General features: G+C 25.9%; 2 protein-coding genes and 3 pseudogenes across 2 annotated transcripts; all 5 read right to left on the bottom strand.

Moving 5' to 3' along the window:
• Window positions 1-6212: 6212 nt before the first annotated feature.
• Window positions 6213-8152, bottom strand: LOC124929554 (annotated as a pseudogene).
• Window positions 8153-15409: 7257 nt separating this feature from the next.
• LOC124929631 (truncated transcription factor CAULIFLOWER A-like) lies at window positions 15410-20532 on the bottom strand. Its single transcript, XM_047470033.1, has 7 exons — window positions 20342-20532; window positions 19775-19853; window positions 19616-19683; window positions 19374-19473; window positions 17913-17954; window positions 17530-17571; window positions 15410-15520 (listed from the first exon to the last, which is right to left on the bottom strand). Exons 1-7 carry the CDS (start codon window positions 20530-20532, stop codon window positions 15410-15412), a joined length of 633 nt encoding a protein of 210 aa, XP_047325989.1.
• Window positions 20533-33408: 12876 nt separating this feature from the next.
• Window positions 33409-35181, bottom strand: LOC124929630 (annotated as a pseudogene).
• A 7399-nt stretch (window positions 35182-42580) lies between these two features.
• Window positions 42581-53238, bottom strand: LOC124929629 (truncated transcription factor CAULIFLOWER A-like). Its single transcript, XM_047470032.1, has 7 exons — window positions 53048-53238; window positions 52447-52528; window positions 52301-52368; window positions 52054-52153; window positions 45341-45382; window positions 44947-44988; window positions 42581-42691 (listed from the first exon to the last, which is right to left on the bottom strand). The coding sequence occupies exons 1-7, from the start codon at window positions 53236-53238 to the stop codon at window positions 42581-42583; spliced, it is 636 nt and encodes a 211-aa protein (XP_047325988.1).
• Window positions 53239-62667: 9429 nt separating this feature from the next.
• Window positions 62668-64348, bottom strand: LOC124929628 (annotated as a pseudogene).
• Between the last annotated feature and the right edge of the window lie 7741 nt (window positions 64349-72089).

Raw genomic sequence — 72089 nt, 5'->3', positions numbered from 1 at the left:
GAACTATAATTTTTGTAGGCTGATCAGTCCACTTGACCACTCTAGTAATAAGAATAAAATTTAATTTGTTTTTTCTTAATTTATATGTATACTTTATTTATATTTATTATTTTAAAATAATCTAATATTATTTTTTTACAAAAATTTTTAAAAAATATATTTAAAATATATTAATGAGTTTAGAGACTTCACCCTGTAACCAAGAATAAAATAATAATAATATTATGACTTTTCTTAGTTTTATAATAGTAATATAAATTAAATTTTAACTATTTTAATACGAAATAAATTAAACAATATATAAAATTAACTGTATAAATGAAAAATTAAAGAAATGTTTTGATCATGTGGTAACTTCGTCAGCGGCATTAAATATAAAAGTTAAATATAAAGAAGATTAAAGTTAAGATAATTTGTGTCATAATAGAGTTTAATTTTGGTAAGACACGAGCAAATGTCCTCGTCTGAACCAAGACATTATGTTGTTTACAAGAAATAAATAGCTTACATGTGGGACGTTGCTATATTTGTTTTCTAAGATGATTCTATATAATTTTTGTGGGAGAAACTTGAGAATCAACGATTTCATGTAAGATCTCGTCTCGTTGGATGGAGTTTTATTAAAGTGAAATCTTACTAATATATTTGAATGAAAATGGTTGTATTGTAGTTAGTCGTGTCATATGTGTCATGAAGATGTTGAATCGACAATTCACTTACTTTATATTGTCGAAAGATCATTGATATCTATAGTCTTTTGTTGTGTATTATTAAGATTATTGAGTGATGTCCGAGTCTCGGATTGTGTTGAGAAGTTTGAATTAATAATGCGGACTAATATGGCCTACCTACCTAATTGGGTTATCATTCCAATATTTTTTATGGACTATTTGGTGTAGAGAAATCGTCGAACTTTTATGATCGCATTATCCGTTGCGTATCATTCATAATGTTATTATAATGACATTTTTTTGAAAATTGTTTTGGAAAGTCGGTGGTTAGAGTCGGATCGACGAATTAATTGTTTTTCTCGAGAAACCAATGAGCTCGATAAATATGAATAAAATTTGTTCATATCATGTTTTGTCGTTGTGTGTTTAAACAATTCTTATCATTTTTAATATACCGGTACTAGTTTCAACAAAATTAGACAATAAATTTATATATCAAACAAAAATAAAAATATATTTAAATAATTTATTGCTTAATTTATGTAATTAATTAATATTTAAAATTAAGTTAATAAACTATTTAATTATTTAAATAAAAGTATTAAGTTTATATCTTTATAATTTAAAGAATGAGTTTTATATTATTCACAACTTACAAAAAAGTGATTAATAATTAAAAACAAATGTATATATAATATATATCTATATCTATATAAATATATATATATATAAATATATATATATATATATTACTAATTATTAAAACTATTCAAATACAAAATAAATTAAACTGGACAAGAAGTGAATAAAATTTACTCAGCTTTACTAATCAAATAATTGTACAATCAAAATCAACCTACAGAGAATAAGTTCTGAGTCAATAAGACTATAAGCTGAATCATTATAATATAAACATTTTATTTGTATTTTAATTGATTTAATTATTAAAAATGTATTTATATTTATATTTAATAAAAGAAAAATATTTTAGTAGTTTAGACGGTAAATAGTAATTTGATTATTACACTACAGTGATTTGAGAAATAGAGAATTTAAGATATTTTAGTATGCCTCTTATTACTTATATAATCGACATTGTTTGTTTATAAATGAAAATTAATAATGATTGTTACAGATTTAGAATCTTATTAATATTAAGAAAGTTAACTTATCATTATATATTATTTTTTATATGCATAATATATATATATATATATATATATATATATATATTTTGTTTATACTTTAGATATAAAACATTTATTAATTATTAATTCACTTCTTCTTCTTATAATATGGTTGGAAAATAAGTTTGAGTACACATTATCCTAATTTCATATTTGCATGACATTATGGAAGATTCTAATAAATTATTGATGTGTTATAATAAATTTACTATAATAAATTACTATATAAATGATATTTTTTATGTTTTTATTTCTAGTAGTTATTTGTATCATTTTTGAATGGAACGATAAACCATGATGCTGATGGTATGTTGTCATTCTAGTTTCCTTAATTCAAAATAAATAAAAATTATTATCGTTAAAACCTCTCTTTATTACAGTTTTAATCTAACTATATAGGCTTCTATATAGTTTTTTTTCAACAAATTATTATCTTGTCGTTATTTTTTACATAAACCTTTTTTATTCACATTATTAATTGTATAAATATTGTTTTTTACCTATACGTTGTAATTTTTGCACACTCCGTCGACTATGCTCGTTTTATTTATCGCACCAGTGAATTGATGTTAATCATTTATCGTCGTCAAATTGGTGTGATCTTCTTTTGTGACATTATTTCTCAATTGTTCAATATTAATTATCACGGATCTTCTTCATTTTATGTTTTTGTTTTTGATAAATTACAACAATCATGAGTTATTTGTCTTAAAAATATATTATAAAAATCTTTAAAATTTTGTCTCAACTTTAAGTACTTAAATTTTTGTTTAATATTGAGTTTAGGAATGGACTTTCAAATATAAAGTAGTATTTCGGTTAAATATTATTACAATATGTATAAACTTGCACATTAATATGATAATATAACTATTATATTATTATTTATATGTATATAAATATAATAGGTATATAATTACACATAAAATAAGTAATTTAATGTAAATTATAATTTTTTTTCTTAACAAAGTAAATAACAATTCTCAATAATAATAAAATTAATTCATAAAATATGGTCTTTTCAGTTTTGAATTATTCAAATAACTCAATAAAAACTTCATTACTTTTATCTATGAAATTAATTAATTTATTAATTAAAATATTAAATATTTTTATTTTATTTATATATATCCACTACTCTTTAATTAATTCTTTTTTTAAAAAATATATATTTTTATCTTTTCAAAATTATCATTAATCATCATTTTTATGTATTTTAATAACTCAACTAAACAAAGCTTAAGTAGGACTAAATAACTAATAAAAAAACTCATGATATTAATCTACTCAATAAAGTTGTTTTGAAAGAGTCAACTATAACCGGCCTAAATTTGTAGGTTTTATTTGTATTTTTAAATGACTGCTTTATTTAATAATAAAAAAAAATATTTATATGTGAACTGAAATGGCAAAATAATATTAATAAATTAATATTAAATACTATTAAAAAACAACTAAATTAGGGACAGTCGTGAATAATGATAAAATAATATTGGGACGATGGTTTGTAATTTAGAAAAGAGAACGAATGAGATAACTAATAGAAGAAATAATAATTTGTGCATCTCTCTATCTTATACTTTCCTTTTCTAATGCTAATAACATATGATACCACTTGATTCATTCTCTCGTTTACTCCGCAATTACTCTCGCTCTATATTTCCTCAATGTGGTAAATTTCTACCTTACATATAGGATGACCTAACTTTTGGGTGGCCCCATTTAATACATTTAAAAGTTTCTCATATTTGACCATCACACGGTAATTTTAAGAGCTCATTCTTATTTTCATCATCTTATGATTTATTTATTCAGTTTTTTTTATTACACATATTTTTTCAGCTTATTTAATCGTTTAAATTTAATTTAGGCATGATTTATTTATTTTTTTATATTTATAATATTATTTTAATAATTAATATTATACTATAATGTTATATATATATATATTTATTAATTTAATTTTAAATTTTAATAAATAATTAAATTAAAACATAATATATTAGAAAATAAATTATATTATTTTTTTTATAATTTTTTTATTAATATATAATTTTAACTATTAATAAACTACTTAAATTAAAAATAATATATTTTAAAATAAATAATAAGAATATATTAATTTTTATAAATATATAATTTTAAATATATTTAATATAAATATGATATAAAAAATATATAGATATATATAATAATATTTTAAAATTTACGGTCTCCTCCCTTTCTCATATTTTTTAAAATCACTCTTTTTTTTATTTTTATTTCCATTTTTTTAAAAAAAATATTTACATGATTCGTATAGGTTTCATTTGGTTATGATTTTTTTTTTAAATTAAGAAAGAGGAAAATTTGAATGATGGGTGATGCTTTTTAAGGAGATAATAATATTTTTTATAAAAAGACTTTAAAATGTATTGATATATAATAAAATATAAAATATAATTTAAATTAGAGAATATTTTAATATTTTGATTAATGAAATGAATTATTAATGGTGAGAAATAATTAATTAAAAAATAATTTGATAAAAATTAAATAAAATTTTTAGCGAACAGACGCTTAATAAAAAAAAAATTATTATTAATATATATCTTTTTATCTTTCCATACTCTCTTTCCAATTTTTTAATTTTCAATTCATTTTTAACTCTCTGACCTAATTTTACTATATGAACTGTAATGGTTACTTTTATAAATCATTTAAGTCAAGTTTGATCATATAAACTCTAATGGTATTTTAGATAATTAATTAAGTTTAATTAATTTCAAAATTATAATTATAAATTAAAAAAATTATAGTATATTTATATTTTATATTTGTTTTAAGATACATATATTATAAATAATAAATAAAAATGTATTTAAATATATGTTTTAATATTATAATAATTTTATATAAATATATAAAATATGATAAAATAGATAAGATATAATAAGTAAATGATTATAAATAATTAGGGAATGAATAAAATAATTAAAAAAATAATGAAATAGATGAGAAAAAATTAATAAAATAAATATTTAAAAGTGATGAGAGAAATATTGAAATTATAAACTAAAACGTTGACGAATGAGAGAGGTAGAGAGAAAATTAAGTTTAAAACAAAATATAATTATTTACTGAGTTAAAACTCTTATGAATCTAAGTTTATAAATAAATATTTTGTATCTCTTAATTTATTTCTATTCAATGCACATGATCAATGACTAGTGTTATTTCATTTATTTTGGAGAATAGTTACCATGCGGCGTACATATATTTATTATAATTAATTTTTTCTAATTGATTTTTCAACGGTAAATGTTAATCTCTTTTAATTTTAGTACTCACAATTAGAGGGTAGTTGGTTTGAGTTTATTGAATAAACTTAAATTATTATTTTTATAAAAAGACAATTGATATTATTATAAATTTATTTTTTATAATTATAAAATTTTGTAATATTGATTAATAAATGGAATGATGTAATTGATGAGAGAATGAAATGATTATTTTTTTAAAAAAGAGAAATGGTTTGGAAAGAGAATTTGAATAGGAAATTGAGGAAGAATGAAGTGGATGATTTGCTGGAAAAATAACAAAAAATTTTTTTTTTTTTTTTCTTTCTCCTTATCTTTTATCTTTTCCAATAGTAACAAATGATTCCCTCCCTTATTCTCTCTCAAATTATTTACCCTTACTCTCTTAAAAAAAAATAAATAAAATATTGACAGCTTGCAATTTAAAATTTAAAATGGTTGTCTCCAAGAAAAGAAAGGAAAAGACAGTACATTAATTAGAAACCCAACTCAGATCCAAAATCCCACAAACTGATTTTATTACGATGAAATGAAATTGAAAGCTCATCAATTTTATTACTGTTATTGTTCTCAACTCCAAACAACAAGAAGATGAATATTCCCTATTTTCTTGATACCATTAGCCAATACCTGATTAGATCCCTCAGTTGGCTTCAATCCATGTGACCATAGCATCTGCTGCCAGATTGATAAAATACTGGTCAACTTTTCCCAATTTCACCCTCACTTGCTTAGCAAGCTAGAACAGTTCAAGATAACACTTCTGCACGCTCGTGCATTCTTTTGGAAGAACAGTTTATTGAAAAAACAGGATTAATTCCTCTTGCCAATAATTCCTTTGTATTCCTTCTTAAGATTATTAACAAAAGGGTTGCTGGCTTTTACTATGCCATATATATGTAATGGTAAACCAGTTTCACTCCCAAACCCATGTGATCACATATAATAATAACCTGAAATAATTAACATTTTATAAGATCTCAAATAAGTACATTAATATTATTAAGAAAATTTGGTGGTTTGCATGGTCATACATACATACATACATTACATACCTTCATAATCATACAGTTCCAGCCAGCCCACATATCATCATACCTACCAATGGGCTGCCCATCGCCCATTAGGCCGAAGTACATATATAGCCGGGCCTATCAAATCGCAGTTGAAAGCCAAATTCATACCACGCAAATTCAAGTACTTAATATCATTTTTATTAAGCCATAATTAAGTTGATCAGTTATCTTTTTTTTTTTTTAAATGTCTGAGACATAAATATTTTAGATAATCTATAAAAAGTTGAAGGACTGATATTAAAAAATATATAAAATAAAGTTTGTGATATAGTTTGTTTCCCACCTTTTTGGACACCATATTCTTTCTTAAGTCCAGATTCCAACTGGGTTTCCAAGCTTTGAAGCTCTCTTAAGCTCAATGAATCCAAATCTTCTCCCATGAAATGCCTATAATATTTTAATATAAACAGTCAGATTCTGCATTAATTAATTAATACCCATATTCATTTTTATTAAAACAAATTAAGGGATAAGTTTATTTTGATTAAAATTAATCACTTAATATATGATCAGTTCATTTGTGACCCGGGATTCCCTTAGTTACCTGTGGTTTCTTTGCACAACCTCCGGTCTTGATTTAATCTTAGCATACTCCAGACTCCAGTTAGTTTCCTACATTAATTTTTTTTAATAATTTTTATATGGTTTTATATAACAAATTAATTGAAAACAAAATAAATGATACCTGATTGATGGAGTTGCCTTTCTCCATAAGAATACCTTTCATGTCTTTCAAGGATATTCTTTATGCTGTAACAGTATTTTATATAAATAAAAATGAAGGGATTATAATCATATATATATATAATGATTTCTCATGAATTGTACATATTCAGTTTCAGGTTTCTACGTACGCGTGTATATGATGATGATTTCTCATGAATTGTACATATTCAGTTTCAGGTTTCTACGTACGTATAGTCTTGCTATTTTGGCAAGGTTTAAAAATAGGCGGCATCGTCGGTTCAACCGGTCCGACCGCGAAATGGTTAAGAGAGCGGTCTGGTTTTTTGACTTTAATGCGGTCACCTTTTGAACCGGGCAAAATCTGGTCCAACCGAAAAAAACAAACCGGAAATATCCGGTCCAAAGGTCAATAGTAAAACTCTGGACATTTCTTCTTTATCTGATCTACCTCTTCTTCTCTTTACTATATCTACATTATCAACCCAAACTCAGTGATAATCGACCCTTCAAAAAGCTATCAGCTGGATCTATCACTTCTTCTCTCTACTGGAACTACTTTATCAACCCAAACCAACCAAGTGATTATCGGCCTTTCTTGAAGCTCTCAGCTGGATCTATCTCTTCTTCTCTCTACTAGATCTAGTTTATCAACCCAAACCCAGTGATCACCGGCCTTTTATGAAGGAGACATCAGTGTGTGGGAGATGTAACACCACCAATAAAGTAGCAGGTGGTCATCGAAGACATCTGCTACCTTCTATGAAATCTTGAAGGAGCTGCTTCACCTTTCGAATTCTGGAGGACCCACCGACAAGAAAACTTAAATTTAATGAATTTAAAATTCGGTCTTGGAGTTCGTCCAGAAAATCGGGTCGGTAATCGGAAACGGTTTTCAAAACTTTTTTTGGGTGATATTTACTCATCAAATTTGGAAACCTTAAAACTTTCCCAAATAACACTCTTCTTTTCTTTTTTTCACAAGAACTCATGTCCTTTTGGAAACCTAGGTAGATATACATGTAGTGTAGGTACTTACCAGGAATCGGAGGAAGAGTCGTGAAAGAGTTTGCCTCTAGGGGAGGGGAGAAGACGATTAAGGCAACTTGAGCATCGCAAAGAAGAGAGATTTCGTGGGCTTTCTTAAAGAGACCAGATCTTCTCTTTGAAAATGTTACCTGTCTGTTTACCTTGTTCTCTATCCTCTTCAAAACAACTTTTCCAGATCTCCCCATACCGTATAATTAATTATATGTATTCTCTACTTATAAGCTAGCTAGCTTAGCTAGTACTAATGCTCTTTCGATTATATACGGAGATCGATTCATTATGGGTTCCTTTTATCGGAAGAGCTAGCGATCGAGCGGTATTATAAAACAAGTTTGGTGTTAGTGAAATTGTTGTCGATTCCTTATTGGTTCGGACACTGACGTTTTCTTAATTAGATATTAATATTACTGTATACTTGTACCCTCACTCTTTAATATTTACTATATATACAGCTAGTTATTGTTTTCATTCATCCAAGGCTGTGTTTGATTCACCTTATAATATTGAATTATTATGAGTTTTGCATGAGATTCTATTACATTAATTTTAACTAATATTTAAATATATTTGCGTTTAAACTTATAATTTTTTATATATTTCACGGCTTTTTTTAACTATAATCTCAACGTTACTTTGTAATCTCGACATTTTATTTTCTGGTTACCTTTAAAAATATTTTTATTCATTTTTTTCTTTTCTACTTTTTATTTATATAATTTTATTTAATTATTATAATATAAAAAATTAAACATTCTTTTTACGAACAAAATCATTTATCTAAATATACAATTAATTATATATATATATATCACTTATTTATATTTATTTAAAATAATATAATATTATATTATTTTTCTAAATAATTAATTATAATTTTTTAATTCGAAAATATTAAAAGATATTAACAAAAAAAATCAAAATATATGAATAAATCTACAAGTTTTATCTATTTTTGCGTAATAGCTTAGTAGATTTACAATGCAACCGAATAGTCTTTTAACATCAATAAATTAAATGATCTTTTTGGTTAAATAAAATATCTAATTATTCAACGCAGTGTAGCATTTGAAGAAAATTTATTTTATGTGAAATAAAATTCATGAGTAAACTAGATTCATTGTGGGATGGTTCTCCGACAAGTTTTTAGGACGACATTTGGTGTAGTGTCAAAAGTCTAGCCAAGATGTATCATAAACCATCTTCTATTGCTATATTTATAAATGACACAGTAAAAATATGTTTAATCATCTGTCTAGTGGTTTTTAGCCGAATAAAATATAAAAGGAGATTAAACATTAAGGAGAGTCGTCCTATAATAAATTTTTACTTTTGTAGAACGCAAACAAGTGTCCCGTCTGAACAAAACGTTATGCGCTGGCAAAACATGATCAATAGTTTCCATGTGAGGAATTGCTATAAGTTTTTCGTTAAGATGATTCCATATATTTTTTGTTAGGAGAAGCTTTGAGAATTAAAAAATATTTCATCCAAGATTTTGTTATTTGGATGAAGCGTTATTCACGGTGAAATTTTTACGAATAATATATGCATGAAAAAAGTTGTATAATGGTTATCATTGTTGTATGTATTACGAGAAAGTTGAATTAGCAACTCACTTACTTTATTGTTGAGTTGTGACTAATATTTGATTTTTTTGTGGAATATTAATAAGATTCATTGGGCGATGCCCGAGTCTTTGAGTAGTTACTGAGAAGTTTGGTTTAATACAACTGATATGACAGACCTACATATTTGGATTACCATTTCAATTATTTTTTGGTGGACTATCTAGTTTGAGAGAAATCGTCGAACTTTCAATTATCGTAGTCGCCCGAAGCGTATCATTCATAATGCTATTATGGCGTTTTTCGAGATTAGTCTAGAAAGTTAATAGAGTATGTCAGAGAGTTAATCGTTCTTTTCAATAACTTACGAACTCGATAACTTATTAAATAAATTTGTCGTTAAATATAACGATTCGTATCATTTTTAATATTTACTTACCATTTTCAAAAAAAGATAAACAATAAAAATAATATATCAAACAAAAATAGAAAAATAATATTAAAATTTATAGAAACTAATATAATTTATTTTTAAAATAGTTTATTTTTTTAATTTAAGTAATTAATTAATATTTAAAATTAAGTTAATAAAATATTCAAATTATTTTAAATAAAAATATTAAGTTTATAAATATATAATTAAAGAATGAGATTTATATTATTCACAATTTATAAAAAAAAATAAAGTGATTAATATTAAAAAAAATGTATATTTTAATATATATATATATATATATAATACTAATTATTAAATATTATTCAAATACACAAAATAAATAAGTTAAAAGTATAAGTTGAATCAAATTTAATTATAGTTAACAATCAAAATAAGTTGAGGACAATCAAACGCAACCTAGAATAAGTTTGAGTCAATAGATCAAGTATATGTTGAATAAAACTTACCCCCAAACAATTTTATCTTTGTTTTTGGTATAAAAAATAAAAATTAATTTTATTTTCTATTGGTTTAATTATTCAAAATGTATTTTATATTTAAAATTTATTAAAATAAAATTATTTTAGTATTTTTTTTATGATAAAAGAGTGATTTGATTAGTACACTGTAGTGATTTGAGAAATAGAGAATTTTATAAAAATAAAATCCAAAAACAATTAACAAAAATAAACTAAAAAATCCATTTCATATCAAACAAGTTAAGATACTTTAGTATGCATCTTATTACTTATATAGTCGACATTGTTTGTTTATAAAAGAAGTAAAATTAATAACGATGGTTACAAATATAGATTATTATTAAGAAACTTAAATTATTATTATTATATTATTTTTTATAGGCATAATATATATCATGTTTATAAGTTAGATATAATTTTATATAACATTTAATGAACATTAATTTATTTATTTCTCTTGTAATAGGTATGAAAAACCAAATTTTGAGTACACATTATCTTAATCTTATACTAGCCTGACATTGACGAAGGTTTTAATAAGTTATTGATGTGTTGTAATAAATTTATTATAATAATAATTTTAATATATAATTTGTCTTTTTTTAATGTTTTTATATTTATGATTTTATTTCTTGTAGTTATCTAATTGTTAGAGTTATAATTTAATCGTAGTTTTTCAAAAGTTAAAACCATTATTTATTATAGTTTTAATCCAACTATATATATAAGTTTTCATCTTGTATTTTGTCAACAAATTGTTATCTCGTTGTTATTTGTTACATAAACAATGTCAGTTAATTTTCAAATTCACCTATTCTTTATTCATTTTTATATATATATATATTGTTTTTTTTACCCATAACGTTGTCAATCATTTATCGTCATCAAATTGGTGACATTCTTTTGTGACATTTATTTGTCAATTGAAAAGTCTAATAGAAATGAAAATACAACGGTAAACCTAAAAATTATATTAGTTTTAGATAAGACGGTTTTAATGCGTTCATAGATCAAATACATTTATAGCTATTGGTGCGAAAGAGTCTGATAGTGTTGCAGGCTTGTTTGAAGATAAACCTGCTTAGAAAATAAAATTTCGTGAGTTCAAATTCGAAGACTTCTATTGCTGAGGGCCATGATGATGATGTTGACTTGTTTGGTGAAGAGACCGAAGATGAGAAAAAGTCTGCAGGCAGAAAAACATGTAGTAGAGTCCGAAAAATCCTCTATTCTGTTGGATGTTAAACCATGGGATGATGAGACTAATATGTAAATGCCCAGATGGAAGAGATACTTTAGGGAGCTTCCAAACTAGTTTATGTCGGACATTAAATTAAAAACCTGCAAATTATGATGAACATTGTTGACTCTCAAGATGTTGATCATGAACAACTGTAGAGAGTAAATGGAGATCCTAATTCTTTAAAAATTAACGACCAAATAACCACAATTACTAAATTGGCTTCTTTAAAAATTACTGTGAATACGAGTACGGTTTTATCGATCAAAGTGAGATTTTGAAAATTCTTAATGGTGGAAAAAGATTCTCTTGCAATCGGACAAAATGGAGCTTGCTGAATTGGTTTATTATTTTGTCTATGTTGGGTAGTTAAAAAAATGGAACTCGTTGAATTTGACTTGTTCAGTTGTTTATGTTGGGTAGCTGAGAAAAAATAGAGTTTACTGAATTGGACTTGCTCGTTTGTTTATGTTGGGTAGCTGAAAAATAAATGGAGTTTGTTGAATTGAGTTGGTTGAAGACTTAATGTTTTATCGACTTGTTTGGTTAAGGTGAAACTTTATCTAATATACTATGTTTCTTCTTGAGTTATGCTTTTGTTGTTGCTTAAACGACTCTTATTTATATAATTTGAATTAACTTTTTTCAAAAAAAAAATTGTGTTTCTTCTTGAGCGAAATATATAAAAATAATAATTTAATAAATTGTGAATTGGTCACTAACTAAAAATGTTAATTAGTTTAAATAATTACTTAATTAGTTTATTAATTGTCAGTGTGTAGTGAAACTTGTATGTAAAGTAGAGATATAATTGTTTGAAATGAATAACATTACATTTTCATAAATCTTCTTCTTCAATATTTTAACAACTTTTTCCATCTTCCATCCTCTTTCAAAATAATTTCAAATGGTAATACACTCACTTTTTTAGGTATTGTTAAATTTCAAAGTATTTTTACATAGACTAATTAAAGATAAAATTAACTCAAATTATTTTTGTATTAACTACAAATATAATAATTACAAGTGAAATCAGATTTCTTCCTAGATGAGATTATCATTGAAATTACAAGTGTTCTATTAAAGCTAAATTAATTTATTTTCTTTTTTTGTGTAAGTTTGATAGATTAGTATTATAGTCAATTAAATTCATCAGATTAATTGAACATTTTATATTATTTATTTGTGGGAATTAAACCCCAAATTCCAGTTCATAATTTTTTTTTTAATTACTTGATCAATGTTGAGAATGTACTATATATAGACTATAGACTGGGTCGGTCGGATAAGTCCAGCAAACCCTCGGGCTAAGGTAGCCCACTCCTTAAGACAGCTTATTTGATAAAAAAAAATTTTAGATAGCTAATTAAATTTATTATATATTTAATCAAAATATGTTGTAGCATATTGGTTTATGATAAAATTAAGAATTTTTATTTGGTTATAATTTTAAATTTCACTAAAAACTAACTTTTTATTAATTTTTTAAACTAGATTTAGAAGAAAAAAATTTCACATTTTTTCAACATTTAATGCAGCCCAAAACTCGGGACCGTCTATGAATATAAAAATATTTTTTTTTAAGGTCTTCGATAATGGCAGAAAGTTGATTAAATATATATTTTAAAATTATTGTATTACTAAATGTTGATAAAAAAAATTAAGGAGAAAAAATTAAGTTACTTTTTTTATAATTTCAATGATGTTTTAGTTGATTATCAATAATTTTTAATAGATGATGTCATAATTTTGTTTTTTATGAAATTTTACCAATTTGATTACGAGCTTTATAATTAATATAAATTGTATGCTTTCAAACAAAATAAAAGAAAAAATGTTTTGATAAATGAGAAATAAAAAAGTAAAAGTAAAGCATCTAAATATATAATAAAGCGAATTATTTTTAGTTACACGAAAGAAATTAGCACAACCTTAAATATAATCGTTATAAAGTTCACTTAAACTTATAATGAGAATCGCCTGAAAATTTTAAATCAAAAATATTACGATTTAAACTTATAATAAAATAGTTCAAATATATATATATATATATATATATATATATATATAGATATATATATATATATATATTAACTCGAAACATTTTTAATTCGATTTATTAGTGTTAGAATAGATAGAAAAATTATATTGAAAGATATATTTTGAGTTACATATATCTAATGTATAACATTATATTAGACTTATAAAAAACTAATATAATATAAAATAATAATATAATATTGATATTATCATAATTTATCTTATAGATATATTATTTTTATATTAAAATATTCCTCCTCAAACTGAAGATGGAAATGACTTGAATAATTTGAGAGAAAACGAGATATTAAAATGTTAATAATGTATTATTTTCAGGTGTTGTCTCCCCCAACATTCTATGCCTATGAATTCTACATTTTTCGTTGATTTTCTTTTATGCAACACATTGCCATCTCGTCGTTGAATAGCTCCAGGATGATAGTGTGTTGACTAAATAATCAGTAAAAAAAACATATATGATTGGATTAAGACCAATAAAAATATGGGCATTGACTAATGAGATAAAACAACAACTAAAAATAAAACTCAGAGAATATTAATAGAATTATTTGAAAGAAAAAAAATATAATAATAATAATAATGATTAGAGTCCTCCATCCATCTAAGGATGAACATTGGGTGGATTAATCTGAAATACTAATTCAGATTGGATATTTCGAATTGAATTGAGATCGGATCGAATTGGATTAAAATTATCCAAATTATCCAAACTATGTAAATAAAAATATATTTTTTAATTTGTTTTTCTTTAAATAACATTACCCCTGAATAATATATTTTTTACTTAAGATTTTATTATTATTTTGAGTTCAAATTATAAATAAACAAATTAAATTAATTATAATATTAAAAATTTAATACTATTTTTTATAATTAAACATTAAATAATAAAATTAATTAATTAATTGTATTTTTTCTTAATTCAATAGGTGTGCATTTGATAGACTAATCTGAACTTAATTCGAGTTACAAAATTGGATTAACTATTTCGGTTTGGATTAAATTCAACTTGATTTTAAATCGGATTGAATTTAAATAATCTAATAAATTTAAATTTATTGAATAATTTCAAGTTAATATTTAAAAATATATAAATATTTTTTAGTTTGGATTGTTCAAGCCATATTCAATTCAATCAATATCCGATCCATAATAATTAGTAAAATGGTTTGATCCATAATAATTAGTAAAATGGTTTGGATTACGGATTTAATAAATTTAGTTTGAATTTATTAGGGATCGAACAAAACGAATTGGTTTTACCCGTTCATTCTCCCTATCTCCATCAATGATTAAAGTAATCATTGATGGAGACAGCGAAAGACTAAATTTTGTAACTAAAAATCAAAACTTTGACTGAAAAATTATATTTAATGATATATTTAGAGTTACCTAACTTGTCTAAAATATAGATATTATATTAAATTATAAGGAAACTAATATAATATAATAATATAATAATATAATAATAAAAACTAATATAATATAATATATTCTAATATAATAATATTTTACAGATATATTACTTAAAATTATATATATATATATATAGGTAAAATGTAATATTTTGAGTGCACATTATTAAATTAAATATACATAAGTATACTGATATAAAAATTATATATAAAAGAGAATCAGAATCATAGAATTGAGGATGATGATCAATGATGATCAATGTGGCTAATCATCCAAGGAGGCAAGACTGTGTTTGGCTTTTGCCTTTGTAGAACAACCATTCCTCTTTCTTTTTCCTTCACCTCTTTTTCTTTAATCTGCTTTAATAATAACAAATAATTAATATTGAAATCATCTCATCATAATGATATTATATATATATATATATATGCCGTGAATTTTGGATTCGACACAAAAACATGACCTAAACTGAAGACGAAAAAATTAGGTTAGGATTATGTATTTTTTGTTTGGGTCAAAATCAGGTCGACTTGTTTAACCTGATTAATAAAAATGTCAAAATCGGGTCGACTTGAAATTACTCAAAGTAGACCCGATAATTTGTATACAAGTTTCTTTTGTATTTTTTTCTACTCACTCACTCACTCATTTTTTTTTTTTTTTTTTAAATTATGATTTAGCTTAATTTTATTTTGTATTGATGTCATTTTTATTTGAAATAGAGAAATATGAATTAATTATATCGGGTTTAGTTACAAATGAGTTGGATAAATTGGATTGTGTTCGGGTTAAAAATCACAAATAAATATGTTAGGTTCAGATTAAGAGCGACATGTTAATCTACAAGCTCAAACGACCAACCTAAAACTAAAACTGACTCAAATTGTCCCCTAATTATATATATATCCGAACTTTGATAAGCTCATTAGACTCATGGACTACAACATTCTAACCAGGGTTAACCCATCTCTTATAGTAAAAAAATTAATATAGTGTATATAGAACCCTATACTCTTATTGGTCAAATTCAATATTTTTTCTAATTTTATTATCTAACAAACTTCACTCATTTATAGGAAAAAAAAAACTAATTTAGATGTACTACAGTAAAAAAAAAACTTACTAATGTTAATGTGATATAATTGTTAAGTGAGATAAACAAAATTTGAGTATAAGTAGACAACCCAAATAGAGTCTAGTAAGAGAATCTTAACTTCAGTCTAATATTGTTCACAAGAAATAATGTTTAAGGAGTATCTAACTACTTTTAATAATAAAAAAAAATATACATTAATTAACTTAGTTTAAGTCTAGGTTTTTATGATTAACATGAATAAAATGATAGGTAAAAATGTGTTAATTTCATATATTTTGGGAGTTTTATAATGATATCACGACTAAAGAAACATATTTAATCTCAGAATCCGTTTGAACGATGAGAATTAGAATTGATATTTACTATAATTATAATTTCAATTTCACACAAATTGACATTTAATTTCAATTTAATTATTATGTTTGTTTAAAAAAATTATAATTAATATTGTAATTTCATTTCAATTATTATATTTAAAAGAAATACAATAAAATTAATTTAAATATATATTATTTGTATTATTAAAGTATTAGTTTGGCCTAACATATTAGTATGGTAGTATAAATTTAAAAAATTTTTAGGGTTTAATTTCTATTAAAAATATATATCAGTTTGAAATGTTAACTTTTTAAATTAAAATAACATTAATTAAAATATTAACGATGTTGTAATGATAAAATAATAATAAAAAAAATTTATTTGATAAAAATATAAAAAATTAATATTAAAATTAAATTCCGAATTAAAAATAGTATAATTAAAAATTATACTTTGAATTGTATTATAATTAATTACAATTTTTAATCTTAATATTTAACCAATATAAGAATTGAAATTACATTTTAAATTTTAATTTCAAATCTAACTCTAATTTCAATCTTAATTTTAATTTTATCAAATTTTTAGAATAAATTCTCACTTTTGAGCTTAAGGGCTTGTTTAGATTTGAGTTATAATTATAACCTGAATTATTTAAAAACAATTATTGGTGGTAATTTTGAAAGGATATAAAATGTTTTTGATAAAAAATAAAGGATAAAATAAAAAATAATAATTTAAAATAAAAAGTATTTTAGTATTTTGTTCAATGAATGAAATGATTTGAAACGAAGAGTGAAAATATGTTTTTTTTATTGGTAACCAATCAAGTCCTAAGTCAAATTTTTTTTATTATATATCTCTTTAAATAGGCTAAATTAATTTATTTTAAAATTTAGAACTCAGATGAAAATGTGACAAATATAAATTAAAAAATGATAATATTGAAACCTTTTTGGCGATTGAGTTATTTTCCCGCTGCAGTGTCTTTTTCTGTTCAATACAAAGGATTTTGCGATTAAAATTATTTAAAGCTCAAATAATATATATATATATATATATATATATATTCTACTTAATTACTAATTTAATTGATCATAACATTATTTTTTTTTAATTTATAAATAGAGTAAATAATTTATATTAACCATTAAGATATATCCATTAACAAAATTAATTCTTAAAAAAGTTTAAAATGTAAAAGTTAATTCGATTTTCATTTATAACTTCTTAAATAAAAGTGAAAATCATGAAGGTAAGGGTACGATAATTTCCCTTAAAATAAAAATAAAAATAAAATAATACTACTAATAATTTATAACTTATTTTTTTACCTTTTTCTCTAGCTCTGATATGGACTCCAACATCAATTGATTCTGCAAACAAATTTACCAATATTAGTATAAGCAAGGTAGGTATAAGGTCTCAAAATTTAACCATAAAATTTGAAATAATGAATAAACCCTTATACTATTACCAAATTTTGATATGTCTCAAGATTTATGTTTTTTAAGTTATTTTTTAAAGTGTACATTCTAGGCCTTCTTTCATGCTGATTGCTTTTAAATAACTCATGATTATCTAATTTATCATTAAATTTACCATCACATCTTTAAAATGATCTCAAAATATTAAAATAAAAAGTATATATATATATATTTATAACAAATAAAAAATAACCCAAGATAAAAAAAATTGTAAGACCATATAACCAAAAAAATAATTAAGGATAAAAATAGAAAACATGAGATACTCACACTATTATGAGGAGGATAAGAATATAAATTGCGGGGAGAGAATGAATATTATTGTCTGGAAAAAAATAAATATATATATATATATATATATATAAGAGTGAAAGTATATAGAGAATTTTCTATTTTTTTAGTCAAATCAGATTGTGTTGTCTTTAGAGATATTTAACTAGTCGGTTAACCGGTTAAATGATTCCGGTTAAGTCCGGTTTTACCTCTTAATTTACAAACATGTTAACCGATCGGTGTTGGTATTGATTTTATCGGTTTTGCTTCTACTGGTTCCGGTTTGTTCCGATCTGTTAACTAGTTTAACCGTGAACCGATAATTCAAATTATTTTACTTAATTATTAAATTATCGAATGATATTTTTTTTCAAAATTCTTGTTTGCGCGGTACTTTGATAGTATTCTTTATTTTCTTTTATCTATGTTATAATATATTATAGTGTTGTTATAATATAATATTGTATATATATGTTTAGAAATATGTTATAATATTAATAAAGTCTTATTTTTAACTATGTAAATTATATTTTTTTTAAACAATTATATACAAATTATAATTTAAAAATAACTAATATTATTTATAATATATCTAATATTAACCAAATAAATATATAATTAAATTATTACTGCTTTACCGATTAAATTAGAAAAATAGTTCAACCAAAAATCGAACCGGTTAACCAATAAACTTGTAAAACAAATCTGGTAAGCTATCGGTTCAGTTCGGTTATCAATTTTCCAGGTTTTTTCACAGCCTTACCCTTCTCTCACCAATTTCCTCATTTAAATTCACTCCCCAAATCATTTCTCCACTTTTATTAAACATATAATCTAACATTATGGTTGGGCCATATTCTTTGACCAGTTAATGGTTTTCTGTTTAAAAATTATACATTTTGAAATACTCAAGTTAATATCATTTTTATTAAGCCAAAATTAAGTTGAACAGTTAATTTATTTTTTAAATGTCTGAGACGTAAATATTCTAGACAATATATAAAAAGTTTGTTTGTGATATAGTTTGTTTCCCACCTTTTTGGACCTCATATTCTTAAGTCCAGATTCCAACTGGGTTTCCAAGCTTTGAAGCTCTCTTAAGCTCAATGAATCCAAATCTTCTCCCATGAAATGCCTATAATATTTTAATATAAACAATCAGATTCTCCATTAATTAATTAATACCCATATTCATTTTTATTAAGACAAATTAAGGGATAATTTTATTTTGATTAAAATTCATTTGTGAACCGCGGGCTTCCCTTCCCTTCCCTTACCTATGGTTTCTTTGCACCACCTCCAGTCTTGATTTAAGACTAGCATGCTCCAGACTCCAGTTAGTTTCCTACATTTTTTATAATAATTAAAAATTAATTTAGTTTTAACAAATTGAAACAAAAAAAAAATATATATATATATATATATATATATGATACCTGAGACTCCTGATTGATTGCATGGAGTTGCCTTTCTCCATAAGAATACCTTTCATGTCTTTCAAGGATACTTTCCATGCTGTAACAGTATTTTAAATAAATAAATAAATAAATAAAAATGAAGAGATTGCACAGTAGTATTATATATTAATCATATATGATGATTTCTCATGAATTGTACATGTTTAGTTTCAGGTTTCTAAGTACGTACATAGTTTTGCTTTTTCGTCTAATGAAATTTGGAATCCTTAAAACTTTCCCAAATAATATTATCGAGCTTGTTCCGATTGAGTTATTTTAATAACTTAGAAAGAGAAATATAATGATCGTATTATTTTGAAGAGGTCGATGATAATTAATTTTTGATAAAAAGAGTTAGAGATGTTTATATATAAATTAAATTTTCATTCTTTTTTTTTTAATATGTATATGATAAAAATAAAAAGATTAGGTGGTGTAGAGCACAAGAATTAGTGTCTTTTTTTAAACCTAGCTAGTTATATATATATATATATATATATATATATATATATATATATATATATATATATATATGTAGGTACTTACCAGGAATCGGAGGAAGAGTAGTGAAAGAGTTTGCCTCTAGGGGAGAAGACGATTAGGGCAACTTGAGCATCGCAAAGAAGAGAGATTTCGTGGGCTTTCTTGAAGAGACCAGATCTTCTCTTTGAAAAGGTTACCTGTCTGTTTATCTTGTTCTCTATTCTCTTCAAAACAACTTTTCCAGATCTCCCCATACCTATAGCTAGCTGCTAGCTAACTTTAGGTAGTAGTACTACTAATATTATGTGCTCTTTCGATTATACATGGAGATCGAATTATGGGTTCCTTTTATTAATGGCGAGCGAGTGAGTGGTATTATTAAACATGTGATGATTAAGTTTGAACACTGTTTTCTTAATTAGATATTATTGTATTTGTACCTTTCCTCTGTCCTTCTAATTAATATTGTAGACTATACACAGCTACTGTATTCATTCACCCAAGGCTGTGTTTGATTCACCTTATAATATCGAATTATTATGGATTAAGTTAAAGCAAAATATTATAATCAAAATGTTTGAAATCAGTTTTCTCTCGACATCACTATCACTATCACCTGTCAATCAGTTTTTAAAACATAATTTTCTATATTCCGACCTTTAACACCTTTTTAAGACCTTTTTCGGTTTTAATTATTTTAATAAACAAACAAAATCAAATATCATTTTTTATCCCTTACATCAATCAATTCATTAAGTAATATTAAAATATTTTTTATTTTATTTATATATTAATACTTTTTAAATTTTTTTACCAAAAATGATTATTATTTTTTAAAATTATCAAACAATGATTATTTTTTTCCTCCTTAATATTATTAAAAAAAGAAAAATCATATATATACTAACCATCTTTAATTATAATCTCATTGTTTAAATTTATTATTTTAAAACAAATTATATTTCTTCACTTGAAAAGAAAAAAAATTGAGAGGTAATATTACATAACTATAATTTTTGTAGTCTGAGACTCTGTCCACTTGACCAATCTAGTAATAAGAATAAAAAAAATAATTTAATTTATATGTATACTTTATTTATATTTATTATTTAAAATAATATTATATTATTTTTTTACAAAAAATTTAGTAAATTTTTTTTTTAACATTTAAAATATATTAATGAGTTTAGAGACTTCACCTATCACCAAGAATAAAATAATAATATTATTATGTCTTTTCTTAGTTTTATAATAGTTAATATAAATTAAATTTTAACTTTTTTAATAAGAAATAAATTAAATAATATATAAAAATTAAACAGTAGAAATGAAACAATTAAAGAAATGTTTAATTATGTAGAAATGAAACATTTAAGGAAATGTTTAATTATGTGGTAACTTCAGCCGAATTAAATATAAAAGAAGATTAAACATTAAGATGTTTGTCTCATAATAGAGTTTTAATTTTGGTAAGACACGAATAAATGTCCTCGTTTGAACAAGACATTATGTGTTTACAAGAAATAAATAGTTTACATGCGAGACGTTACTATTGGGAGAAAATTTGGGAATCAAAGATTCCATCTAAGATCTCGTTCGTTGGATGGAGTTTTATTCAAAGTGAAATTTTTACTAATGATATTTGAATGAAAATGGTTGTATTGTGGTTATTCGTTGTCATATGTGTCATGAAGATGTTGAATCGACAATTCACTTGCTTTTACATTGTCGAGAGATCACTGATATCTATAGTCTTTTGTTGTGTATTACTAAGATTTATTGAGTGATGTCCGATTCTTCAAGTAGTTACTGAGAAGTTTGAATTAATGCGACTAATATGGCATACCTACATAATTGAGTTATCATCCCAATTATTTTTTGATGGATTATTTGGTTGTAGAGAAATCGTCGAACTTTCAATGATCGCAGTTATCCGTTGCATATCATTCATAATGCAATTATTATGACATTGTTTGAAATTTATTTTGATAAGCCGGTAGAGTCGATCGAAGAGTTAATTGTTTTTCTCGAGAACCAATGAGCTTGATAAATATTGAATAAATTTGTTTTATATCATGTTTTTTTCGTTATGTTTAAACAATTCTTATCATTTTTAATATACGGTACTAGTTTCAACAAAATTTGACAATAAAAATAATATATTAAACAAAAATAAAAATAAAAAATATATTTAAATAATTTATTGTTTATTTTAAGTAATTAATTAATATTTAAAATTAAGTTAATAAAATATTTAAATTATTTTAAATAAAAATATTAAGTTTATAAATTTATAATTAAAGAATGAGTTTTATATTATTCACAACTTTAAAAAAAAAGTGATTAATATTAAAAACAAATGTATATATAAATATATTTATATATTACTAATTATTAAAAATTATTCAAATATACAAAAATAAATAAACTGGACGTAATAAGTCAAAATAAATTTAATCAGCTTTACCAATCAAAATAAATTGTACAATCAACCCTAGATAAGTTTGAGTCAATAACTTGAATATAAGCTGAATCATTAAAATATAAAATTTTATTTGTATTTTTAATTGATTTAATTATTAAAAATGTATTTTGTATTTATAATTTAATAAAAGAAAAATATTTTAGTAGTTTAGACGATAAAATAGTAATTTGATTATTACACTACACTGATTTGAGAAATAGAGAATTTATAAAAAAAATCAAAAAAAATAAACTAAAAAATCCATTTCATATCAAACAAGATCCATTTCATATCAAACAAGTTATGATATTTTAGTAGTATGTGTCTTATTACTTATATAGGCGGCATTATTTGTTTATAAATGAAGTAAAATTAATAATGATTGTTACAAATTTAGAATATTAAGAAAGTTAAATTATCATTATTATATTATTTTTTATATACATAATATATATATATATATATTTTGTTTATACGTTAGATATAAAACATTTATTAATTATTAATTCATTTCTTACTCTTGTAATATGGTTGGAAAATAAATTTTGAGTACACATTATCCTAATCTCATACTTGCATGACATTATCGAAGATTCTAATAAATTATTGATGTGTTATAATAAATTTACTATAATAATAATTTAATATATAAATGATATTTTTTTTTGTTTTTATTTCTACTAGTTATTTGTATCATTTTTGAATGGAATGATAAACCAGGATGGTAAGTTATCATTCTAGTTTTTCTTAATTTAAAATAAATAAAAATTGTTGTATTGTTAGAGTTTTAATTTAGTAGTTTTTTTCAAAAGTTAAAACATATCTTTATTACAGTTTTAATCCAACTATATAGGCTTTCATCTAGTTCTTTGGTCAACAAATTGTTATCTCGCTGTTATTTTTTACATAAATATTTTTTTATTCACATTATTGTATGAATATTGTTTTACGTTGTAATTTTTGCAAATTCCGTCGACTATGCTTGTTTTATTTATCGCACGGTGAATCGATGTTAATCATTTATCGTCGTCAAATTGGTGATCTTCTCTTGTGACATTTATTTCTCAATTGTTGAGTATTAATTATCACGGATCTTCTTCATTTTAAGTTTTTGTTTTGGATAAATTACAACAATCACGAGTTTATTTGTCTTGAAAAATATATAATAGAAATTTTAAATTTTTGTCTCAACTTTAAGTGCTTAAATTTTTGTTTAATATTGAGTTTATGAATGGACTTTCAAATATAAAGTAATATTTCGGTTAAATATTATTACAATATATAGGTATAAACTTGCACATTAAATATGATAATATAATTATTATATAATTATTTATATGTATATTAATATAATAGGTATATAATTACACATAAAATAAGTAATTTAATATAAATTATAATTTTTTTTCTTAACAAAAGTAAATAACAATTCTCAATAATAATAAAAATTAATTCATAAAGTAGGGTTTTTTTCGGTTTTAAATTATTCAAATAACTCAACAAAAATCAAATATTACTTTACTTTACTTTTATCAATAAATTCATTAATTAAAATTTTAAAATATTCTTTATTTTAAATTATTATTTTTTATTTTATTTATATATATTAATACCCTTTAATTAAGTCTTTTTTTTAAATTATTTTCTCAAAATTATTATTAATCATCATTTTTTATGTTATTTTAATAACTCAACCAAACAAAGCTTAAAGCTTAAGAGGACAAAAATAACTAATAAAAAAAAATCATGATATTAATCTACTCAATAAAGTTGTTTTTGAAAGAGTCAACTATAACTTGCCTAAATTTGTAGGTTTTATTTGTATTTTTAAATGAATGCTTTATTTAATAATAATAATAATAAAATATTTATATGGTTGCTAACTGCCATGCATGATATTTCAAGGGCGTGAACTGAAATGACAAAATAATATTAATAAATTAATATTAAATACTATTAAAAAAACAACTAAATTAGGGACAGTCATGAATAATGATAAAAATAATTATTGGGAGATGGAATTTGGAATTTAGAAAAGAGAACGAGTGAGATAAACTAATAGAAGAAATAATAATTTTTGTATCTATATCTTATACTTTATCCATCCTCAATGTGGTAAATTTCTACCTAACATATAGGATGACCTAACTTTTGGGTGGCTCCATTTAGTACATTTAAAAGTTTCTCATATTTGACCAATCACTCGGTAATTTTAAGAGCTAATTCTTATTCATTTGTACAGGTTTTGATTTAATTTAAGCATGATTTATTTATTTTTTATATTTATAATATTATTTAATAATTAATATTATATATAATGTTATATATATATTTATTAATTTAATTTTAAATTTTAATAAACGAATTAAAATTAAAAAATAAATTATTATAAAATAAATTATATTATTTTTTATAATTTTTTATTATTATATAATTTTAAATATTAATAAATTACTTAAATTAAAAAATAATATATTTTAAAATAAATGATAAGAATATATTAAATTTTATAAATATATAATTTTAAATATATTTAATATAAATATGATATAAAAATATATAGATATATAATAATATTTTAAAATTCACCGTCTCTTCACTCTCTCATCTTTTTTTTAAATCACTCTTTTTCTTATTTTTATTTCTAATTTTTTCAAAAAATATTTACATGATTCATTTAATAAAAAAAAAATTTATTATTATTATTATATATCTTTTTACCTTTCCATACTTTCCACCTAATTTTTTAATTTTCAATTCATTTTTAGACTTTCTCACCCTTTTTTACTATATCAACAAATACAGATAATTAATTAAGTTTAATTTGATTTCAAAATTATAATTATAAATTAAAAAAAATTATAGTATATTTATATTTTATATTTTGTTTAAGATAAATATATTATAAATAATAAAAAAAATATTTAAATGTATATTTTATTATTATAATAAATTTATATAAATATATAAAAATATTAGAAATAGATAAAAATATATAAGAAATAATAAGTAGAATGATTATAAATAAATGAGAGAAAATGAATAAAATAATTTTAAAGAAAAAATGCTGAGATTATAAACTAAAAACGATGAGGAGTGAGAGAGGTAAAGAGAAAATTAGTTTAAAGGCAAAAATGTGTTTGATTATAATTATTTACATGAGCTTATTACTCAAAATTAGAGTTTATTAAAACAATAAAAACACAAAATCAAACTAGACCTAAATATAAATAATTAATATTTAACTATTTCAATTTATATATAAATAAAAATGAATATATTAAGTTTGGCTTGGATGATAAGGTGAATTTTTTGAGTTAAAAACTGAAATCTAAGTTTATAAATAAATATTTTGTATCTCTTAATTTATTTATATTCCATGCACATGTGCAATGAATAGTGTTATTTCATCTATTTTGGAGAACAGTCTCCATTCTTGATTTTTTATTTTGTGGCTCATTTTTCTATAATAATAAATTGGGCGTACATATATTTATTATAATTAATTTCTTCATTAGAAAGAAATTTGATTTTTCAATTGAGCAAAGGTACACATTAAATGTCTAATGTCTTTAATTTTAGTACTCACGCATTAGAGGGTGTTTGGTTTGAGTTTATTGAAATAAACTTAAATTAATTTTTTTTATTTGTTTTATGAAAAAGATAATTGATATTATTTTAAAATTTATTTTTTATAAATATAAAATATTTGAATATTTGAATTAATAAATTGAATGATGTAATTGATGAGAGGATGAAATAATTATTTTTTAAAAGAAGAGAAATAATTTGAAAAGAGAATTTGAGGAGGAAATTTGAGAGGAAATGATGTTGTTATTCGCTATAAAAATAACAAATTTTCTATCTCTTTTCTTTCTCCTTATCTTTTATTCTTTTCCCGACCAGATGTACTGACACATCATTTTCTCCCTCGTCCTCTCTCAAATTCTCTACCTTTCCCTCCTCTTAAAAAAATATTGATTTAGCCGTCTGAAGCCTGCAATTGAAAATTTAAAATGGTGTCCCAAAGAAAGGAAAAGACAGTACATTAATTAGAAGAGAAATTATATTCTCAACGACTGGCCAGCGAAAGTAAGGCCACGAATTCTACGTGGCCTTGCCAGCTAGGAGAGAGGAAAAGATTAAACGTTTCAGTTTCCCCCTCTTTCTTCTTCCCTCTCTTTCTTCTTTTCATTTATCATTTCCGGCGAACTCCGACTTCTTCTCTGGCGATTTTTCTCTCCGACATTCCCGACTTCATCTACTTTCTTCATCTTCTTTCGATCGAAAATGGTAGGTCTTTTCTTTCGTGTATGTTCACTTCATTGTCTGCCTTCGTGTTCACTTCATACTATTTTTTCAGACTGGTGGTCCAGGTACATCTTCATGCAAGACTCCAAGATCTCCTAGATCTCTAAGGACAAGGTAAATAACATCTTTTCTTTTAGAATTGTAGATCATTTTGATGATTTGAAAATCGTTTAGGTTTTTGTGGTTAGGGTTAGGGATTTTTATGATTTTTATGATTTTTAATGATTTTAACGATAGAAAACTATGATTATTGTGTATTTGCTGCATTATGAGTCCCGAAAGTATTGTTTCGGGACCCGAAAGTATGATTATATAATGTTTGGTGAATTAAGAGTCCCGAAAGTGTGGTTTCGGGACCCGAAATTTGTTATTTCGAGACCCAAAAGTGGGATTATGATATGTTTGCTGAATTAAGGGTCCCGAAAGTGTGGTTTCAGGACCCGAAAGTTGGATTATGATATGTTTGCTGAATTAAGGGTCCCGAAAGTGTAGTTTCGGGACCCGAAATGTGTGGTTTTGGGACTCGGAAGTGGGATTATGATATGTTTGCTGAATTAAGGGTCCCGAAAGTGTGGTTTGGGGACTTGAAATGTGTGGTTTCGGGACCCGAAAGTGGGATTATGATATGTTTGATGTATTAAGTGTCCCGAAAGTGTGGTTTCGGGACCAGAAATGTGTCGTTTCAGGACCCGAAATAGGGTGTTTCAGGACCCGAAATAGGTGGTTTTGGGATCCGAAATAGGTGGTTTCAGGACCCGAAATATGTGGTTTCAGGACCCGAAAGCTTGGTTTCAGGATCCGAAAGCTTGGTTTCAGGATCTGAAAGCTTGGTTTCGAGGCCCTAAATGAGTAGTTATCATGGTTTTTTTCTGATTATCTACTTCATGGTTTTTAAATGTTTATCTTTTGTTTTTGTAGGGCAAATATACGTAAAAGTAATGCCCAAGAAGCAACTCCCAAAGTAGTTCCCAAATCCCCAGAACAACAGCTCCCAAAGTAGTTCCCAAATCCCCCAGAACAGCAGCTCCCAAAGCAGCCCCCCACAACTTATTTTTAACTATGACATCGTCTTTTAGCCTTTTCAATCTTCTTCAACTGTTGTTTAAGAAACAAAAAGAGGCTGTGAAGTCAATAGGCTTTGGCCATCTACTATCATTATCGCTTCAAAAATGCCCCGAGGAGATCTCTCGTTATCTAGTCAGACAGTTTGACTGTAATAAATGTGCATTCACCCTATAGAATGGCGAGGAAGTCAAAATCGAAGAAGAGGATGTTGAAATGATATTGGGTCTCCCCAGAGGTGATCTGGACATTGTAGAATACGAGAATAACGAGACTGTTGACAAGTTGAAGGCATTTAGGACTCGATGGGGTAACCCTATTAATGGCGCTCCTTTAGTGACTGATATGCCGATGAAAATGATTGAGAATAAAGTTGCTGACAATAATTTCAAGATAGACTTCGTATTATTTGTTGTCAACTGCTTTCTCTGGTGTGATCACCTAGGTCAACTATCCAAGTATATCTCATTTCTGTTATTTTCACTTGCATGACAACATATATGACATATATGTATTGTTAAATAATCCTCAAATATGTTTTTTTCACTTGCAGGTATAGAATTCTGAAATCTATTTCAGATGTTCATAATATCAAGAAGTTCAATTGGTGCAAATTTGTACTTGAAGGATTAGTTCAATCATGCGCAAAAGTGAATTAGAATGGAAAACGACATTTCCAAGGACCACAGATGTTCCTTATTGTAAGTTATCACTAATTAATTTCTCTATTTTCAAAAATAATTGGTTTTAACATATGTTTATTTTCAGCTGTGCTACGTGTATAAAGTGAGCAACCCTGAACTAAGAGGAGTTAATGAGCGACGATTTCCTATACTGTCATGTTGGAATGACACGACGTTGAAGTTTAGGCTGGATACAGAGTGGGAAAATAGAGGATTCGGACGTGAAAGCGTTGTGGGATGAATTCCACTACTAGGGATGTGGGGGGAGTACAATGAGGAGGATAATGATGTGGGGGAGAACGAGGAGGAGGAGAACGATGAGGAGGATATGAATGAGGAAGATAATGATGAGGTGGTGTCTGAGCCTCCAAAGGCAGCAGCAGCAGAACCTAAGAAGGCAACACCTAGGAAGAGGTCAGAACCAATGCATTCAACACCTATGAATGATGACCTACCACCTCTGAATGTAACACCTCTGAACACAGCAGCTTCAGACGTAGATAGACTGAATTTTACAGAGAATTTGGTATGGATTACTAAATGTACATTGTTGATTGAAAAAGCCACGAGAAGAATGGAATCTTTAAGTTCAGGCTGGGATGCAACGCCATTGTATGACAATGTCATCCACATCATTTACAGAGCAATGGAAATGAATAAACTTTTCAGGGATGCCATGCACAAATACTTCAAGGATCGAACACCCACTGCAGAAGTTGGGGTACACAATGAGGGGGGTGACAAAGAGGCCGGTTCCAAGGAGATCGGTCAAAATGAGGGGGGTCTCGATGAGGCGGGTCATAGTGAGGGGGGTCTCGATGAGGCCGGTCAAAATGAGGGGGGTCTCGATGAGCCGGGTCACAGTGAGGGGGGTCTCGATAAGGCCGGTCACACTAAGGAGGACGATGGAAAAGAGGTGGCTCCAAGAAAAAGAAGGAAAAATCTCGTGCGACAAATGAAAATTCCAGCACGCCTTAAATCTCCATATATGACGTAGAACAAGCCTAAGAACTTCGAGTCTGCCCAAATTCATGAAGTTGCACCTGATTTGGTGGTACAAAAAGAGGGTGGTCAAGAAGTACCTGAAGTTGTGGTGAAAGGAAGAGAATTGGTTGCTCCCAAAAAACATAGAAAATATCCCCTCAAAATCATGAAAATTCCAGCACGCCTTCAATGTCAATATATGATCAAGAACAAGCAAAGAAATCAAGCTTTCTTCGATTTTGTCATGGTAGATTACAGAGATGAAGTCGTTATCGGGTTCATTTATGCAAATAAAGATGATGAGAATGCGATGTAAATCAAGCTTTCTTAGTTGAATGTTGATTATATTATGTTTGGTTGTTATGGGACCCGAAATTGGTGGTTTCGAGACCCGAAATAGGGTGTTTCGGGACCTGAAAGTGGGATTAAGGGTCCTAAAAGTGTGGTTTCAGGACCCGAAAGTTGAATTCTTTTGTGTTTGGATGTTATGGGTCCCGAAAGTGTGGTTTCAGGACCCGAAATGGGTGGTTTCGGGACCCGAAAGTTGAATTCTTTTGTGTTTGGCTATTATGGGTCTCGAAAGTGTGGTTTCAGGACCTGAAATGGGTGGTTTTGGGACCCGAAAGTGTGGTTTTAGGACCCGAAAGTGTTTTGGGACCTGAAAGTGTGGTTTCAGGACCCGAAATGGGTGGTTTCTTGTCCATAAATGACTTTTTTTTAACTTGTTTTCTTCTTTATGTGGTTTCGTATCCGAGCATACCAATATCAACATAGGGCAATTTCAATCCATAAAAAATAAATGTCATGTTGAAAGTGATATTATTGATGCGTGGACAAACATGATCAGTCAGCACTGCAAATCATCTTCCGAAGGGAAAATAGTTTTTTCGACAATCGTTTCTGTAAGTCTCTATATCTTTCATTGTTGTTTAAACCAATTGTCTTATTGTCATGTTGATTTCATTTGCAGGACTTTTGGGAATTTAAAGAAACTTGTATTGAAAGAATAATTGAAGAAATGAGAATTTTCAAAATAACACCCAAAGACATGAGAACTGTTAATCTAGTTAGTCCAATATTTTTATATTATCTGATTCTTGCTCATATATGTCATCTAAATCTTGGTGATATTTTTGCAGATATTTTTCCCAATTTTATATGAAAGTCATTATTATGTTGTTGTCATGAATATTGCAAGAAAGTAATTGAAGTCCTCGACAACCTCCCACTAGACCCAGATATAGCATGGAAACATAAATATGTCACAACTCGGAAATTGGTAATGTTGAAGTGTTTTTTACACATAATGTATGTTAAAGTGTTTATTAACTTCTTTGGTAAAATAGGTACAAAACGTTGTGGAGTACTTCAAACTATCGACCAAATGCTCGTAACTCAAATTGCCCAATTCCCAGTAAATGTTTTGAAATTATCTTGGCAAGACAATTCAAATAAAACGGATTGCGCAATATATACTGCATGAGACATATTCATACTTACATGGGCGATGCAAATTGGGATTGTGGTATAACCATAAAAAATGTAAGTTACATATTTTCACATTTTATTTGTTTTACAAATCTTTAATAACCGCTGAATTATCATTTTTGTAGGCTAGGGGAATGCTTGAAGCTTTGTGAGTCAAATACACTGCAATCATCGTCCATTCAAATTTAAACCAAAATGTGAAGAACATCTTAAATAATTTTCTCAACATTTTAAAAGAAGATTGTCCTGAAACGTATAAATTGTATATAAATAAGTAGGTCTCTTGATTAATTTAGTACATTTTAGTCCATTATTTTCTTGTCTTCAATTATATTCAATTATTTTCTAGTCTTCAATTATAATAAATTATAAACACAACATTTCGGGACAAGAAACAACTCATTTCGGGTACAGAAACCATCGATTTCGGGTCCAGAAACGACCATTTCGGGTCCCGAAACCACACTTTTGGGTCCCGAAACACAACATTTCGGGACAAGAAACAACTCATTTCATGTCCCGAAACGACCATTTCGGGGCCCGAAACCATAATTTCGGGTCCCAAAACCACAATTCCTGAACCCGAAATGGGTGGTTTCGGGACCCGAAATCGATGGTTTCTGGACCCGAAATGGGTGTTTTCTGGACCCGAAATGGGTGTTTTCGGGACCCGAAATAGGTTGTATTGAAAGAGATAACATCATGAAAATCTTCAAAGGCAGTCTTGCACCTACCATCCGCCCAAAACACGTGTTTAATTTGGGATTCCTCGTCCAAATCAATAAAGTAGAAGAAGTTTGAGTTCCTGGTTTGCATTCTTAAGAAATAATTAGTGAGTGTTTCAGTATCCCCACTTCCTAACCTCAACATTCGTGCTTCTGTAACGTAATTTTTATATGTTCTCTCATCGAAAGACATTTTTCATACCCTTCAGCTTCAACTATAAGTGATTGAAATGTTTTGGCTACAGTGATTCCAGCTTCATCGTTTGTATCCAATCTTTTCTTTACATTTCCGTCAGTTATTTTGTAGGATCTAACATGACGTATTCTCTTAGGGATTAATGTATGATTGTGCTCAAGAGAAATACTTGTTATCACATATTCCCCTTCATTTCGAACAATAACATTAATCTTTGCTTTACAATTTGTCTTCGTTATTGGTTTATGCTGATGAAACTTATTTTTGGCATTTGATTCTTTCATAAAACTCTTGCCACAACCAATGCTGAAGTATTTCCTCTTACCACCTACATTTTTGCTCCCTAACTTGGTAATGCCGAATCCAGTTAAGTGGGCATATGATGTGAAGAATTCAAGAAGTTGTTCTTTGGAGGAAAATGTCATTCCAACACTGGGAATGTGACTGCAAAAATTAAGTGCAACTGTAAGAAATAAGTCCCTAAACCACCCTTTCAGGTCCCGAAATCACACTTTCAGGTCCCGAAACCACCCTTTTGTGTCCCGAAACAAATCATTTCGGGTTCCAAAACCACCATTTCGGGTCCTGAAACCACCCTTTTGGGTCCCGAAACAAAGCATTTCGGGTCCTGAAACACAACATTTTTTGTCCCGAAACACAATATTTTTTGTCCCGAAACCATTTCGGGACAAGGAATGACTCTTTCTTGTCCCGAAACCACCCATTTCGGGATAAGAAAGGGTCCCGAAACCACCTATTTCGGGTCCCGAAACACAACATTTTAGGTCCCGAAACACAACATTTTTTGTCCCGAAACACAACATTTTTTGTCCGAAACCACCCATTTCGGGACAAGGAAGGACCCTTTCTTGTCCCGAAACCACCCATTTCGGGACAAGGAAGGACCCTTTCTTGTCCCGAAACAAACCATTTCGGGACAAGGAAAGACCTTTTCTTGTCCCGAAACCACCCATTTTGGGACCCGAAATGACCCTTTAGGGTCCCTAAACGACCCTCTTTAAGTCTAGAAATGGTAAGTTTCGGGACATTTTGACATATTAAAATGTACATTTTTTATACCAATCGGGCAATCGGGTACCTTTCGGATTCAACAGGGGTGGATCTGTTTAGGTTAAGTTCTTCATCTACTGGATTGTTCAAATTCGGTGTTTCGGTTTCTTAAAAGTTCAAAGAAATAAATCCATAAACCTTTAAATTCATAAATACATCTGTAAAATGTAAACCCTAACAAGAAGATTATTACTGTTATTACTGTTATTGTTCTCAACTCCAAACAACACGAAGATGAATATCCCTATTTTCTTGATACCATTAGCCAATACCTGACTAGATCCCTCAGTTGGGTTCAGCTCGTCCCACACGCTTCAATCCATGTGACCATAGCATCTGCTGCCAGATTGATAAAATACTGGTCAACTTTTCCCAATTTCACCCTCACTTGCTTAGCAAGCTAGAACAGTTCAAGATAACACTTCTGCACGCTCGTGCATTCTTTTGGAAGAACAGTTTATTGAAGAAACGGGACTAATTCCTCTTGCCAATAAATTCCAATTTGTATTCCTTCTTAAGATTATTAACAGAAGGGTTGCTGGCTTTACTATGCCATATATATGTATGGTAAACCAGTTTTCACTCCCAAACCCATGTGATCACATATAATAATAACCTGAAATAATTTAACATTTTATAAGATCTCAAATAAGTACATTATTAAGAAAATTGGTGGTTTGCATGGTCATACATACCTTCATAATCACACACCAGCCAGCCCACATATAATCATCATACCTACCTACCAATGGGTTGCCCATCGCCCATTAGGCCGAAGTACATATATAGCTGGGCCTATCAAATCGCAGTTGAAAGCCTAATTCATACCACACAAATTCAACTAATTAATATCATTTTTATTAAGCCAAAATTAAGTTGATCAGTTATCTTCTTCTTTTTTTTTTTAAATGTCTGAGACATAAATATTTAATATATAAAAAGTTGAAGGACTGATATTAAAATGTATATAAAAATAATCTAAAAAAGAGCTTGTTTGTTTCCCACCTTTTTGGACCTCATATTCTTAAGTCCAGAATCCAAGTGGGTTTCCAAGCTTTGAAGCTCTCTTAAGCTCAATGAATCCAAATCTTCTCCCATGAAATGCCTACAATATTTTAATATAAACAATCAGATTCTCCATTAATTAATTAATACCCATATTCATTTTTATTAAGGCAAATTAAGGGATAATTTTATTATGATTAAAATTAATCACTTAATATATGATCAATTCATATATTTGTGAACCGGGCTTCCATTAGTTACCTGTGGTTTCTTTGCACAACCTCCAGTCTTGATTTAAGCTTAGCATACTCCATACTCCAGTTAGTTTCCTACATTTTTTTTTTTTATATAATTTTTATATGATTTTATATAACAAATTAATTGAAAACAAAATAAATGATACCTGATAATTGATTGCATGGAGTTGCCTTTCTCCATAAGAATACCTTTCAAGGATATTCTCCATGCTGTAACAGTATTTTAAATAAATAAAAATGAAGGGATTGCACAGTAATATTATTATATATATGATGATTTCTCATGAATTGTACATATTCAGTTTCAGGTTTCTACGTACGTATAGTCTTGCTTTTTTGGTGATATTTACTCATGAAATTTGGAAACCTTAAAACTTTCCCAAATAATACCATTTTTTTCTTCTTCTTTTTTCACAAGAACTATGTCCTTTTGGAAACCTAGGTAGATAGATATACATGTAGTGTAGGTACTTACCAGGAATCGGAGGAAGAGTAGTGAAAGAGTTTGCCTCTAGGGGAGAAGACGATTAGGGCAACTTGAGCATCGCAAAGAACGGAGATTTCGTGGGCTTTCTTGAAGAGACCAGATCTTCTCTTTGAAAAGGTTACCTGTCTGTTTATCTTGTTCTCTATCCTCTTCAAAACAACTTTTCCATATTATTATATGTATTCTCTACTTATAAGCTAGCTAGCTTAGCTAGTACTAATGCTCTTTCGATTATATACGGAGATCGATCATTATGGGTTCAGCTAGCGAGCGGTGTTATAAAACAAGTGTGGTCTTAGTGAAATTGTTGTCGATTCCTTATTGGTTCGGACACTGTTTTCTTAATTAGATATTAAAATATTACTGTATACTTGTACCTTACTCTTTAATATTTACTATACGGCTAGCTATTGTTTTCATTCATCCAAGGCTGTGTTTGATTCACCTTATAATATTGAATTATTATGAGTTTTGCATAAGAATCTATTACATTAATTTTAACTAATATTCAAATATGTTTTGCGTTTAAACTTATATTTTTTTATATATTTCACCGCTCTTTTAACTGTAATCTCCAGGTTTAACTTTGTAATCTCACCATTTTATTTTTCTGGTTACTTTTAAAAATATTTTTATTCATTTTTTCTCTTTTCTACTTTTTATTTATATAATTTTATTTAATTATTATAATATAAAAAATTAAACATTCTTTTTACGAACAAAATCATTTATCTAAATACGTAATTAATTATATATATATATATATATTCACTTTATTTATATTTACTTAAAATAATATAATATTATATTATTTTTCTAAATAATTAATTATAATTTTTTAATTCGAAAATATTAAAAGATATTAATAAAAGAAATCAAAATATATGAATAAATCTACAAGTTTTTATCTATTTTAGCGTAATAGCTTAGTAGTAGATTTATAATGCAACCGAATAGTCTTTGAACATCAATAAATCAAATGATCTTTTTGGTTAATAAAATATCTAATTATTCAGCGCAGTGTAGCATTTTGAAGAGAAATTATTTTATGTGAAACAAAATTCGTGAGTAAACTAGATTCATTGTGGGATGGTTCTCCGATAAGTTTTTAGGACGACATTTGGTGTGGTGTCAAAAGTTTAGCTAAGACGTATCATAAACCATCTTCTATTGATATATGTATAAATGACACAGTAAAAATATGTTTAATCATCGGTCTAATGGTTTTTTAGCCGAATAAAATATAGAAGAAGATTAAACATTAAGGAGAGTTCGTCCTATAATAAATTTTTACTTTTGTAGAACGCAAACAAGTGTCCCGTCTGAACAAAACGTTATGCGCTGGCAAGACATGATTAATAGTTTCCATGTGAGGAATTGCTATAAGTTTTCGTTAAGATGATTCCATATATTTTTTATTGGGAGAAACTTTGGGAGTTAAAAAATATTTTATCAAAGATCTCGTTATTTGGATGAAGCGTTATTCACGGTGAAATTTTTACGAATGATATATGCATGAAAAAAGTTGTATAATGGTTATCATTGTTGTATGTATTACGAGAAAGTTGAATTAGCAACTCACTTACTTTATTGTTGAGTTGTGACTAATATTTGATTTTTTTGTGGATTATTAATAAGATTCATTGGGCGATGCCCGAGTCTTTGAGTAGTTACTGAAAAGTTTGGTTTGATGCAGCTGATATGACAGACCTACATATTTGGGTTACCATTTCAATTATTTTTTGGTGACTATCAAACAAAAATGGAAAAATAATATTAAAATTTATAGAAACTAATATATTTATATAATTTATTTTTAAAATAGTTTATTTTTTTAATTTAAGTAATTAATTAATATTTAAAATTAAGTTAATAAAATATTCAAATTATTTTAAATAAAAATAATAAGTTTATAAATATATAATTAAAGAATGAGATTTATATTATTCATAATTTATAAAAAAAAAATAAAGTGATTAATATTTTAAAAAAAAATGTATATTTTAATATATATATATATATATATATATAATACTAATTATTAAATATTATTCAAATACACAAAATAAATAAGTTAAAAGTATAAGTTGAATCAAATTTAACTATAGTTAACAATCAAAATAAGTTAGGACAATCAAAAGCAACCTAGAATAAGTTTGAGTCAATAGATCAAGTATATGTTGAATAAAACTTACCCCCAAACAATTTTATCTTTGTTTTTTGTATAAAAAATAAAAAATAATTTTATTTTCAATTGGTTTAATTATTCAAAATGTATTTTTATATTTAAAATTTAATAAAATAAAATTATTTTAGTATTTTTTTTTTTATGATAAAAGAGTGATTTGATTAGTACACTGTAGTGATTTGAGAAATAGAGAATTTTATAAAAAAAAATCCAAAAACAATTAGCAAAAATAAACTAAAAAATCCACTTCATATTAAACAAGTTAAGATACTTTAGTATTACTTATATAGTCGACATTGTTTGTTTATAAAAGAAGTAAAATAATAATGATGGTTACAAATATAGATTATTATTAAGAAAGTTAAATTATCATTATTATATTATTTTTTTATGTGCATAATATATATCATATTTATAAGTTAGATATAATTTTATATAACATTTAATAAACGTTAATTTATTTCTTCCTCTTGTAATATGTATGAAAAACCAAATTTTGAGTACACATTATCTTAATCTTATACTAGTGTGACATTGATGAAGGTTTTAATAAGTTATTGATGTGTTGTAATAAATTTATTATAATAATAATTTTAATATATAATTTGTTTTTCTTGACGTTTTTATATTTATGATTTTATTTCTTGTAGTTATCTAATTGTTAGAGTTCTAATTTAATAGTTGTTTTTCAAAAGTTAAAACCATTATTTATTATAGTTTTAATCCAACTATATATATATATATATAGGTTTTCATCTGGTTCTTTGTCAACAAATTATTATCTCGTCGTTATTTATTACATAAACAATGTCACTTAACTTTCAAATTCATCTATTTTTTATTCATTTTTTTTATATAAATATTGTTTTTTACCCACAACGTTGTAATTTTTACAAACTTAGTCAACTACAAATATGCTCGTTTTATTTATCGCACCATTGAATCAATGTCAATCATTTATCGTCATCAAATTGGTGACATTCTTTTGTGACATTTATTTCTCAATTGTAAAGAGTATTAATCACGGATCTTCTTCATTATATACATTTGTTTTGGATAAACTACAACAATTGGAATTTATTTGGCTTAAAAAATATATAATGAAAATTTAAAAATTTTGTTAAATTTTGTTTAAATTAAGTTTAGAAAGACTTTAAAATATAAAGTAGTATATCTATTAAATATTATTATAAACTTTAAATATTATAATAATATAATTATTATACTATTTTTTCAAATGTATATCGATAATAATATAAATTGTAATTTTTTTTCTGAACAAAATTAAATAACAATTCTCAATAAAAATAATAATTAATTCATAAAGTAAAATGACAAAAGAACTATATAAAGATGTTGTTTTGAAAGAGTTAACTATAATAAGCCTATAGTTCAAGAGAGAGAAAAATATCATGATTTTTTTTTCACATATCATCTTACTATGTAGGCTTTTATTTATTTATTTATTTATTTGAAATGAATACTTTATTTAACAATAAAAAATATCTATATATGGTTGCTAATTGTCATTCATGATATTTCAAGGTCGTGAACTAAAATGACAAAATCTACCAAATTAACCAATCAATTAAAGGTAAGTTAAATGCTTTAATAAATTAATATTATAAACAACCAAATTAGGGATAGTCATGAATAATGGTAAAATTACTACTTAACACATAGGGTGTCCGTAGCTTTTGGGTGGCCCCAAATTTAATACATTTAAAAGTTTCTTTTATATTTATATATATATATATATATATATATTAGGAATAATATAAAAAAATTGTTTCATTTACGTTCTCACGATATCTTATACACGCTTACATCATATTTTTCATCAAATTCTTGTGGTAATTAAATGATAAATGAACCGGCAATAGGCAATAGACATAAATAAGAGAAAAACGTTCAATTTAATAAATCATAAATTAGACATAAATAAGATAAAAACGTTAAATTTAATAAATGATAAATTAATGACATGAAACATAAATAAGAGAAAAATAATACAAATCATTAATTTTTTTTTCTCTCACATATTTCTTCTTTTATTTTTCCCTCTCTCATCTATTCATTTTTTTCTCATCTATTCATTTTTTTATTTTTCTGCTAAGATTTTGGACGGGCGAGACACTATCTTGCACTAGATGAGCGAGCACGAGACGCTGTTTCAAACTGGAGCGGATGAATTTTAAAGGAAATTTCACTCCCTCTCGACCCGTGGTAAACTTTCTATTCCTTCTATTTTTCAAAAAAAACATCATATACCTTACTAACCCTAAACTTTTTATCCCTTGCTATTAAAGAGGATGCAGTGCTAACTAAAAGAGGGTCTACTTGGCCTTTTGTGTTTCTTCGATCCGCAGACGCTGAGTGACAACTTCAACGTTGACAATTTCGAACTAGAGCGGATGAATTTCAAAGGAAATTTCACTCCCTCTTTCGACCCGTGGTAAACTTTCTATTCCTTCTATTTTTTGAAAAAAAACATCATATACCTTACGAACCCTAAACTTTTTATCTCTTATGGTTAAAGGAGATGCAGTGCTAACTAAAAGAGGGTCTCCTTGGCCTTTTGTGTTAAATCCAACCTCTGACATAACCGTTGCCAATTTTGAGCTGGAGCTGATGGATTTCGAAGGCGATTTCACTCTCTCTTTAGACCACGTGGTACGTAACTCTCAATAGCGACATCCAAAGTTTATATAATCAGGGGCGGAGCCAAGTACAAGTCGGCCCGAGCTGTAGCCCGGGTAGCCCTAAACATACTGTATGTATTATTCAATAACGACGGTAGATTACCGTCGTCATTGGTTATTTCTCGTCGCTAAAAGGCGTTGGTTTGATATTATTATAAAACTAGTCCGGATAGATTTTTTTAGTAAAAAATTAGCTCGGGTAGGTTTCAAATCCTGGCTCCGCCCCTGTATATAATAATATGAAAAGTTTACTCAAAGTATGAACATAATATATTAGAAAACTAACATGTGTTTCGTTTGAGTGCTTATTTCTTGAATCATAGTTTCTCATTTTGGTTCAAACTGTTCAGAGTAGTTTCTTAGTTAGAAATTCTTACAATTTATTTTTAATTTCATATAACTTTAAATAAGTTTTTCATTATTCATGATCTATATTATGTGAAACTTTAATTTATAATCCAAAGTATATGTAATGACAAAAGTTCTTCATTTCATATCTTCCAAATAATTAAAATAATTATTTATAGCTGCACTTTGTTTTGTAATATGTTTTTGTAATAGTTAGACTCACAAATAGTCTGTTTATGATAAAAAAGAAAAAAAAATAGTTAGTAGTTTATTGTTGTTGTGTAGTCTATGGTTGATTTTCAGACCTATTAGTGTAAGGCATATTATTCGTGGATGTTGATTGGGAATAAAAAAATGTAAATGAATTATTTAGATAATTTTATAATATATTTTTTTAAATAAAATATCAACAATAACAATAAATAATATTAGATCAAATCAAAATTTTATATAATTTATCCATAATTCAAATTTTAAAGACAATTTATTAAAATTACTAAACTTATAACTAACCAATGTTGCTAATTGATATAATTGGTATACGTGCAACTTATCGTTTATATATATATTTAATCCAAGGTTGCTAATTGATATAATTGGTAAACGTGAAACCTATCGTTTATATATATATTTAATTTTTAAAAATAATTTTCAAATAAACCGAATAAATTTTAATCACACAATTATTTTTATAATTTTATACACTTGATTAATTTAAAATTTATGTTAAATATTCAATTTGGACTAAATTTAATTTTTATATAATAAAATAGTTCAATAAATTTAAATAATATTAAATTTTTTTAAAATAAAAATAAATAATATTTTATTTATACCTTATCATATTTCTCATTAAATTCTCGTGATATTAAATGATAAATTTATAGGCATTAGACATAAATAAGATAAAAAATTCTTTAATAAATGATAAATTAATAAATATTTGACATAGATAAGAGAAAATATATAATAATGCTTAATTATATATATATATATATATATATAATTAAAATGATGCTTAATAATGCATTTTTAAACTTTATATATTTTATGAATTTAAAAATATAAATAAATAATAAATTTAATTTAATTTTATAAATTAATGATTAATTTAATATATTTAGATATTAGATTTTAAAAATATATTTACTTTAATCTTAAAATTTCTAAATAATTTATTAAAAAATTATTTTTATACCTTCATGCATATTTATTATTTATATAATTAATTAAATTTTCTTTTATTCATTATATATTTTATTTATTATTAATTAACCATAAAATATATTTTTTAATTTATTTTTCTTTAAATTACATTTCACCTGAATAATATATTTTTTACTTATTTCTACATCGTTTAGTCAACAAGATTTTATTATTATTTTTATTTTTATTTTGAGTTCAAATTATAAATAAACAAAATTAATTATAATATTAAAAAATTAATACTATTTTTTTATAATTAAACATTAAATAATAAAATAAATTAAGTAATTAGATTTTTTTTCTTAATCCAATAGGTGAGCATTTGATAGACTAATCTGAACTGAATCCGAGTTACAAAATTGGATTAACTATTTCGGTTTGGATTAAATTCAGCTTAATTTTAATTAGGATTGAATTTGAATAATCTAATTAATTTAAAATTATTGAATAATTTTAAGTTGATATTTTAAAAAATATAAATATTTTTTAGTTTGGATTGTCCAAACCATATTCAATTCAATCAATATCCGATCCATAATAATTAGTAAAATGGTTTGGATTACGAATTTGATAAATTTAGTTTGAATTTATTAGGGATCGAACAAAACGAATTAGTTTTACCCGTTCACTCCCTCTACCTCCATCAATGATTAAGGTAACTATTGATGGATGCAGCGAAAGACTAAATTTTTTAACTCAAAATCAAAAATTTGACTCTGATACTATGTTAGAATAAATAGAGAAATTATATTTAATAATATATTTAGAGTTACCTAACTTGTGTAATATATAGATATTATATTAAATTATAAGGAAACTAATATAATAAAATATAATAAAATATAATATAATATAATAATAAAGAAATTAATATAATATAATAATAAAGAAATTAATATATTATAATAATAATATAATATAATATTATTATTATTATAATTTATTTTAATGTGATAATATTTTACAAATATATTACTTAAATTATATAGGTAAACATACTTAATATTTTAAGTGCACATTATTAAATTAAAGGATACAGGATATAAAAACTATATATATATATATATATATATATAAAAAAGAGAGAATCAGAATCATATAATTGAGGATGATGATCGATGATGATCAATGATGATCAATGTGGCTGATCATCCAAGGAGGCAAGACTGTATTTGGCTTTTGCCTTTGTAGAACAACCCTTTCTCTTTCTTTTTTCTTCACCTCTTTTTCTTTAATCTGCTTTAATAATAACAAATAATTAATATTGAAATCATCCTCATCATAATGATATTATTTATGCTTTGAATTTTGAATTTGACACAAAAACACAGTGAACACGAAAAAATTAAGTTAGGATTATATATATTTTTTTGTTCGGATCAAAATAAGGTCGACTTGTTTAACCTAATAAATAAACATGTCAAAATCGAGTCGACCTGAAATTACTCAAAGTAGACCCGATAATCTATTTACAAGTTTCTTTTGTTGAATTTTGTATTTTTTTTTACTCACTCACTCATTTTCTTTTATAGTATTTTTAAAAAAAAAATTATGATTTAGCTTAATTTTATTTTGTGTTGATGTCATTTTTATTTGAAACAAAGAAATATGAATTAATTATATCGGGTTGAGTTCATAATGAGTTAAGTAAATCGGATCGTGTTTGGGTTATAAATTACAAATAAATAGATTAGGTTCAGGTTAAGAGCGACATGTTAATCTACCGGCCTAAACCCATCAACCTGTTTTAGACGCAAATTGTCAACTCTAATTATATATATATATATATATATATATATATATATATATATATATATATATATATATATATATAATTAGCCGAACTTTGATAAGCTCATTAAACTCATGTACTACGACATCCTAAGGTTAACCCATCTCTTATAATAAAAAAATTTAATAAAGTGTATATAGACCCTTAAGTCAAGGAACCCAATACTCTTATTGGTCAAATTCAATATTTTTTCTAATTTTATTATCTAACAAACTTCACTCAATTATAGGGAAAAAAAACCTAATTTAGATGTACTACAGTGAAAAAAAACTTACTAATGTTAATGTGAGATAATTGTTAAGTGAGATAAACAAAATTTGAATATAGCTAGTAAGAGAATCTTAACTTCAGTCTAATATTGTTCACAAGAAATAATGTTTAAAGAGTATCTAACTACTTTTAATAATAATAAAAAATATACATTAATTAACTTAGTTTAAGTGTAGTTTTATATGATTAACATGAATAAAATAATAGGTCAAAAATGTGTTAATTTCATATATTTTGGGAGTTTTATATGATATCACGAATAAAGACTTCTTTTTGACATATTTAATCTCAGAGAGTCCGTTTGAACATTGAGAATTAGAATTGATATTTACTATAATTATAATTTCAATTTCACACAAATTGACATTTAATTTTAATTTAATTATTATGTTTGTTTAAAAAAATTATAATTAATATTGTAATTTAATTTCAATTATTATATTTGAAAGAAATACAATAAAAATAATTTAAATATATATTATTTGTATTATTAAAGTATTAGTTTTACATAACATATTATTAGGGTAGTATAAATTTTGAATTTTTTTAGGGTTCAATTTCTATTAAAAATATATTGATTTGACATGTTTACCTTTTAAATTAAAATAACATTAATTAAAACATTAACGATGTTGTAATGATAAAATAATTAAAAAAAAATTATTTGATAGAAATATAAAAAAATAATATTAAAATTAAATTCCGAATTAAAAATAGTATAATTAAAAATTATACTTTAAATTATATTAGAATTAATTACAATTTTTAATCTTAATATCTAACCAATATAAGAATTGAAATTACATTTTAAATTTTAATTTCAATTCTAACTCTAATTTCAATTTTAATTTCAATTTTATCCAATTTTTAGAATAAATTCTCACTTTTGAGCCTAAGGCTTGTTTGGATTTGAATTAAAATTATAATATAAATTATTTAAAAATAATGATTGGTGGTAATTTTGAAAGGATATAAAATATTTTTAATAAAAAATACTTAAATGATATTAAGATATAAGGATAAAATAAAAAATAATAATTTAAAATAAAAAGTATTTTAGTATTTTGTTCAGAGAGTGAAAATATGTTTTTTTTATTTGTAACCAATCAAGTCATAAGTCAATTTTTTTTTAGAGAAATGATTGGGAGAAGAAATTTGAGGGAGGGAATGATGTGACACCATTTGATTAGTCAAAAAAATAACAAAATTTATCTATCTTCTTTCTCCTCACCTTTTATCATTTTCTAACCAGTGATGTAGTGAGTGACACATCATTCTTTCCCTCATTCCTTCCCTCAAATTCCCTCCCCTATCACTTTTTTTTTATTATTATATATATCTCTAAATAGGCTAAATTAATTTACTATTAAAATTTAGAACTCATATGAAAATGTGACAAATATAAATTAAAAAATGATAAAATTGAAACCTTTTTGGAGATGGAGTTATTTTCCTGCTGCAGTGCCTTTTTCTGTTCAATACAAAGGATTTGGCTATTAAAATTATTTAAAGCTCAAATAATATATATATGCATTCTACTTAATTACTAATTTAATGGATCATAACATTTTTAAAAAAAAATTATTATAAATAGAGTAAATAATTTATATTCACAGTTAAGATATATCAAGTAACAAAATTAATTCTTAAAAAAGTTTAAAATGTAAAAATTAATTCGATTTTAATTTATAACGTCTTAAATAAAAGTGAAAATGACGACGGTAGAAGTACAATATCTTCCTCTTAAAATAAAATTATCTTTCCCTTAAAATAAAATAAAAATAAAATAATACTAATAATAATTTATAACTTATTTTTTTTACCTTTTTCTCTAGCTCTGATATGGACTCCAGCATTAATTGATTCTGCAAACAAATATACCATATTAGTATAAGCTAGGTAGGTATAAGGTCTCAAAATTTAACAATAAAATTTGAAATAATGAATAAACCCTTACACTATTACCAAATTTTGATATGCGTCTCAAGATTTATGTTTTTTAAGTATACATTCTAGGCCTTCTTTCATGCTGATTGCTTTTAAATAACTCATGATTATCTAATTTATCATTAAATTTACTATCACATCTTTAAAATTATCTCAAAATATTAAAATAAAAAGTATAAATATATATATATATATTTATAAAAAATAAAAAATATCCCAAGATAAAAAAATTGCAAGACCATATAACTAAAAAAAAAATTAATATAAATTGGGGAAGAAAAGGAATGTTATTGTTATATATATATAAGAGTGAAAGTAGATCTAGAAATTTTTATTTTTTTAGTCAAATTAAATTGTGTTGTCATTAGGGGTGTTTAACTAGTTGGTTAACCGGTTAAATGGTTCCGGTTAAGTCTGGTTTTACCTCTTAATTTACAAACATGTTAACCGATCGGTATTGATATTGATTTTATCGGTTTTGGTTCTACTGGTTCCGGCTAGTTCCGATCGGTTAACTACCGTGAACCGACAATTCAAATTATTTTAATTAATCATTAAACTTATCGAATGATATTTTTTTCATAATCCTTGTTTTCGCACTACTTTTATAGTATTCTTTATTTTCTTTTATCTATGTTATAATATATTATAGTATTGTTATAATATAATATATCATAATAATATTGTATAGATATATTTAGAAATATGTTATAATATTAATAAAGTTTTTATTTTAGTTTTTAACTATGTAAATTATATTTTTTTAAATAATTATATATAAATTATAATTTAAAAATAACTAATATTATTTATAATAAATCTAATATTAACCAAATAAATATATAATTAAATTATTACTGATTTACCGGTTAAATCAATAGAAAAATAGTTCCACCAATAAACTTGTAAAATAAATCTGATAAGTTATCGGTTTTCAATTCAGTTATTATTTTTCCGTTTTTTTCACAGCCTTACACGTTGTTCTCTCACTCGTTTCCTCATTTAAATTCACTACCCCCAAATCATTTCGGAGCACTTTTATTAATCATATAATCTTACATTAGGGTTGGGCCATATTCTTTGACCAGTTAATGATTTTCTGTTTAAAAATTATACATTTTGAAATACTCAAGTTAATATCATTTTTATTAAGTCAAAATTAAGTTGATCAGTTAATTATTTTTTTAAATGTCTGAGACATAAATATTCTAGACAATATATAAAAAGTTTGTTTGTGATATAGTTTGTTTCCCACCTTTTTCAGAGAGAGTTCTGTGAAGAGATCAAGAGAAACAGAGTGAAGAAAATACAGAGGAAGAAGAAGGGAAGAAGATATAGAGGAAGAAGAAGAGAAGGAGAACAGAGTATCACCTTCTTTGTCTTGATTACCCTCAGGTTCATTTCTCTCTTACTTGTAAAGGGAATTTCATGTTTTCTCAAACCTAGATTTGTTTGGGTTTGAATGAAATTAGTTTCTCTGTATGTATACCTCAACTTTAGGTTTAAAGTTGAGAGGAACAATTGTATCGGTTTCTTACTGATTAGTGAAATCTGTTGGTTTTGCCCCGTGGTTTTTTACCCTCCGTGTTGAGAGGGTTTTCCACGTAAATCTGGTGTTCTTTATTACTTTGCTGATCTGCTAGTATGATTTGGTTGACTTGTGAAATTAATCAGATCAATTGATTTCAATAGGAAGTATTATTCAACTTGAAATTCCTAACAAGTGGTATCAGAGCTGTTAGGTTTACTTTCTATTGAAGAGTGTTTTTCCCTTAGGTTCAGATGGAAGGCAGTAGCACTATGATCAGGCTGACAAACAATAACTGGCAGATTTGGAAATCCAAAATGGAGGACATCCTTTATTGTAAGGATCTGTATGAGCCAGTTGAAGGAGATAGTGCAAAGCCAAAAGAGATGGCTGAAGCTGATTGGATAAAACTGAACCGGAAAGCAGTCGGCACAATCAGACAATGGCTTGATGATAGTGTTTATCACCATGTAGCAAGTGAGAAAAGTGCTCATGAGCTATGGAAGAAGCTAGAGTCATTGTATGAGCAGAAGACGGCAGGTAACAAAGCGTTTCTGATCCGAAAGTTGGTAAATCTGAAATTTAGAGAAGGCACAGGTGTTGCTGAGCATTTAAACGAGTTCCAGAGCTTGATTAATCAATTATCAGTGATGGAGATGACCTTAGAAGATGAGCTACAAGCCTTATTGCTATTGGGATCATTGCCTGACAGTTGGGAGACATTGGTTGTGACTGTTAGTAATGCAGCTCCGAATGGTGTGCTTACTATGAGTATAGTTACTAGCAGCTTGTTCAATGAGGAGACAAGAAGGAAGTCAACTAATACAAATAGTGCACAGGCCCTAGTCACAGAGAACAGGGGAAGAGCTGAACACCGACAACAATCAAGAGGCCATAGCAAGTCAAGAGGCAGATCAAAATCTAAGGGGAGAGAATGTTATCACTGTGGTAAAGAAGGTCACATGAAGAAAAATTGTAGAGCCTGGAAAAGACTACAGAATGAAGGCAAAAATCAGAAGAAAGATGATGAAAACAGAAATACCACAGCCACAGTAACTGCAGAGGATGTAGTTATTCTTTCTTGTGAAAAGGAACAATATCTACATGTAGAAGATCACCAAGGAGTTGAGTGGATAGTTGATACAGGTGCTTGCTATCATGCTACACCGAATAAAGAGTTTTTCACCACGTACAAGGCTGGAGATCTTGGTACAGTGAAGATGGGTAATACTAGTCACTCAAGCATTGTGGGTATTGGTGACATTTATTTGCAGACAGAACAGGGGCATCGGTTAACACTGAAAGATGTGCGGCATATTCCTGATTTACGTCTAAATTTGATATCAGGTGATGCATTGGACAAAGATGGATTCAAGCATTATCTTGGTGGTGGTGAATGGAAACTCAGCAAAGGATCAATGATTGTAGCAAAAGGGAAGTCGTGGCATTCATTGTACAGAACACATGTGAAGGTACTCAAAGATGATCTGAATGCAGTACAAGCTGAAAGCTCTCTAAATCTGTGGCATCAACGCCTTGGCCACATGAGTGAGAAAGGGCTGCGAATTCTGGTGAGGAAGCTGCACATCCCCTCAACCAAAGATGAGGTTCTGGATCTATGCGACTACTGCCCATTTGGTAAGCAACATCGAGTCTCTTTTAGTCAGACATCAGAAAGAAAACATAATGTGTTAGACTTGATTTATTCTGATGTGTGTGGTCCTTTTGAAGTGGAGTCATTGGGTGGCAATCGATATTTTTTAACATTTATTGATGATGCGTCTAGAAAGGTGTGGGTTTATTTTATGAGAACAAAAGACCAGGTATTCAATTACTTTCAAGAGTTCCATGTCATGGTAGAAAGAGAGACAGACAGTAAGCTGAAATGTCTTCGCTCTGATAACGGGGGAGAGTATACCTCCAAGGAATTTAAAACATATTGTACCAAATATGGTATTCGACATGAGAAGACAGTGCCTGGAACTCCGCAGCACAATGGTGTGACTGAGAGAATGAATCGCACCATTGTAGAAAAGGTGAGATGCATGCTGAAGATGGCAAAGTTGCCAAAACAGTTTTGGGGAGAAGCAGTTCGCACAGCCTGCTATCTCATAAACAGGTCGCCATCTGTTCCTTTGAAATTCGAGATACCAGAAACAGTATGGTCTAAGAAGAATGTTTCATACTCACATCTAAGGGTGTTTGGATGCAAAGCATATGTGCATATTCCAAAGGAACAAAGATCCAAGTTGGATGATAAAGCAACTCCATGTATTTTCCTTGGATATGGAAATGAAGAATTTGGGTACAGGTTATGGGACTCAGAAAAGAAGAGAATTGTCAGGTGCAGAGATGTTGTGTTCTTTGAAGGTCAGACAGGGATAAGTCCAGAAATAATTGAGAAGTCAGAGAGGGTTGATGAGTCCATAGAACTCATACCAATTCCTTCACATGTACAGTCAACAGTAACGGATGAAGATGAACAAAATGAAGAAGCCACTGAGGAAACCTCTGACATGAATGGTAGTAATGATGATGAGAGTGTTTATGGTGTTCCTGAGCAGGGGGAGCAACATCGTCAAGAGGAGCCAGAAGAGCCCCCATTAAGAAGGTCTGAGAGAGAGCACCAACCTTCTAAAAGATACCCTTCTTCAGAGTATATCCTGTTGACAGAAGAAGGAGAGCCAGAAAGTTTTCAGGAGGCACAAGCTCATAAAGACAAAGTTAAGTGGCATGATGCAATGAAAGACGAGATGAAGTCATTGCAAGAAAATGACACATATGAGCTTGTGGAGCTTCCTAAGGGCAGAAAGGCCTTGAGAAATAAATGGGTGTTCAAGCTAAAGAGAGATGAAAATGGAGAACTTATGAAGTACAAAGCCCGACTGGTCGTAAAGGGTTTTGGACAGAAACAGGGCATCGACTTTGGGGAAATTTTCTCACCAGTGGTAAAGATGACTTCCATTCGTGCAGTGTTAGGTCTAGTATCTGGCCTAGATCTTGAACTTGAACAACTTGATGTAAAAACTGCATTCCTTCATGGTAACCTTGAAGAAGAGATCTATATGGTGCAACCAGAGGGATTTGAAGTGAAAGAAAAAGAAAACATGGTTTGCAAATTGAAGAAGAGTCTATATGGTTTGAAACAAGCCCCGAGACAGTGGTACAAGAAATTTGACTCCTTTATGATGAGTCATGGGTACCAGAAAACCAAGGCAGATCCATGTGTTTTCTTCAAAAGATTTCATAATGGAAAATTTATAATCCTTTTACTTTATGTTGATGATATGTTGATTGCAGGACAGGATGCTCTGTTTATAGCTATGTTGAAGAAAGAGATGTCCAAGACATTTGAAATGAAAGACATGGGTCAAGCACGCCAGATATTGGGCATGAAGATTACTCGTGACAGAAAGGCTAAGAGACTTTGGTTGTCACAAGAGAAGTACATTGAAAGGGTGCTTGAAAGATTCAACATGCAAGGAGCAAAGAAAGTAAGTTGTCCACTTCCTAGCCATTTGAAATTGAGCAAGAAGTTGTGTCCATCAACAGAAAAAGAAAAGGATGAAATGTCAAGTGTGCCATACTCCTCAGCTGTAGGGAGTTTGATGTATGCAATGGTTTGCACTAGGCCAGATATAGCTTATGCAGTCGGTGTGGTAAGCAGATTCCTTTCTAATCCAGGAAAACAACATTGGGAAGCAGTGAAATGGATTCTTAGATATCTAAGAGGCACTTCCAATTTGTGTTTGAGTTTTGGAAATGGTGAACATGTGCTAGAAGGTTACACTGATTCTGATATGGCTGGAGATCTGGATCACAGAAAATCCACTTCAGGTTATGTGTTTACTTTTGCAGGGGGAGCCGTGTCATGGCAATCCAAACTGCAGAAATGTGTGGCTTTGTCAACCACAGAAGCAGAATACATTGCAGCCACTGAAGCTGGTAAAGAGCTATTGTGGTTGATTAGATTTCTCTTGGAGCTTGGTATGCAACAAGAAGATGCAGTTGTTTTCTGTGATAGCCAGAGTGCTATAGATTTGAGCAAGAATGCTACATATCATTCCAGAACTAAGCATATTGATGTGAGATTTCATTGGTTAAGAGATGCAATAGAAAGCCAGCAGATGAAGCTGAAGAAAATTCACACTGATAAGAATCCATCAGACATGTTTACGAAGATAGTTCCAAAAGACAAGTTTGAGCTTTGTTGTCGGTTTGTCGGCGTGAATACCAAGTGATGACTTGAAGATCGGTGTGCCTCTCTCCGTGGGCTGGAGGGGGAGATTGTTGGGCCTTATGGGTCCAGCCCAATTAGGCAATATAAAACCAAATAAACCCTAATTTTGTTTCTCTCTCTACCACAATTTTCAGAGAGAGTTCTGTGAAGAGATCAAGAGAAACAGAGTGAAGAAAATACAGAGGAAGAAGAAGGGAAGAAGATATAGAGGAAGAAGAAGAGAAGGAGAACAGAGTATCACCTTCTTTGTCTTGATTACCCTCAGGTTCATTTCTCTCTTACTTGTAAAGGGAATTTCATGTTTTCTCAAACCTAGATTTGTTTGGGTTTGAATGAAATTAGTTTCTCTGTATGTATACCTCAACTTTAGGTTTAAAGTTGAGAGGAACAATTGTATCGGTTTCTTACTGATTAGTGAAATCTGTTGGTTTTGCCCCGTGGTTTTTTACCCTCCGTGTTGAGAGGGTTTTCCACGTAAATCTGGTGTTCTTTATTACTTTGCTGATCTGCTAGTATGATTTGGTTGACTTGTGAAATTAATCAGATCAATTGATTTCAATAGGAAGTATTATTCAACTTGAAATTCCTAACATTCGGAGCACTTTTATTAATCATATAATCTTACATTAGGGTTGGGCCATATTCTTTGACCAGTTAATGATTTTCTGTTTAAAAATTATACATTTTGAAATACTCAAGTTAATATCATTTTTATTAAGTCAAAATTAAGTTGATCAGTTAATTATTTTTTTAAATGTCTGAGACATAAATATTCTAGACAATATATAAAAAGTTTGTTTGTGATATAGTTTGTTTCCCACCTTTTTGGACCTCATATTCTTAAGTCCAGAATCCAAGTGGGTTTCCAAGCTTTGAAGCTCTCTTAAGCTCAATGAATCCAAATCTTCTCCCATGAAATGCCTACAATATTTTAATATAAACAATCAGATTCTCCATTAATTAATTAATACCCATATTCATTTTTATTAAGGCAAATTAAGGGATAATTTTATTATGATTAAAATTCATTTGTGAACCGCGGGCTTCCCTTCCCTTCCCTTCCCTTACCTATGGTTTCTTTGCACCACCTCCAGTCTTGATTTAAGACTAGCATGCTCCAGACTCCAGTTAGTTTCCTACATTTTTTATAATAATTAAAAATATATTTGGTTTTAACAAATTGAAACAAAAAAAAAATTATATATATATGATACCTGAGACTCCTGATGATTGATTGCATGGAGTTGCCTTTCTCCATAAGAATACCTTTCATGTCTTTCAAGGATACTTTCCATGCTGTAACAGTATTTTAAATAAATAAATAAATAAATAAAAATGAAGAGATTGCACAGTAGTATTATATATTAATCATATATGATGATTTCTCATGAATTGTACATGTTTAGTTTCAGGTTTCTAAGTACGTACATAGTTTTGCTTTTTCGTCTAATGAAATTTGGAATCCTTAAAACTTTCCCAAATAATATTATCGAGCTTGTTCCGATTGAGTTATTTTAATAACTTAGAAAGAGAAATATAATGATCGTATTATTTTGAAGAGGTCGATGATAATTAATTTTTGATAAAAAGACTTTTTTGATAAAAAGACTTAGAGATGTTTATATATAAATTAAATTTTCATTCTTTTTTTTTTAATATGTATATGATAAAAATAAAAAGATTAGGTGGTGTAGAGCACAAGAATTAGTGTCTTTTTTTAAACCTAGCTAGTTATATATATATATATATATATATATATATATATATATATATATATATATATATATATATATATATATATATGTAGGTACTTACCAGGAATCGGAGGAAGAGTAGTGAAAGAGTTTGCCTCTAGGGGAGAAGACGATTAGGGCAACTTGAGCATCGCAAAGAAGAGAGATTTCGTGGGCTTTCTTGAAGAGACCAGATCTTCTCTTTGAAAAGGTTACCTGTCTGTTTATCTTGTTCTCTATTCTCTTCAAAACAACTTTTCCAGATCTCCCCATACCTATAGCTAGCTGCTAGCTAACTTTAGGTAGTAGTACTACTAATATTATGTGCTCTTTCGATTATACAGGGAGATCGAATTATGGGTTCCTTTTATTAATGGCGAGCGAGTGGTATAATTAAACATGTGTCGATTGTTTGAACACTGTTTTCTTATCTTAATTAGATATTACTGTATTTGTACCTTTCCTCTGTCCTTCTAATTAATATTGTAGACTATACACAGCTACTATATTCATTCACCGAAGGCTGTGTTTGATTCACCTTATAATATCGAATTAGTATGGGTTAAGTTAAAGCAAAATATTATAATCAAAATGTTTGAAATCAGTTTTCTCTCAACATCACTTGTCAATATGTTTTTAAAACTTAATTTTCTTTATATTCCCATCTTGTTAGGTTTTGTTTATTTTAATAACAAAATAAAATTAAATATCATTTCTCATCCATTATATTACTTCATTTATTAATTAAAATATTAAAATATTTTTTTATAAATTAATATTTTTTATTTTATTTACATATATTAATACTATTTAAATATTTTTATCAAAAATAATCATTATTTTTTAAAATTATCAACAATAATTATTTTTTTCTTCCTTAATATTATTAAAAAAAGAAAAATCATATATATCCTAACTATCTTTAATTATAATCTCATTGTTTAAATTTATTATTTTAAAAAATATATATTTCTTCACTTTTTTAATTTTATTCAATTATTATTATTTTAATAATAGTTATACATGAAATTTTTGTAAAAAGAAAAAAATTGAGAGCTAATATTACATAACTATAATTTTTGTAGGCTGACTCAGTCAACTTGACCACTCTAATAATAAGAATAAAATTTAATTTGTTTTCTTTTAATTTATATGTACACTTTATTTATATTTATTATTTAAAATAATATTATATTATATTATTTTTTTACAAAAATTTTAGTACAAAATATTAAAATAAATATTTAAAAAATATTAAGAGACTTCACCTATCATCAAGAATAAAATAATAATAATATTATGTATATAAAAATTAAAAAGTAGAAATGAAACAATTAAGAAAATGTTTTACGTAAAAAAACGAAAAATCGATAATTCAACCAAATCGATAGTTAACCGGTTTCATTTTAACGGTTTATTGGTTAACCGGTTCTAGCGGTTCCAGTTAACCGGTTTTTATCGGTTAAACAGTTCAGTTTTCGGTTTACCTATTTTCTAACGGTTTAACCGGTAATAATTTAATTATACATTTTTATATTTTATAATTTGTATTAGTTATATTATAAATAATATTTAATAATCTATAAATATTTTTTATTTTTAAATTTTAAATTTTAAATTTTAATTTTTATAAAATTATTTTAAAGAAAACATTATAATTTATATAAAATTTTACAAAAAATAAATTAAAAACAAATTAAAATAATTTCATTAAAATATGTAAAATTGTTTTTATAACAATAAATTAACAAAATCAAAATAGTTAAACAAATGAAAACTTGAGGTCTTCAACGTCCTTTGATTTTTTAACTTTCTTTCCAATACGTCCAACACGAAAACACCTAAAATCAAAGTTATAAATTGTAATACAAATTGAATGTTACTTCCGAGAACTAACACCACTCGGTCCACTCTTGACTTGTTTTCGTTTGTTCTTTACCTCTGCAGAAGATTGTGATATAATCATTTTTCATGTTCTTGTTAAATTCTTTGCTTACAAGATCAATCTATAATATATTTAAAATACTTAATCATATAACTATAAACACATATATAATATTTTGCATATTATTATAATAAACACAATTATTCAGATAACCATTATTTTATTATAACTTACCGATTTCACTTCCCGTTCTATCGGTTGAGAAGGAGATTCAATCATATTCGCCTATATTTGGTTGGTCAAAGACTAATCGTCATAATAAATTTAAATTTTATCAAGGAAAATATAAAAAGCTAGCAAAAAAGCTATAAAATATATTATATTATTACAATAAAATTATATATTATAACATATTCCTAAATATATCAACAAAATATATTATAATAATAATAATAATATATTATAACAATAAAATAATATATTATAATAGAGACAAGAAAGGATGGTAATAGAGACCAGAAAGGATGGAGAATATTATAATAAGAAAGTACAAACAATAATTTTAAAAAAAAATCATTTCATATATTTATTATTTAATTTAAAAAAATAAATTATCGGTTTCAGATTAAACCCGATTAACCAACCGGAACCGACTAAAACCGGTAGAACCAGAAACCGATACTATTAATTAATGGTCGGTTAACCGGTTTGTAAAAAAATGGGAAAACTGATATTAACCAGAACCATTTAACCGGTTAACCGGCCGGTTGAACACCCCTTTCGTCAGCCGAATTAAATATAAAAAAAGATTAAACATTAAGATAGTTTGTCTCATAATAGAGTTTTAATTTTGGTAAGACACGAGCAAATGTTCTCGTTTGAACAAGACGTCATGTGTTTACAAGAAATAAATAGTTTACATGTGGGACGTTACTATAATTTATTTTCTAAGATGATTACATATAATTTTTGTTGGGAGAAACTTTGGGAATCAAAGATTCCATCTAATATCTCGTTCGTTGGATGGAGTTTTATTCAAAGTGATTCTTACTTATGATATTTGAATGAAAATGGTTGTATTGTGGTTAGTAGTTGTCATATGTGTCATGAAGATGTTGAATCGACAATTCACTTACTTTTGCATTGTCGAGAGATCACTGATATCTATAGTCTTTTGTTGTGTATTACTAAGATTTATTGAGTGATGTCTGAGTTTTCGAATAGTTGCTGAGAAGTTTGAATTAATGCGACTAATATGGCATACCTACATAATTGGGTTATCATCCCAATTATTTTTTGATGGACTATTTGGTTGTAGAGAAATCGTCGAACTTTTAATGATCGCAGTTATCCGTTGCGTATCATTCATATGCTATTATTATGACATTTTCTGAAATTTATTTTGGAAAGCCGGTAGAGTCGATCGAAGTTTTTCTCGAGAACCAATGAGCTCGGCAAATATTGAATAAATTTGTTTTATATCATGTTTTGTCGTTGTGTTTAAACAATTCTTATCATTTTTAATATACCGGTACTAGTTTGAACAAAATTAGACAATAAAAATAATATATCAAACAAAAATAAAAATAAAAAATATATTTAAATAATTTATTGTTTAATTTAAGTAATTAATTAATTTTTAAAATTAAGTTAATAAATATTTAAATTATTTTAAATAAAAAATGAGTTTTATATTATTCACACCTTAAAAAAAAGTGATTAATATTAAAAACAGATTTTTATATATATATATATATATATATATATATATATATATATATATATATTACTAATTATTAAAAAAAAAATCAAATATACAAAAATAAATAAACTGGACGAAATCAAATTTAATCAGCTTTACCAACCAAAATAAATTGTACAATCAACCCTACATGAGAATAAGTTTGAGTCAATAACTTGAATATAAGCTAAATCATTAAAATATAAAATTTTATTTGTATTTTTAATTGATTTAATTATTAAAAATGTATTTTATATTTATAATTTAATAAAAGAAAAATATTTTAGAAGTTTAGACGATAAAATAGTAATTTGATTATTACACTAAAGTGATTTGAGAAATAGGGAATTTATAAAAAAATTCAAAAAAAATAAACTAAAAAATCCATTTCATATCAAACAAGATCCATTTCATATTAAACAAGTTAAGATATTTTAGTATGCATCTTTATTACTTATATAGTCGGCATTGTTTGTTTATAAATGAAGTAAAATTAATAATTGTTACAAATTTAGAATATTATTAATATTAAGAAAGTTAAATTATCATTATTATATAATTTTTTATATGCATAATATATATATTTTTTTTTATACTTTAGATATAAAACATTTATTAATTCATTTCTTCCTCTTATAATATGGTTGGAAAATAAGTTTTGAGGACACATTATCCTAATCTCATACTTGCATGACATTATGGAAGATTCTAATAAATTATTGATGTGTTATAATAAATTTACTATAATAATAATTTAATATATAAATGATATTTTTTTATGTTTTTATTTCAAGTAGTTATTTGTATCATTTTTTAATGGAAGGATAAACCATGATGGTAGGTTGTCATTCTAGTTTTCCTTAATTCAAAATAAATAAAAATTATTGTATAGTTAGAATTTTAGTTTAGTGGTTTTTTTTCAAAAGTTAAAATCTTTCTTTATTACAGTTTTAATCCAACTATATAGGCTTCCATCTAGTTCTTTGGTCAACAAATTGTTATCTTGTCGTTATTTTTTATATAAACCTTTTTTTATTCACATTATTGTATAAATTGTAATTTTTGCAAACTCCGTAGACTATACTCGTTTTATTTATCGCACCAGTAAATCGATGTTAATCATTTATCATCGTCAAATTGGTGATCTTCTTTAGTGACATTTATTTCTCAATTGTTGAGTATTAATTATCACGGATTTCTTCATTTTAAGTTTTTATTTTGGATAAATTACAACAATCACGAGTTTATTTATCTTGAAAAATATATAATAAAAATCTTGAAAAATATATAAAATCTTTAAATTTTGTCTCATCTTTAAGTGCTTAAATTTTTGTTTAACATTGAGTTTAGGAATGGACTTTCGGAAGCATGATCTCCTATTGTGTTTAACCAGTCTGCAAACGGTGGGACTAATTGAATTACCTCCGCTTTCGGGACAGGAACTGTAACCGCTCCGTGGGCTTTCTTGTTTGTAGTTGTCTTTCTTTCTGTAGTCTTGTTTTTGATTGTGTTACCTGTTGTAATGACTAATAAGGTTACAGACAGGGTCAGGCAGAAAAGGAAGAACTCTTGCCAACATCCGGTAGCACTAAGAAGAAAGAGCTAACTCGCCTTATCGAAGAAAGTCATAGAAAGCTGTAGTATTTCGGTTAAATATTATTACAATAGGTATAAACTTGCACATTAAATATGATAATATAATTATTATATTATTATTTATATGTATATTAATATAATAGGTATATAATTACACATAAAATAAGTAATTTAATATAAATTATAATTTTTTTCTTAACAAAAGTAAATAACAATTCTCAATAATAATAAAAATTAATTAATAAAGTATGCTCTTTTAGATTTTGAATTATTCAAATAACTCAACAAAAATCAAATATTACTTTAACTTACTTTTATCCATCAAATTAATTAATTCATTAATTAAAATATTAAAATATTTTTTATTTTATTTATATATATCAATACTCTTTAATTAAGTCTTTTTTAAAAAAAAAAAATATCTTCTCAAAATTATCATTAATCATCATTTTTTATATTATTTTAATAACTCAACCAAACAAAGCTTAAGAAGACAAAATAACTAATAAAAAAATCATGATATTAATCTACTCAATAAAGTTGTTAAAGTTGTTTTTGAAAGAGTCAACTATAACCGGCCTAAATTTGTAGGTTTTATTTGTATTTTTAAATGAATGCTTTATTTAATAATAATAATAAAATATTTATATGGTTGCTAACTGCCATGCATGATATTTCAAGGGCGTGAACTGAAATGACAAAATAATATTAATAAATAATATTAAATACTATTAAAAAAACAACTAAATTAGGGACAGTCATGAATAATGATAAAAATAATTATTGGGAGATGGTTTGGAATTTAGAAAAGAGAACGAGTGAGATAAACTAATAGAAGAAATAATAATTTTTGTATCTCTATGTTATACTTTTCCTTTTCTACTGCTAATAACATGATACCACGTGATTCATTCTCCCGTTTACTCCCAATTACTCTCCCTCAATGTGGTAAATTTCTACCTTACATATAGGATGACCTAACTTTTGGGTGGCCCCATTTAGTACATTTAAAACTTTCTCATATTTGACCAATCACACGGTAATTTTAAGAGCTCATTTCATCTTATTGATTTCATTTATTCAGTTTTTTTAGTACATATATTTTATCAGATTATTTAATCATTAAATTTAACTTAGACATGATTTATTTATTTTTTTATATTTATAATATTATTTAATAATTAATATAATATATAATGTTATGTATATATTTATTAATTTAATTTTAAATTTTAATAAATGATTTAAATTAAAAAATAATATATTAGAAAATAAATTATATTATTTTTTTATAATTTTTTGTTAATATATAATTTTAAATATTAATAAATTATTTAGAATTAAAAAATAATATATTTTAAAATAAATAATAAGAATATATTAATTTTTATAAATATATAATTTTAAATATATTTAATATAAATATGATATAAAAAATATCTAGATATATATAATAATATTTTAATTTCTCCTTCCTTTCACATATTTTTTAAAATCACTCTTTTTCTTATTTTTATTTCCATTTTTTTTTAAAAATATTTACATTATTCGTATAGGTCTCGTTTAGTGACGGTTTCCCAAAAGTAACTTTGTTTGGAGTTCACTTTCCCAAACTAACCTAGTTTCTTCATTCATTTCCAAACTAACCTAGTTTACTATTCAAACTCAATTTTATTTATTTATTTATTTTTTACATTTAAAATTTATTATATATAAAGTTTATATTTTGATTTATATTTTAAATTATTATTTATATAAACTAAATTCTTTATATTTTGATATATATTTTAAATTATTATTTTTATAAATTTGATTATTTATATTTTGATATATAATTTAAATTTAATTATTTTTTATAAATTTTAATTATTTATATTTTAATATAAATATATATATATATTTACATTTTAATTATTATTTATATAATGTAATAAATATAAAAAATTCTAATAAATAATTGATAGAATACTAATAAATTTAAATTATTTTAACCATAATAATATAATAATTAAATATTCGCGTTTTTAAATTTATCAATTATTTATTAAATATAAAAATGTTATTATATTTAATAAATAATTGATAAATTTAAAAACGCGAATATTTAATTATTATATTATTATGGTTAAAATATTTTAAATTTATTAGTATTCATCAATTATTTATTAGAATGCTAAATTAATATTTATTACACTATATAAATAATAATTGAAATGTAAATATATATATATATATATATATATATTAAAATATAAAAAATTAAATTTATAAAAAATAATCAAATTTAAAGTATATATCAAAATATAAATAATCAAATTTATAAAAATAATAATTTAAAATATATATCAAAATATAAATAATTTAATTTATATAAATAATAATTTAAATTATATATCAAAATATTTAATTTATATAAATAATAATTGAAATGTAAATATATATATATATATATATTAAAATATAATTAAATTTATAAAAAATAATTAAATTTAAATTATATATATATAATTAAAATATAAAATTAAGGAGATAATGATTATTTTTTGATAAAAAGACTTAAATTAAGGCTTCAGATCTGCTGTCCCAAAATAATGTTCCACTTGCTGTCTCATAGGAGAGAGAAGAGTGTGGAAAGAGGAAAAAGAAAATTAAATATTAAAATAAAATGTCATATGTATATAATTTTTTAGGATTTAGAATTTAGGATTTAAGATTTAGGGTTTAAGGTTTAGAGTTTAGGATTTAGGGTTTATTTTATATATATAATTTTTTATTTGTCTAATTTATCAAAATTAGGTTATTTTGATAAATGAGACAGCAAGTGGAACATTATTTTATAACAGCAGATCCTTACCCTAAATTAAAGGGTATTGATATATATAATTAAAATATAAAATAATAATTTAAATTAGAGTATATTTTAATATTTTGATTAATGAAATGAATTATTAGATTGGTAAGAAATAATTAATTAAAAAAATAATTTGATAAAGATTAAAATAAAAAATTTTAAAAAACAAACCCTTAATAATATTATTATTATTATTATTATTATATATCTTTTATCTTTACATACTCTCTTTCTAATTTTTTAATTTTCAATTCATTTTTAACTCTCTCACCTAATTTTACTATGAACTGTAATGGGTAATTTTATAAATCATTCAAGTCAAGTTTGATTCATATAAACTGTAATGGTATTTTTAAATAATTAATTAAGTTTAATTTAATTTCAAAATTATAATTATAAATTAAAAAAATTATAGTATATTTATATTTTATATTTTTGTTTAATATATATATATATTATAAATAATAAATAAAAATGTATTTAAGTATATATTTTATTATTATAATAATTTTATATAAATATATAAAAATATTGATAAAATAGATAAGATATAATAAGTAAAATGATTATAAATAAATAAGAGAATGAATAAAATAATTAAAAAAATAATAAAATAGATAAGAAAGAATTAATAAAATAAATATTTAAAAGTGATGAGAGGAAAATGCTGAGATTATAAACTAAAAACGATGAAGAATGAGAGAGGTTGAGAGAAAATTGAGTTTAAAGGCAAAAATGTGTTTGATTATAATTATTTACTTGAGCTTATTACTGAAAATTAGTATAGCAGTTTATTAAAACAAAACAAAACACCGAATCAAACTAGGCCAAATATAAATAATTAATATTTAACTATTTCAATTTATATATAAATAAAAATGAATATATTAGGTTTGGCTTGGATGATAAGGTCAATTTTTTGAGTTAAAAACTCTTATGAAATCTAAGTTTATAAATAAATATTTTGTATCTCTTAATTTATTTCTATTCAATGCACCTATTCAATGAACAGTGTTATTTTATTTATTTTGGAGAATAGTTACCATTGCGGGTACATATATTTATTATAATTAATTTCTTCATTAGAAAGAAATTTGATTTTTCAATTGAGCAAAGGTACACTGTAAATGTCTAATCTCTTTAATTTTAGTACTCACAATTTAGAAGGTGTTTGGTTTGAGTTTATTGAAATAAACTTAAATTATTATTTTTTATAAAAAAGACAATTGATATTATTATAAATTTTATTTTTTATAAATATAAAATATTTTAGTATTTGAATTAATAAATTGAATGATGTAATTGATGAAAGAATGAAATGATTATTTTTTTTAAAAGATAAATGATTGGGTGAGAATATTTGAGGAGGAAATTTAAAGGAGATAACGTGACTGATTTGCTGTAAAAATAATAAATTTTTTATTTCAACTTATCTTTTCTCATAATAACACGTGATTCCCTTGACAGCCGTCTGAAGGCTGTAGTTGAAAATTTAAAATGGTGTCTCCAAAGAAAATAAAGGAAAAGACAGTACATTAATTAAAAACCCAACTCAGATCCAAAATCCCACAAAACATCAATTTTATTACTGTTATTGTTCTCAACTCCAAACAACAAGAAGATGAATATCTATCGATCTATATCGATCCCTATTTTCTTGATACCATTAGCCAATACCTGACTAGATCCCTCAGTTGGGTTCAGCTCGTCCCACACGCTTCAATCCATGTGACCATATCATCTGCTGCCAGATTGATAAAATACTGGTCAACTTTTCCCAATTTCACCCTCACTTGCTTAACTAGACAGTTCAAGATAACACTTCTGCACACTCGTGCATTCCTTTGGAAGAACAGTTGATTGAAAAAACGGGATTAATTCCTCTTGCCAATAAATTCCTTTGTATTCCTTCTTAAGATTTACAAAAGGGTTGCTGGCTTTACTATGCCATATGTATGGTAAACCAGTTTTCACTCCCAAACCCATGTGATCACATATAATAATAACCTTAAATAAATTAACATTTTATAAGATCTCAAATAAGTACATTATTAAGAAAATTGGTGGTTAGCATGGTCATACATACCTTCATAAATCATAATCATACACCAGCCAGCCCACATATCATCATACCTACCAATGGGCTGCCCATCGCCCATTAGGCCCAAGTACATATATAGCTGGGCCTATCAAATCGCAGTTGAAAGCCTAATTCATACCACACAAATTCAACTAATTAATATCATTTTTATTAAGCCAAAATTAAGTTGATCAGTTATCTTCTTCTTTTTTTTTTTAAATGTCTGAGACATAAATATTTAATATATAAAAAGTTGAAGGACTGATATTAAAATGTATATAAAAATAATCTAAAAAAGAGCTTGTTTGTTTCCCACCTTTTTGGACCTCATATTCTTAAGTCCAGAATCCAAGTGGGTTTCCAAGCTTTGAAGCTCTCTTAAGCTCAATGAATCCAAATCTTCTCCCATGAAATGCCTACAATATTTTAATATAAACAATCAGATTCTCCATTAATTAATTAATACCCATATTCATTTTTATTAAGGCAAATTAAGGGATAATTTTATTATGATTAAAATTAATCACTTAATATATGATCAATTCATATATTTGTGAACCGGGCTTCCATTAGTTACCTGTGGTTTCTTTGCACAACCTCCAGTCTTGATTTAAGCTTAGCATACTCCATACTCCAGTTAGTTTCCTACATTTTTTTTTTTTATATAATTTTTATATGATTTTATATAACAAATTAATTGAAAACAAAATAAATGATACCTGATAATTGATTGCATGGAGTTGCCTTTCTCCATAAGAATACCTTTCAAGGATATTCTCCATGCTGTAACAGTATTTTAAATAAATAAAAATGAAGGGATTGCACAGTAATATTATTATATATATGATGATTTCTCATGAATTGTACATATTCAGTTTCAGGTTTCTACGTACGTATAGTCTTGCTTTTTTGGTGATATTTACTCATGAAATTTGGAAACCTTAAAACTTTCCCAAATAATACCATTTTTTTCTTCTTCTTTTTTCACAAGAACTATGTCCTTTTGGAAACCTAGGTAGATAGATATACATGTAGTGTAGGTACTTACCAGGAATCGGAGGAAGAGTAGTGAAAGAGTTTGCCTCTAGGGGAGAAGACGATTAGGGCAACTTGAGCATCGCAAAGAACGGAGATTTCGTGGGCTTTCTTGAAGAGACCAGATCTTCTCTTTGAAAAGGTTACCTGTCTGTTTATCTTGTTCTCTATCCTCTTCAAAACAACTTTTCCATATTATTATATGTATTCTCTACTTATAAGCTAGCTAGCTTAGCTAGTACTAATGCTCTTTCGATTATATACGGAGATCGATCATTATGGGTTCAGCTAGCGAGCGGTGTTATAAAACAAGTGTGGTCTTAGTGAAATTGTTGTCGATTCCTTATTGGTTCGGACACTGTTTTCTTAATTAGATATTAAAATATTACTGTATACTTGTACCTTACTCTTTAATATTTACTATACAGCTAGCTATTGTTTTCATTCATCCAAGGCTGTGTTTGATTCACCTTATAATATTGAATTATTATGAGTTTTGCATAAGAATCTATTACATTAATTTTAACTAATATTCAAATATGTTTTGCGTTTAAACTTATATTTTTTTATATACTTCACTGTTAGAATTATCCTAATTAGATCCTAATTTAATGTGTGAGAAATTAAAATCTGAATGCGGCGGAAGCGTACCTTAATTAATCGCATTAATAGTGAATCTTCTCTTTCCTTAAACTTTGCATGGATTGAATGATTCTTTCCTTAAACTTTCCTTATATGGAATGGTTCTTCCATTTGATGAGTAAGTCAATGAATTTCTCTCTCTGTTGATGAGGACACAAAAGAGAATTAACGTTATTTCAAATGGGGACCATTACCGTTACATATAACCAACAATAAGTTAGTTATTATAGTTAGGTAATTTCTAATTTAGCCCCTTCATAAAATTAGAAATTCCACTTAGGTATCCTCACTTTATATTCATGACAAATACATCCATAAGCCATAAACTTAATCACATTAGATCACATTATTTTGGCTTATATTAAATATGACATTTGTACAATTATTTATTATACTAGTGACCCTAAAAATTCCAACATTCTCCCACTAGGTCACGTATGTATAAAAATAAATGTATCAACCATAATGCGCCTGAAGATTTATGTCATCTCAATCATATGTTGTATTAAACAATTTTATCAATTAATTATATCAATATAGGACCAAAGAGCTCGTCGTTGTATTTAAGCACAACTAGACCCAACAATGATCACATAAATCAATACAATTAATTGACAAATCATACAATGAATGTGAGGAATGAAAATTTCATGCAAGGTGATCTTTTCATGTCAATTTTCAACTGGTCCTGCTTAACTTTAGTGAGATCATACTTTAAACATAATTATATAAAGTGTAATGAACTGAATAATACTTAAGTTCTGATCAGAATAAAAAATTTATAAATATCTATAAAATAATTAAACTGTAAGATGTCAAAATTACAAACTCCCACTGAAGTTAAAGATTGTTGATCTCTATAACACTCATACGAGCAATATCCTCATGAAAGACATTAGATGATAAACTTATTTTCATGAGGTTCATAACCATAGAGTTTGTACATATATATTTTATAGAAATCTATCCACTTTGTATCATTTCTTTCATAAAATAAACTTGATGTCAAAATCACTTAATTTGATGCCTAGTAACATGTCATAAATTTCGCTGCAATAGTGGATGACGTCATAAGTGTTTGTTTGACACTTCTTCAAGAAATGACAAAACCAGCCAGCGAAAAATATTACCCAAAGTAGATTTCATACTATTTTGGCATCCCGTAATATCGGAGTCAGAATACTCAATGATCTCAAGACTTTCCGACTTTCTATATGTGAGCATTTAATTCTTTGTTCTTTTCAAATATCTCGTAAGTATTGGCTACTTAATGTCAAGCAAAATTTGTGACAAACAAAATGTCACCCATAATAAAACCATAAATAGACGTTTACTCCCACTGAACATGTGATACACAAATAATCAATTAAATTCACTTCAAAACCAAAAGAGAGAATTATTATTTTGTAAAATTTGTGGTATCACTAACGAGATGCTTCTTTAAGTCTATAGATGAATTTCTTTAATTTGCAAACCATATTAATTTGGTCTCTCGACACAAAGTATTCTCATTGCACCAAATTGTTTTTCAATGTCTCTATTGAAAAACCCCTTAACATCTACTATAGTGAAGCTCCGTATCAAAATATGTAATGAGTACCATAAATTGTTTTTAAAGAGTAATTCAATTAAATTGGATTGTCATAAAGACACTTGATTTTGAGGTTGTTGAGTTTGTACTTAATGAGTTTGGTCATATTGTCTTGTTACTCTTGATTTTTGAACATTATCCTCAATATCAATAAAATCCTTATAAATGTCAAAAAACACTTGAGATATAAATCAAATATTCCACAATAGGAATTATTGATCTAAATCATTTTAAAGACACAATCATTTCTCCCCTCAAACTCAATATCCTCAAAAAAAAATATTGCAGTCTTGTCTAAAAAAAACTATCTTTAACTTGACATAATAAAAAATTATAGCCCTTAATCACTTAGAATATTTAATAAAATAGTTGCTCACATTTATAAACTTAAGTAACGATTAAATTCAAATAATGATTTATCCCATCTCAAAATACTTAATGCAACATTAATATCAAGTCTTTGGACAGTAATATTAATTGCTAATAGCATTTTGGTGTAATGATCAAACATTAATAATAAGACATGTCAAATAATCAATCTATCTTTGGATGGATTAATTATTCACATGAATAAGACTTTATAATTATTACATATTTATCATCACAAGTATTAATGCAATTCTGTCAATTAATTATCAGCCTTTAAGCCAAATAATATAATCACATGAATTACACAATACTACCATTCAAAATTGTCTTGAATTAATTTCAACAAACATTGTCACTTTGGTGATTATTTGTATCAATCAATACAATCCAAATAATGAACAATAATATCATTAATTTGAATTTAAATGTTATATTATTGTATATAATCCAAATCAATAATATATGATTTTCCAAAGAAACATATAATTTATTTTATTATAAAAAATAAAATTATACATTAGGCCAAATCTTACTCTTGAATTTGAAATTTGTAATATCTTATATTAATTAAATTAAATAATAAATCTTCAAGATTTATTTGACCAAATTTTAAATATTAGCCTAAATCCAATTATTAATTAATTTATTAATAATCATTAACCTTAATTTTTTAATCTTAAAATAAAGGATATAATTAAAATTTTATTATATATATATAACCTCTTAAACATTATTAATTACTTAATTCTCTTTTGATTTATAATATATATTATATATTATTTAATCTCTTAACAACAAATATCAACTGTCAATTTAAAACGGTCAATTTAAAACAAAGAATTTCTCCTTTAACGAGAAAATCTAAATTAAAACAGAGAATTTCTCCCTTTAACTAGAAAATCTAAATTAAAACAGAGAATTTCTCCCTTTAACTTTAACGAGAAAATCTAAACCAATATCAACCTCAATTTAAAACGGATAATTCCTACTTTAACGAGCAAATCTAAACGAGAATCTATTATCCATAAACATTATTAAATAACATCATTTAATGGTTCATAAATATTTGAAGAATTTAAATATTCATAAATCTATAAATTTAACAGTTTAACATAACAGATAGAATTTGACGAGAGAGAATCTAAATATCCATAAATTTAGGATAAATCTTTATATTTTGTACTCAATTATTCCGTATTATCAAAAATCAATTATCTATATATTCTGAAATCATGAGAAAAAAATCAAATATTCATTTCATGATCTTAACTTAATCATGGTATTAAATTCAAATTCCCTTAATCTATCATCAATTTTCATATTTTTATGATAGACTTCATAAAATTTAATTTTAATTCAGAATATATAAATCTTAAAAGATAAATATATATATATATATATATATATATATATATATATATTTCAGATTAAAATGTTCAAATCTATATATATATATATATATATATTCTTCGTCAAATCAAATTGATTGACAAAATCAATATATTTCTAGTGATTTAAAATTATCAAAACCAATATATATAATCCGAAAACTAAATATCCCTAAATCTAGGGATCTTATGAGATAATTCAAATATCTCGCATCAATCTTCATGATATATCCTATAATCTTAATTTAAAGATATATCAATATTAATGAAATATATATATATATATATATATATATATATAATCCGATTTAAAATTTCATATCTAAAATATATATATTCTTAATAATATTATCAAAATCAATATATTTATTCCTAATAATATTATTGATGTGATTTAAAATTGTCAATATATATATTATTTGAAATTATCATAAATTCATGCATATATATCTTAAACCGAATGATATAAAATTTTCTCACATAATTAAATTAGGATTGCTCTGATACCAATTGTTAGAATTATCCTAATTAGATCCTAATTTAATGTGTGAGAAATTAAAATGTGAATGCGGCGGAAGCATACCTTAATTAATCGCATGAATAGTGAATCTTCTCTTTCCTTAAACTTTGCATGGATTGAATGATTCTTTCCTTAAACTTTCCTTATATGGAATGGTTCTTCCATTTGATGTGTAAGTCAATGGATTTCTCTCTCTGTTAATGGGGACGCAAAGGAGAATTAACGTTACTTCAAATGGGAACCATTACCGTTACATATAACCAACAATAAGTTAGTTATTATAGTTAGGTAATTTCTAATTTAGCCCCTTCATAAAATTAGAAATCCCACTTAGGTATCCTCACTTTATATTCATGACAAATACATCCATAAGTCATAAACTTAATCACATTAGATCACATTATTTTGGCTTATATTAAATATGACATTTGCACAATTATTTATTATACTAGTGACCCTAAAAATTCCAACATTCACCGCTCTTTTAACTATAATCTCAACGTTTACCTTCGTAATCTCAACATTTTTTTTTGTTACTTTTAAAAATATTTTTATTCATTTTTTCTCTTTTCTACTTTTTATTTATATAATTTTATTTAATTATTATAATATAAAAAATTAAACATTCTTTTTACGAACAAAATCATTTATCTAAATACGCAACTAATTATATATATTCAATTTATTTATATTTATTTAAAATAATATAATATTATATTATTTTTCTAAATAATTAATTATAATTTTTGAATTCGAAAATATTAAAAGATATTAACAAAAAAAATCAAAATATATGAATAAATCTACAAGTTTTTATCTATTTTAGCGTAATAGCTTAGTAGATTTACAATGCAACCGAATAGTCTTTGAACATCAATAAATCAAATGATCTATTTGGTTAATAAAATATCTAATTATTCAGCGCAGTGTAGCATTTTGAAGAGAATTTATTTTACGTGAAACAAAATTCGTGAGTAAACTATATTCATTGTGGGATGGTTCTCCGATAAGTTTTTAGGACGACATTTGGTGTAATGTCAAAAGTCTAGCTAAGACGTATCATAAACCATCTTCTATTGCTATATGTATAAATGACACAGTAAAAATATGTTTAATCATCGGTCTAGTGGTTTTTTAGCCGAATAAGTTATAGAAGGAGATTAAAAATTAAGGATAGTTCGTCCCATAATAAATTTTTACTTTTGTAGAACGCAAACAAGTGTCCCGTCTGAACAAAACGTTATGCGCTGGCAAGACATGATCAATAGTTTCCATGTGAGGAATTGCTATAAGTTTTCGTTAAGATGATTACATCATATTTTTCATCAAATTCTTGTGGTAATTAAATGATAAATGAACCGGCAATAGACATAAATAAGAGAAAAATGTTCAATTTAATAAATCATAAATTAGACATAAATAAGATAAAAACGTTAAATTTAATAAATGATAAATTAATGACATGAAACATAAATAAGAGAAAAACAATAAAAATTTTTGTAAAATTTTTTTTCTCTCACATATTTCTTCTTTTACTTTTATGTCCCTCTTTCGACCCGTGGTAAGCTTTCTATTCCTTCTATTTTTTGAAAAAAACATCATACCTTACGAACCCTAAACTTTTTATCTCTTACGATTAAAGAGGATGCAGTGCTAACTAAAAGAGGGTCTCCTTGGCCTTTTGTGTTTCTTCGATCCGCAGACACTGAGTGACAGCTTCAACGTTGACGATTTCGAACTAGAGCGGATGAATTTTAAGGGAAATTTCACTCCCTCTTTCGACCCGTGGTAAGCTTTTTATTCCTTCTATTTTTCAAAAAAACATCATATACCTTACGAACCCTAAACTTTTTATCTCTTACGGTTAAAGGAGATGCAGTGCTAACTAAAAGAGGGTCTCCTTGGCCTTTTGTGTTAAATCCAACCTCTGACATAACCGTTGCCAATTTTGAGTTGGAGCTGATGGATTTTGAAGGCGATTTCACTCCCTTTTTAGACCACGTGGTACGTAACTCTCAATAGCGACATCCAAAGTTTATATAATAATATGAAAAGTTTACTCAAAGTATGAACATAATATATTATAAAACTAACATGTGTTTTGTTTGAGTGCTTATTTCTTGAATCATAATTTCTCATTGTGGTTCAAACTGTTCAGAGTAATTTCTTAGTTAGAAATTCTTACCATTTATTTCCAATTTCATATAACTTTAAATAAGTTTTTCATTATTCCTCATCTATATTATGTGAAACTTTAATTTATAATCCAAAGTATCGTGTAATGACAAAAGTTCTTCATTTCATTTCTTCCAAATAATTAAAATAATTATTTATAGCTGCACTTTGTTTTGTAATAGTTAGACTCACAAATAGTCCGTTTATGATAAACTAGGAAAATTTACGTGCGATGCACACGGATAAGGATAAAAATAAAATAAATTAAAAAAATTATAATAATATTTATTCAATGTTTAAAATTATTAAAATAAAAAATATAACGCTCTCATTTAACATTTTATTCACTTCGATAAAACAACTTATTTTCTCACATGTTTCATCACATATTTTTTTCGAATAAATCTCTTATTTCGTGACTTTACACTTCTTTGTCAATCAAATATTTGATTCATATTTTTTAATAATTAGCATCGTGACCTCACACTTTGGTCAATTAAATATTTGATTCATATTTCTTTAACCACTTTCAAATGATATCGGTCTATTATCCCTCGACAAACCACATCTCAATCACATTTGGTTAAAAGTTGTACTTGTTTTGTTAGGTTGCAAGTTCGAAACCTACAAATAACATTTTTAAATTTATTTTTAACCGTTTTAAGTTTATGGGCGGGTCAACCCACAATCCGACTCAAGTATCCATTTACTCTCATATAAATATCCAAATTAACCACAGCTCTCGACCTGGCAATCCGGACACTTTAAAAACTAAGCATCATTATATATATATAGATTAGTTAGTTAAAAATTTGAAATTTTATTGTTAAAATGTCTCGCGTTCATCAAATTTGGTGTTGAATCTTAAATATAAAGTGTTGTTAGCCTAGTTTGTTAAAGAGTTGTACTTGTTTTGTTAGGTTGCAAGTTCGAAACCTACAAATAACATTTTTAAATTTATTTTTAACCGTGTTAAGTTTATGGGTAGGTCAACCCACAATCCGACCTAAGTATTCATTTACTCTCACATAAATATCCAAATTAACCACAGCTATCGACCCGGCAATCCAGACACTTTAAAAATTAAGCATCATTATATATATATAGATAAGAAAAAAATAGTTAGTAGTTTATTGTTGTTGTTTAGTCTATGGTTGATTTTCAGACCTTATCAGTGTAATTAGGCATATTCGTGGATGTTGAGTGGGAATAAAAAAATGTAAATGAATTATTTAGATAATTTTATAATAT

The sequence above is a fragment of the Impatiens glandulifera genome, chromosome 3 (genome assembly GCF_907164915.1).
Source record: "Impatiens glandulifera chromosome 3, dImpGla2.1, whole genome shotgun sequence".
NCBI lineage: Eukaryota > Viridiplantae > Streptophyta > Magnoliopsida > Ericales > Balsaminaceae > Impatiens > Impatiens glandulifera.
This window is presented reverse-complemented; position numbering and strand designations above follow the sequence as displayed.

Coding starts and splice junctions, on each gene's coding strand:
- LOC124929629 (XM_047470032.1), bottom strand. CDS start 53,238: ATGGGGAGATCTGGAAAAGTTGTTTTGAAGAGAATAGAGAACAAGATA. Junction 52,529..53,047: donor TACTCTTCCTCCGATTCCTG/GTAAGTACCTAC, acceptor ATACTGTTACAG/CATGGAAAGTATCCTTGAAA. Junction 42,692..44,946: donor ATAACTCCATCTCCAAAAAG/GTTTCAATTTTA, acceptor TTATTAAAGCAG/ATTAAAGAAAAAGAGGTGAA.
- LOC124929631 (XM_047470033.1), bottom strand. CDS start 20,532: ATGGGGAGATCTGGAAAAGTTGTTTTGAAGAGAATAGAGAACAAGATA. Junction 19,854..20,341: donor TACTCTTCCTCCGATTCCTG/GTAAGTACCTAC, acceptor ATACTGTTACAG/CATGGAAAGTATCCTTGAAA. Junction 19,684..19,774: donor CAATCAATCAGGAGTCTCAG/GTATCATATATA, acceptor TAAAAAATGTAG/GAAACTAACTGGAGTCTGGA.